The sequence below is a fragment of the Eptesicus fuscus genome, chromosome 6, assembly GCF_027574615.1.
Source record: "Eptesicus fuscus isolate TK198812 chromosome 6, DD_ASM_mEF_20220401, whole genome shotgun sequence".
In the NCBI taxonomy this organism is placed as follows: domain Eukaryota; kingdom Metazoa; phylum Chordata; class Mammalia; order Chiroptera; family Vespertilionidae; genus Eptesicus; species Eptesicus fuscus.
Genome location: NC_072478.1, coordinates 36,259,957 through 36,332,045, shown reverse-complemented (window position 1 = coordinate 36,332,045; position 72,089 = coordinate 36,259,957).

Sequence of the window (72,089 nt, the reverse complement as noted above, 5' to 3'; positions counted from 1 at the left end):
GTAGCCATCTGACTGCATGTAAGGTAGTATTTCATTATAGTTTCAATTTGCATGTCCCTAATGATTAATGATATTGAGCATTTTTTCATGGGCTTAATGGTCACTTGTATATCTTTTTTTGAGGAATGTCTATTCAAGTCCCTTGCCCATCTTTGATTGGGTTGTTAGTTTTTTCTTTCATTGTGTGTAGACTCTGGTCTGTTGTAAGAGCTTCCTAAACAACTCTCCCCCTTGCCAGGCAGTCTTTGCTCCCATCTCCTGGTTACTAGATGGCTCACCCTAAAGCACAGCTCCAGTTATCTCGGACTTCTGCTCAAAAAGAGGAAAGCTCCCAAATTCCCAAGTCAAACCCTAGAAATTGTCTGGGGTTCCCCAGATCCTCTCTCAAACTGTGAGGTTCTAGGACTAGAGTGCTTATTTCATGTTTTAGGATGCCTTTGCAGCAAAGTAGTGCTTTCTCAGGAACTATCATATGCAAGAGTTCTGTTTCATGACGATCTATAAGAAGAAAAGAATAGTCTAGAACTCTCCTGTTGTCACCACACAAAAGTCTTTTTCCTTTAAGTTGTTTTCTTGCGCCACCTGGTGTTAAAACTAAACAGTGGCAAAGCAGAAACGTACTGTAAATGTTTTTAATCCCCGAATTGAGGACCTTTAGCACAGGAAAGGAAATTTAGGGATCATTTAAACAGCTGCCTCCTTTCGTGGATTAGTAATTAATCCAGGATTTACAGGAAGGACTGAATCTAGATTTCCTGAATCCTAGGCTCCTCCATTTCCTACTACATCAGTGGTCGGCAAACTCATTAGTCAACAGAGCCAAATATCAACAGTACCACAATTGAAATTTCTTTTGAGAGCCAAATTTTTTAAACTTAAACTTCTTCTAACGCCAATTCTTCAAAATAGACTCGCCCAGGCCGTGGTATTTTGTGGAAGAGCCACACTCAAGGGGCCAAAGAGCCGCATGTGGCTCGCGAGCCGCAGTTTGTCGACTTCCGTCTACATCACCATAGCCTCTTACTTAAGTAAGCCTCCAAAAGAACTGGGCCAGAGGGATGATACCACCTTTGGAAGAAGACCAAAAAAAAGGATACTAACATTTACGTATCCCTTATTATAAGCCATTTATTGTGCTAAGTACATTTACAAACATCTCCTTTGTTCTTCACAAGGCGTTGGTTCTTATTTCTGTTTCACAAATTGACAAGTAATATTCAGACAGGTTGGGTAACTCATTAAAGTTATACTGTATTATCCATTCATAGTTTTTCATTCCCTCCTTGACCTTGCCACAATTCTGTGCATGGGCCGGATATATACTCCCTGCCTGTAGTGACTTTGGCCTTGGCCAAATCGACTTTCTGTGGTCAATGAGATGTGAATGCACTGATAGGTGCTGCAAGTGAGCTAAGCTTTAAATTTCGTAGTTTGACTGGGTGCACTTCCTCCTAACTTCCTCCGGGAGAACAACATGCCTAGAGAGTGGTTGTTTTTTCAACCCTGGCTCCTGCATGAGATGATACATGGATCTGAGCTGAAGCCAGCTGAGCTGACAGTCACCCCTGGCCCACAGTTAACCTGCAGCCCTCGCAAAAGGCGAACAAATAGTAAGCAGTCTTTTAAGCCACTGGGAATTTGAGATTGTTTGTTGCTCTAGCAAAAGCTGACCAATACAGGGTTTGAAAAAAGTCTGACTCCAAAATCTCTCTGGGACCTCACTTTGAAAAAGAACCGTGCTCCCAGGAAGATGTCTAATTTGACTAATTCAAGAACCTGCGGTAGGTCTTACATTGCTGACATTCTCACCTCCTTCAAGTCTTTGCTTAATTCTACTCTCTCACTGACACTTATCTTGGGCCTCCATCTTAATTATGCAGCCTGCTCCTCTGGCTCTGCCTGCCCAGTACTTTTGATTTCTTTTACCTTGGTTTACTTTTTCCTCCTTTTAAAAGCACTTATTACCACTCAGTATACTCCACAATTAGCTTATTTAAATGTCTCCCCAGCTGAATTTTAAGAAGGATGATTTTTTTTCTCTTGGTCTGTTTTGTTTACTGTCATCATTTACTAAGATAAACAGTGCCTGGCTCATAGTAGGCGCTAAAAAGTTTTTGTTAAATGAATGAATGAATTTATGAAAACACTTCTGAAAGGAGTGGAAGCTGGTGTATTTTAATAATATGACCAGTAGAGGTCATAGATGAGTTCTTTAGCCATCTTGGATCAGCAACTACTTTTATGTCTGCTTTTATACAAGGTCCTGTTCACTCTGGATGTCTCAAGGATTTGTGTGGATGGCCACGTGATCAATTTGGTGGTGGCAGTTGGCATAGGTCATGAGAACTGCTGAAGGCTCAGATTGGTTTCTCTTCCATATATGACCTAGTCTTGGGAGCTAAGCAAAAAAAAAAAAAAAAAAAAAGTTGTATCTACTTTTATAAATTTATAAGTTGCTTATAAATAAATGCTAAATTCAGTAAAAACAACCAGAAAAGACAGTTAATGCCTATTTTAAAAGAGTTTTTTAAAAATCCCCACCTAAAGAGTTTTTCCCATTGATTTCTAGAGAGAATGGAAGGGAGGGTGGCAGGGCAGGGCAAGGGGGGGGCGGGGGAGAGAGAAACATTGACATGAGAGAGACACATCGATTGGTTGCCTCCCGTGGGTGCCCCTACCAGGACTGGGGAACCTGTGACCCAGATACATGCCTTTGACCTGGCATCGAACCTGAGACCCTTCCATCCTCAGGCCAAAGCTCTAGCCACTGAGCACCAGCCAGGGCATAAATGTGTATTTTTAATTGCAAAGCTTCCTGGATTAATAACAATACAACCTCCCAAAAGTGTGTGTGTGTGTGTGTGTGTGTGTGTGTGTGTTTACAGGTAGAGTCTATTACTATTAGGACTCTTTACTGATCTTTTCCTCTCCTCTTTTACAATGGCAAGTCAAAAATCACAAGCCAGGATTCTGCCTGAGTGTGGTTTATTCACCCTGACTCAACAGCTCATGCCTAAGTGTCATAATATATAACTACATAGAGGGAGGGTATAAAGGAAGGCTGGCACTAGATTGGAAGCAAATAATTTTCTTAGATTTGAATATTGGTTTTGATTGACTGATTAGTCTAAGTATGAAAATTTGAGAAGGAAAGAAATTTAATTTTATTAACTGCCTCCTGCACATCGGGCATTGTGATAAGTAGTTTTACATGTTATCTGACTCACTCCTTGAAATGAACAATATCAACGATAACACTTAGAACTTAGTAGAAGGTCATTAATTACTGAATAAATGAGTTAATGAGTGAGTGAGTAAATAAGTGTTAGGAAAAGGATCTGTTTCTCTGTTTTGTTTTGGTTTGTTGGAGACAGTTGCTTTTATTTCATTGATAGGACTAAATTAAATTTAAACCAGAAATGTGGGTATATATATATCTATATATATATCTATATCTATATCTATATCTATATCTATATCTATATCTAGATCTATATCTATATATATAGATATATATACAGATATAGATATATATACACACACACACATATTCAATGTTCTTTATGTATTTCCTATGTTCATTTACTGGGCACTGAAAAGTATGCATAGAAGATGGTTCCTGTCACAGACTCTGGAAAGTAGGCATGAATGGAGAGCTAAGATGAGCAGATATTACTTCTGCTCCTGCTATGAAATTGACCTTTCCTTCAGGTTCTGTACAATGAAAATAATCCTACCTAATAAAAGAGTAATATGCTAAGTGATTGTACCTTCGCTATGCCCACAGCCAATCAGGGCACTATGCAAATTAACTCAGCAAAGATGGTGGCCCCCACGTGCTGCCCCGCCCCCCATCGCTGATCCGCTAACGGACCCAGGCCGGCAGGAGGCATGGGACCTCCTGCCGCTCCGATTGCTGAGCCGCTGAAGGACCTGGGTGGCGGAGGCGCCCAGATCGCGGATGGTGGCGCAGGGCCGGGCAGTGCCTGCCCCACGCTGGCGCCGCCGCCGCCACCCGGGTCCAAACCCTGACCCTGAAAGAAGGAGGAAGGCGGTGGCCAGAGCCAAGGCCTGGGTCCCCGGTGCCAGAGGAAAACTGGTGCAGGCAGCCAGATGAAGGAAGGTCTATTGCATGAATCTTCGTGCAACGGGCCTCTAGTAATTACCTAATTCTTACCTTTCTACTTTACAGCATGTCTCAAGATAAATATGGGTGCCATCCCAGAAAAGTTTTGGAGAGACTCAGGCAATAATTGGGGGGTTAATAAAATTTTTCTACAATGCCCCTTGGGGAGGGAGTATGACTGAGTCACAAACTCCATCCTGTTACACTCCTTGCCCTGCTGTCTTTGTCTAACTGAACAATCATCCCAATATCGTATACTACCTATCCCTGTTCGGCCTCCATGGGTGGTATGGATTTCCAAGTTGAAGAAATCCAATGTGTTGGAATATTAGGGATGATTATTTTCTTGAGCTTTGTGTTGGTAAACATCCAGATAACATAGTTTTGTTCTATTGTGAGGCTTGTAGGTAGCTAGATAAATGCAAGGGTAGATTCTCTCATGTGATGATGTGAAAGAGAATTCACAAAGTACTCAACAATATTTTTAGTGTGGAGCATGTTGGGTTGGAGGGTGGAGAACAGCAGACATTGGAAGAGCTCCCTTGGTGAGTTTGTGGAGGTTCATTTTCACTCCAACAGAAGTGAAATAGGACTTCTTTCTTCCTCTCTCTCTTTCCTCCCCTTCTGCACTTAGAGCTTTAGTTAACTGTTAGGCATGAAATACATTCACTACAAGCAAAGTCACCACACAGAACATAAAGATGCCAAGTGTGCATGAACAAATTAGATGTTCTTAGTCAAATCCAAACAAATATATACCTGATAATGGCTTTGGCTGGAATATATTTTTATATTTTATAGCATGTTCACATTTGCCAGTGGTTAGCAAAGATTAAGCTTGCCAAACCTTAATGTGGTACAAATGCCATGTTCAAGGCAGAGTAAGTGGACTGCTACAGGATCTGGCAAATCAAAAGCATTATCAACAGCTGTGGTTTTCAAATGCTTTGTGAGACTGAATAATAAAGCACATGTGCATTTAGAGTCAGCATTACTTCTCTCATTAATTTTTAAAATATAACTTATGATCACTGGTAGTTTCAGATGGTTTTATGGTTTCAATCAACTTCCCATTAGACGTGATAATAGCCAGAAGGCAAAAATTGATCAAGTCCCTAATTAATTAATTAAGAACTTACTGAAAGACTACTCTGTTCAGAGTCATACACTTGGTGCTAATCATGGCCAATAATTTCAGACCCCTCCCCATCCATATTTTTGCCAGGATTGCCATGAGTGTAAGTGTTAATATGAATTTCACCTCTTTCCATTGATCACCATTAGAGAACATATCTTTAGAAATAAAAAAGTCAAAAGGTAGAAGAATTGCCATAGGGATAACAAAGAAAAACAGTGATTCTAAATTTTTAAATAATTGATCTCTATAGCATAGGATTCTACATATGGCTCCAACTATCTGATATCAAAAACCATTTGAAAAGTGACAAAATGATATTTTGCTGATATAGTGACTTGAATTGATAAAGTTTCATCATAAATATGACCATAGCCTGGCCAGTGTGGCTCAGTGGTTGAGCATTGACCCATGAACCAGGAGGTCACAGTTTGATACTGGGTCAGGGCACATGCCCAGATTGCAGGCTCAATACCCAGTAGGGGGCATTCAGGAGGCAGCCAATTGATGTTTCTCTCTCAGCATTGATGTTTCTCTCTCTCTCTCTTTTCTCTCTCTCTCTCTCCCTTCCTCTCTGAAATCAATAAAAACATATATTAAAAAATAAAATAAATAAATAGGACCATATATGACACAGATAATTATTTATCAATATCTTGGCTTTTTATTTTATATTAGAGGCCCAGTGCACGAAATTCGTGCATGGGTAGGGTCCTTAGGCCTGGCTGGCAATCAGGGCCTATCTGTGGGGTGACTGATAGGGTGATCAGGGGACCCCTCTAGCACCCGCCTTGGCTGGCCTGGTGCCACCCACTCCCTGGCCCCGCCCCCCACTGCCACCGCCAGTCATCTCCTTCTGTGGAGCGACCAGCGGGGAGATCAGGGGGCCCCTGATGGCACCCACCTTGGCTGGCCTAGGGGCTGTGGGTTGGGGGCAGCTCCTGCATTGAGCATCTGCCCCCTGGTGGTCAGTGCACATCATAGCGACTGGTCATTTTGCTGATCATTCCATGGTTCAGTTGATTTGCATATTACGCATTTATTATATAGGATTTTAAAAGTCAAATCCATGCACCCTAATTACAACTCTGTACAACCAATTAAAAATTTCCTGTCAGAGATGATTTAAAGTCTAGAATATCTGCATGGGGCCAGAATTCACTGTTTTATGCAGGACAGGCTCAGGGGATCCTGGTTCTTTGTTTGTACTACCTCCAAGAAGACCTGAGTGATCTTGTTTTACTGCCATGAACCTCATGACATTAGACTAGTTGGACAAAATTTGAATTATTAAATAATTTTCTAATTGTGACAATAGTTGTTAAAATAGTTACCAAGTTGATTTAATCACCAACATTGTTGCCTAGTAAAAGTCCTTTTCCAGTGTTTTTTGTTGTTTTTTTAATCCTCTCTGGAGGATATTTTTTCATTGATTTTTAGAGAGAGTAGAAGAGAGAGGGAAAGATAGAGAGAAATATCGATGTGAGAGAAACACATCGGTTGGTTGCCTCCTTCACGAGCCCTGACCAGGGCCTGAGACAAGGAGGAGCCTGCAACCAAAGTACGTGCCCTTGATCATAATCAAATCCAGGACCCTTCAGTCCGAAAGCCTATGCTCTATCCACTGAGCCAAACAGGCTAGGGCTGTAAAAGTATATTTTAAAGAAAAAACATAAAGCAGAGTTATCAGTAAGTTGCCAATTTCACGACCACTATTTTAGCTTACTATTTTGGTCTTAGGACATTTTTTTTTTTTCATTTTCCAAATGATTTCTTGTTACTAATTAGGTGGGTTTAGCCATAAACACAGAAAGCAAAACTGTTCAACAAGATTGCTTTTCTTGAGTTTCATTCAACAGCAAGGAATTTTCTGGTTGTTTCCATTGGTAGCTGGCTTTCCAGCAGCTTTCCAATACAGTAATACTATTTCACTCCACATAATTTAAAAGACATACATTTCTGTGTCTCTCACAGATCCACTGGGTCTCTTCTCGTTTCCCCTAAGGGAAGTATGGTGGCTACTGTATTTCCCGGCCGCTACAGTGGTTAGTGCTGTTAGAGCTGTGTGTTCGTTTATTCCATTGGCTCAGGGCCCATTGAGATGCCCAAGAGGGCTGGATTCAGAACTTTCATTCCGTAAACCAGCTTGCCTCACCACGTTTTTATCTTCCATAAGCCTTTCCAGTGCCAATCCACCCCTGGAATAATAATATTAGCCCTATTTCTTCTCTTCTTTTTTTTTTTTTTTAAAAAAAAACTTTTATTGATTAATAGAGGAAGGAAGAGGGAAAGAGAGATAGAAACATCAATAATGAAAATCATTGATCGGCTGCCTCCTGCATGCGCCCTACTGGGAATTGAGCCTGCAACCCAGGCATGTGCCCTTGACTGGAATCAAACCCTGGACCCTTCAGTCCACAGGCCGATGCTCTATCCACTGAGCCAAACCAGCTAGGGCTCTTCTCTTCTTGACAGCTGCATTCCCCAACCCCTGCATCTTCTCCAGGGACTGAAGAGGGCATTTCATGATTGTTGTAATGATAATAATAAGTAATATTTATTGATGTCAGTAACATCTAAGAACAAGATTCCTTCCTTAGGCCTAGCTATCGACACTCCTGCTGATACTTCTATGCCATCGTTCCCTTGCCATTGGGGGCTGGGGTCCCAAGTTAAAAGGTCCCCTGGACTAGAGCTGCCAGATTTAGCAAATACAGGAAGCCCAGTTAAATTTGAATGACAGATAATAGAAAAAAATTAGTCTAAATATGTCCCAAATATTGCATGGGAGGTACCTGTATTTAAAAAATTATTTGTTATCTGAAATGTAAACTTAATTGGGCTTTCTGTAGTTTATCTGACAACCCTATCTGGGAGCCCTCTGAGTTGCACAAGGAAGTGAGCCACAACCCAGATGTCCTTCACCAAGCCCATCCAGATGTTTGAGGTTGGGCCCGAGGTTGGGCAGAGAACTGACTTCCTCTTCTCCTTTCTTCCCCCACTTCTTGGTTTTTAACTTCTTCTACTTCATATCTTCCCATTCTCTGCTCCAGGTATGCGTAAAGCTCTATGCTCTTTAGTCTTACTCATTTAAATTGCTAGCATGGATGAAATCATTGCAATTTCTCACACTAGTAGACCTATGAGTGGGTAATTAACATAGACCAGCCACATAAACAGTTTGTCAAATATTTTTCCAGTTTCATAATGGAGATATAGAAACTAAAATTCTACATTGGTTAATTAACACTATTTTCTTACAAGTTGCACTTGTTACAAGAAATTTCTATAATTATATCTTTATAAATGAACTATTTTGATGTATATTCATATTTCAAATATCAAATATAAGTGTAAACACAATATAAACTATTGAAGAAAAGATTATCTATTCAGTCAGTCCTCTTCATAGGGTTTGCTAAAACAAACAAACAAAAAACAACCCTGGATTTCAAGGATTACTATCTTACTGTTGACTTGGAAATCCTATTTGGATGCCAACAACTAAATATTAAGTCTTTAGTTAATCCTCACACAAGGATATTTTTTTCCATTGATTTTTAGACAGAGTGGAAGGGAGGGAGAGGGGAAAGAGAGAGGGAGAGAGAGAGAGGGAGAGATATTGATGTGAGAGAGACACATCCATTGGTTGCCTCCTGCACACCACCCGACCTGGACTGAGATTGGGCCTACAACCCAGGTACATGCTCTTGATTGGGAATCAAACCTAGACCCTTCGGTCCACAGGCTGACTCTCTAACCACTGAGCCAAACTGACCTGGGCTAAATATTAAATATTTAAATCATTTTGCATTCCTACTGCATTACTGTATCCCCTTCCCCATTCCTTAGCCAGATATCCCTGGCTAAGAAGGATACCAAGAAATGCAAAAGAGAAATGCCTATTGGTGTATTTGTGGGGAGAGAGATTTCATCCATTACATTATACATATATTTTATCTTATTGTCTGTCTTTTCCCTTTCCTCCCACCCCAATCTAGAACTTAATCTCCATGAGAACACAGCCCTGGCCCTGGAAATAACGCTAGGCTCATCGTAGCCACCTAGTAAATATTTGTTGGGTCAATGAACAAGCTCTCAATTTACAGTGAGGCAAACGAGACTTAGGAAGTTAATTTGCCTGATTGGCTCTGCAGCGCTGGGTCTCATGTGTAGCTCTCACTAACAGGGGAGCCCCAGCACTTCATTGCTGCCTAGTTCTGCCCCTCTCCTGTCTAGCAGCTCAGACAGGCCTCCTGGTGTGTTTCTTCTCTGGAAACTTTGGTCCCAATGTGAAAAAAGCAAAAACACAAAGTGCATTTCTTTACTTTGTTAGCTGAACAAAAAGGACTTCCAAACAATAGCAACCAAAAATAAAGAAAAACTTTAGGAGAAACAAAAAAATCTCAAAAGCATAAAACCATCATACTTATAAAGTACTACTTTCTGATCCTACAATGACCAACAAGCTCTATTGTATTCCACAGAACAGAGGAATGATCGCAGGGTCCGATACAAATGCTCCGATCTTGAGATAATAATTTCTTGGTCAGGGCCACAGGAAGCCTATGAGATGCCTTTGTGTGAATTAGAAAAATATGCACCTTTTGCTGACCAGGCACAGCGCAGCTCCATGGCACACAGCGAGGTAGGGGAATGCAGGCTGAACTTCAGGCCCTGTTCTCCACCCTGGCCAGGCATCTTCGTAGAGTGAATGAAGAGTCCACACCTCTGTAGGGAACGGCTCCTTTCTTGGCATAGCTAGCCCATGGACTAGAGTTTAGTAAAAAGTTGGGAAATCTTGCCCAGCTGGCGTGGCTCAGGGGTTGAGTGTTGGCACATGAACCAGGAGTCAGGGTTTTATTTCCAGTCAGGGCACATGCCCGGGATGAGGGCTCAATTCACAGTAGGGGAGGTGCAGGGGGCAGCCGATCAATGATTCTCTCTCATCATTGATGTTTCTATCCCTTTCTCCATCTCTCTTCTCTCTATGAAATCAATAAGAACATATTTTTTAAAAAATGTTGGGAAATCTTTCTTTCCTCCTAGGTATTTGTTTTGTTTTCTTAGTTATTTGTTTATTTTTTTTTGGTTACCACCTGCTCTCTGGGCATCTTATTGCCTCCCTTTCAACTTCAGCTGGGATACTCTCCCAGAAAAGTTACTCAAAGATCTCCTTCCATTTTCCTTGTCCAATTTCCATCAGGCAGGCAAGCACAAAGTCTTTCAACTTCCTAAGCCCCTCCCACACATCTGGTTTCACCTTTCCAGTTCTCTACTACTGTCCAGGGCAAGCTAACTGTTGCCTTTGAATAAATAACCTTGTCTTCCCCAGACCAGGTCAATGACTCTACCCAATTCTTAAACTTTCTGTGATAACTCACTCCCCAAACAGAGAAGTGGTGTTCAAAAAGTTTTCCTCAGAGTAAACCATATAAAAATACCATAATTGCCCTGCCGGCGTGGCTCAGTGATTGAGCGTCAACCTATGAACCAGGAGGTCATGGTTCGATTCCCATCAGGGCACATGCCTGAGGTGCGGGTTCAGTCCCTTGCAGGAGGGGGCCTGCAAGAGGCAGCCAATCATCAGTGATGTTTCTATCTCTCTCTCCCTCTCCTTTCCTATCTGAAATCAATAAAAACATATTTTTAAAAATGCCACAATTGTACAATTCTAGGTATATTCTGTAAGCCCAGGTGCAATGTGTGTTTTCTTAGACATATAGATAAAAATAACTTAAATTTGGAGGCAGCATGCTATAGGAGAAAGCACGCAAGCTTTAGAACAAAACAGATCTGTGTTAAATGACAGTCCTACCGCGGACTACCCATATGACTCCGGTTAAGGTTTTCAGTGTCTCAGTTTCTCTCTCACCAATGAGAGAAAGACTTAAATTGTAGAGTTGTGCATTGATTTTCTAGGGCTGCAAAACAAAGTACCACAAACTGGGTGGCTTGAGCAACAGAAATTTATTACCTCACAATTCTAGAGGCTGGAAGTGTGAAATCAAGGTGTTGACAGGATTGGTTCCTTCTGAGGGCTGTTGGTTCCTCTGAGGGCTGTGAGGCCTCTCTCCTTGGATCATAGATGGCTGTCTTTATAGTCACATGGCATTCTCTCTGTATGTGTGTCTTTGTACGCGAATTTCCCCTTTTTATAAGGACACCAGTCCTTTAAGAGTAGGGCCCACCCTAATAACCTCACATTAAACTAATTACCCCTGTAAAGACCCTCTCTCCCAATAAGGTCACATTTTGAGGTACTGAGAGATAGGACTCATTTCTTTTTGGGAGAAACTCATAACAAGTTGCTAGAAGAATTAAATACAGTAATGCATATAAAACACCTAATAGAAATCATGGGTAATAAGAAGTGCTCAATAAAAAAGAGGGACAGCATGGATGGACCTGGAGAATATTATGCTAAGTAAAATAAGCCAGTATGAGAAAGACAAATATCATATGATCTCACTTATTTGTGGAATCTAATGAACAAAATGAATTGACCAACAAAATAAGACCCAAAGCATGGAGGCATGGAACAGACTGAAATACCTTGATGTGGGGGTGAGGAGACCAGAAGAGATAAACCAAAGAACTCATATACTTATATACATAGCCCATGGACACAGGCAATAGGGTAGGGGCTGGGCAGAGGGGAGTAAAGGGGGGTGTGTGGAAATGGGAGATATCTGTAATACCATCAACAATAAAAAGTATGTATTAAAAAAGAAGTGCTTAATAAATGATAGCTGTTATAGTTATTATTAATTTTGTCTTCTGTAATGATCTTATAAATACATGGTAACTCTCGGATTAATGGACATATATAGGGAGAGGGCCTATGTAGGGAAAATGTGTCAACATCCAGAAAAGTCAGACATAAGAATCAATTATTGAAAATAAAAAAACTTTCCATTAATGAATGTGTTTGGGGTGGAGGTGAGGGAAAGAGCAGAGAAACAGGATAAATGGTAATTAGAGATGATGGAAGTTAATTACCCAGATCAACTTATTTTGAATTAATTAACACTCCATGTTACTTCACTTTGAAAACAGAGTCAAAAGAGAGATGGAATCAAAGTCTACCCATGAACAATATAATTTGTGCCAGTAACAGTCAGACTCATTGTATTTTTAGAGCCAAAAGGGTCATTAAATATCAGCCACTTGATTCTGCTGACAGGGAAAACTCAGACTATAATTATTGCAAAAACAGCATCACTCAAAAAAATGTTTACTAGAGTAACATTTTCAGGCCTCTCTGGGGTTTAAAAGGGATGCATTTTCTGTGGCACCTTTGGTTGCAGTATGTTATTTGAAGAGAAATTCTCATTGTTAATAAAACTAGAAAGGAGGAAATTATATTTGTTAGTTTATGAAGAGAGAGACATCTTGTTTGATCTTGAACTTTTCCCTTCAGGATATCCTCCATGGCGGCTGGGTAACTAAGACAATGCAATGGAATGCATGGATGAGTGGGTGGGTCTTCAGGAAGATGAAAGGTTATTATGTAAGAATCTGGTCTCCATTAGGAATACAACAAGAGGAAATAGGTTTGATTTGCAGAAGGAAGAATTTAGGCTAGATCCAAATACTCAGTGTATTGATAATCAGTAAAATAGCTGCCCAAGAGAGGCTAAATGATACATTCCTAAGAAGATCTGTAAAATTATGATGGAAATTACATTGCTAATAGCTTTCAAAAATCATAAAGCCTTATGAATATTCTATCCAGCATATGAGATTTGCATTTTTCTACCCAATTGTTCAATGTCACTCTCTTTTCTAAATAATAGTTCTTATTACTATTATTCAATTCCACAAAATAATAAATATTTAAAAACTGGATTGTTCAGTTTGCATAAATTGATCAAATTGCAAATGAATTTTGATGTTATAAGTGCATGGCCATATAGTTTTCCCAGTCAAAGATTTCCATTAAAGTCAAGCCAAAGAAAAATTGAAAAATGGAGAGGGTTTTAAATATTAGATGTAAGGCCTAAATCCTGATTTTCCCAGGAAGAGCTTAGATTTCTTTAAGAATGATTTTTTTCCTTCCAATTTTTAAAAATATATGTTTTTATTGATTTTTCTCTTAGAGGGAGAAGGAGAGAGAGACAGAAACATTGATGAGAGAGAAACATTGATTGGCTGCCTCCTACACAGCCCCCATCAGGGCTCGAGCCCACAACCCAGGCATGTGCCCTGACTGAGAATCAACCCTCTTGGTGCATGGGTCCACAGTCACCCACTGAGCCATACCAGCTGGGCCTGGATGCAATTTTTAATACACTAATATTAATAACTAGAGGCCCGGTGCATGAAATTCGTGCATGCGTGTGTGTGTGTGTGTATGTGTGTGTCCCTCAGCCCAGCCTACACCCTCTCCAATCTGGGACCCCTTGAGGGATGTCCGACTGCCCATTTAGGTTCGATCCCTGTGGAAACAGGCAGTCAGACATCCCTCTTACAATTCAGGATTGCTGGCTCCCAACCGCTCGCCTGCCTGCCTGCCTGATTGCCCCTAACTGCTTCTGCCTGCCAGCCTGATCATCCCCTAACCACTCCCCTGTCAGCCTGATCGATGCCTAACTGCTCCCCTGCCAGCCCGATTGCCCCTAACTGCCCTCCCCTGACAGCCTGGTCGCCTCCAATTGCCCTCCCCTGCTGGCCCTGTCACCCCTAACTGTCCTCCCTTGCCAGCTCGGTCACCCCTAACTGCCCTCCCCTGCTGGCCCGATTGCCCCTAACTGCCCTCCCCTGCTGGCCTAGTCACCCCCAACTGCCCTCCCCTGTAGGCCTGGTCCCCCCCAACTGCCCTCTCCTGCAGGCCCGGTCCCTCCCAACTGCCCACCCCTGCTGGCCTGGTCACCCACAACTGCCATCCCCTGCTGGCCATCTTGTGGTGGCCATCTTGTATCCACATGGGAGCAGCCATCTTTGACCACATGGGGGCGGCCATCTTGTGTGTTGGAGTGATGGTCAATTTGCATATTACCTCTTTATTATATAGACTTGCCCATTGTCACACACCCAGGAAGCGGCCACATGAAGGGATTCAAATGGAGGTTTATCCAGCTCCAAAGCCATATATCTTTTTTGCTCTTAGTGCATGTATGAGCTTCTACTCTGGCAACTGTAAGACCTCACTATGGGTCCTATTTTGGATTCTCAACCCTGTGCTTCAAAATCATTCCCAGTCTCTTGCTGTACTCCTTCTCTCCACTCTGACCACTTAGTTAAAATTTCTATTCATTTTCACTCTCTCTACCATGTGTGCACTTAATAATTATTGACTAAATGCCCATCATTGAGCACAGAAGATGAAAGGTATGTAAGACCCCTCTCCCATCTTAGTCATCAAGATATTCACAGAAGAGAATGTTAAAAAATCCTATATACTAAAAGCTTAATATGCTAAGTGTCCGGTCGTCTGGTCATCTGTTCAACCAATGAAAGCGTAATATGCTAATGATATCCTAAGGCCGCTCAACCGCTCGCTATGACATGCACTGACCACCAGGGGGCAGATAGTCGACCAGTCAACCAGTCACTATGACATCCACTGACCACCAAGGGGCAGACTCTCTGACTGGTAGGTTAGCTTGCTGCTGGGGTCTGGCCTATCAGGACTGAGCGAGATGGGCCAGAGATACCCTGGAGCCCTCCCGTGGTCCCTCCCTGGTCCCGATTGTGCACCGGTGGAGTCACTTGGCCTGGCCTGTGCCCTCTTGCAATCTGGGATCCCTTGGGGGATGTCAGAGAGCTGGTTTTGGCCCAATCTCACAGGCCAGGCCGAGGGACACCACTGGTGCATGAATTCATGCACCGGGCCTCTAGTATCCTATCTAATAAAAGAGACATGCAAATTGACCATACCTCCGCTATGCTCACAAGCCACGCCCACCAGCCAATCAGGAGCAAGTATGCAAATTAACCCAACAAATATGACGGCAGCCACGGAGCTGGAGCCAGCCAGAGGCTTGGGTTGCCCTGGCGATGGAGGAAGCCAAGCTTCCCGCCCACCCTGGCCTGCCCAGGCCTCCGCTCAAGGCTACAAAGTTTCAATTGTAGAAGATAAATAAATCCCAGATACCAAGGCCTCCACTTGGGTCGCCGGGGTGTGTGGCCGGCCTGCAAACCACCACAGGCCCTTCACCCAGGCTGCCCCACACCCCAAGGGAACCCCCACCCTGATCCGGGACACCCTTCAGGGCAAACCAGCCAGCCCCCACCTGTGCACCAGGCCTCTATCCTATCTAATAAAAGAGTAATATGCAAATTGACCATCACTCCAACACACAAGATGGCTGCCCCCATGTGGTCAAAGATGGCTGCCCCCATGTGGACACAATATGGCCACCACAAGATGGCCAGCAGGGGAGGGCAGTTGGGAGGGACCAGGCCTGCAAGGGAGGGCAGTTGGGAGTGACTGGGCCTGCAGGGAAGGGCAGTAGTGGGGGACCCAGGCCTGCAGAGGAGAGCAGTTGGAGGGGACCAGGCCTGCAGGGGAGGGCAGTTTGGGGGGACCAGGCCTGCAGGAGAGGACAGTTAGGGGTGACCAGGCCTGCAGGGGAGGGCAGTTAGGGGTGACCAGGCCTTCAGGGGAGGGCAGTTAGGCATGACCAGGCCTGCAGGGGAGGACAGTTGGGGCAATCAGGCTGGCAGGGTAGCAGTTAGACATCAATCAGGCTGGCAGGCAGAAGTGGTTAGGGGCAATCAGGAAGGCAGGCAGACGAGCAGTTGGGAGCCAGCAGTCCTGGATTGTGAGAGGGATGTCCGACTGCCCATTCCCACAGAGATCGGGCCTAAATGGGCAGTCGGACATCCCTCAAGGGGTCCCAGATTGGAGAGGGTGCAGGCTGGGCTGAGGGACACCCACCTCCCCCCCCCCCCGCCCCCCGTGCACGAATTTCATGCACTGGGCCTCTAGTATATATATAATAGTTCATTACAACGTAGTATGTTAAGTACTATGAGTAGACAAGTACAAAAAGGCCTTTCCCAGGGTGGGAGTTGAGAAAAGTTTTGGAGATGACATTTGTGCTAAGGCTTGTTAGATATGACAGAGAAAAAAAGAAAAAGAAATTCCAAGTTCAAGAAGCAACCTGGACTAAGCTACATAAAAGCAGGGAGTACTTGGCAAGGGGCAGCAACCAGAGCAGCCCAGAGTGCTTGGGTGGTTGGCAAGGTAGGCTGGAGGCCCCAGTCAGTTCTGAGTCACCCAAAGGACAAACTAAGCATGTGCTGAGGGCACTAGCAAAACAAGGCACCCAAAATAAAATCAGAAAAGAGGACATCTGCCCGACTGGTGTGGCTCAGTGGTTGAGTGTCAATCCATGAACCAGAGGGTTATGGTTTGATTCTCAGTCAGGACACATGCCAGGTTGCAGGCTTTTTTCTTTTCTTATCTCTTCTTTTTTTCCCCTTTCATTTCCTTTTTCCTTTCTCTCTCTCTCCCTCCCCCCCGTCTCTCTCTCTCTCTCTCTCTCTCTCTCTCTCTCTCTCTCTCTCTCTCTCTTTCCCTCTCTCTTTCTTTCTTCAAGCTGATTCCAAAGAACCTTCCCATAAGGAAGCATGCATATTTTGACTTAGGCCAGCAGATAACTGCACAAATCTTCTTTTCACTTTGCCTGAGAAGATATTTTCAATGTAAGTCTATAAGGGATCAAAAGTGGTTATCAATCAAGCCTATTTTAAGAAGTGATTTCATACACAAAGAAATCTTGACAGATAAGAACAAATATGTCAGAACTATAAATACATAAAAAAATAACATCAAAGGACTTTAATTTCTAACAATATTACTGACTAAATAATCTGAAAACTTACTAAAAATCGCTTAGATATACTGAATAAAAATATAACAAGTATGCTTTTAAGTGATAAGAAAGTAAAGGAAATATTCCAGAAATTGATCTTTTGACTGCTCTGGTTTTATTTTTTACTAGTCTGGTTAACCATGGGTTTGGGTTTTAATGGTGTGAAAGTACAGGTGACAAATTTTGAGGTCCATGAAGGGCAGAAATTTGGATCTAAGACCCTCAAATAAAGAACTATTGAATATATCTGTAAAAGGGGAAAACTGAGAATGTTTATCTCCTCCCAAAGGGAGGCTTAAAGAAAACTTTTTTGGTTTGCCTGATCTATTGGGAATTCAGGAAGGGAAGGAAAAAACTGAAAATCTGGAAAAAACCTGAGAACCTCAAGCTGCCCTCACTCAAGTTTAGGATTTGAATTTACACTGTTTGGAGGGCCTAAATTATCCAACAAAATATCATAAAAATAGACTCAGGCAGATAGCAATACTGGTGCCTTCAATAAAAGTAATTAAAAGCCTTCTCTAGAAAGACATATTTTCAACCCTGCACAGAATTTCTTTATATAAAGTCCCACCAAACATGAACTTACAATTCTAAATTACAAAATACATGAAACAATCCAGAATCACCAGCGAAAACAACCAATATAATTAGACCCTAAGAACTTCATACATAGGTTATAAAGTACGTTTACTTAAAATTGTTAAAGAGAAAAAGCAAATACTGCTGAAATATTTACTAAGAGTAATTTTTCAGGTCTGTGAAGGGGTTAATTTGTATGCTCTCCCAAAGGTCATTTTACTTATGAAATAGTTCGGGGCCAGAGTTCGGCTTATGAGCCAGGGCACTCCATGTAATTTCCCGACCACCTGCTCCTGCATAGACTGGGGTTCAGTGAGCAGAACTGCTGGCCTTCAATTGTGGGCCACAAGCAAAGTGAAGTTTGAATTTGTATTCCAGCTGAAGTCAAGCTGTGAAAGCAGACTGATTAATTCCAAAAGGGTGGAAGGAGGGAGAGGCAAATGAAAGAGAAGCAAGACAAAGCCAGTGAATTTAGAAGGCAGAGGATGTGGTGTTCCTTAAGGCAGAAGAATGCAAGTGGAAGCAACCCCTATAGGTCACCTCCAAAGAAGGCTGTGGTTGGCAGCTGGCTTGGCCAATATTCAGAAGTGTTGTTTTGACTGTGAAGTGAAGCCAGATCCAGTGAGAGAAAGCTAATTTCAGAAGGAGACTGTGTTTGCTAGGATGTTAATAGAAGATTTGAATCCCTGGAACTATGCGTATTGAACTGGACTTGGTTTCTTCTGCCTCTGCCCCAGGGACTTCAGTCCTTTGTTATGTGGGTGTTGAAGACTAAACCACCAGAGTCTCCATCTATACTCATCAGCTTCCAAATGAATGGGACAGAAAACAGCCTTCGTGTTTTCATATACATTTAGTATTCTGTCAGGTCCTCAGGTAGCACATCATGATGGAAGGAACGCTGGAGTTGTGTGATGGTTACTTTCATCTACGTTCAATTGTTTGGAACTTTTTGGTACCTGTTTTTAGAATTAGGAATGGAATAGACAAATAAATAAAATCAATTCAAACTGTTTTTGCTTAAGAAACTTCCCTATTTCTAAATAGGAACCAGCTTGTTTTTATGAATGAAATCCAACTCAAAGGTAAAAGCCAGATTAGCATATCATGATGGGAACACTTTATTAGTTGGACATTGTGGTGTTATAAAACCGCCCTCCCTTCCCCTTTTCCTCCCCCTCCTCCACTCCTCTCTCTCTCTCTCTCTCTCTCTCTCTCTCTTCTCTCTCTCTCTCTCTCTCTTTCTCTCCCTCTATTCTGGCTGTTCCTTTTTCTCTCAGCATCCCCTTCTCAGCTGCAGCTGCAGCTGCCACGGGATGGCCTCAGCCTCACTCCCAGAGTTTTTCTGTGCTTGGCTCCGTGTCTGAGTCTGTAGCAGGTGTCACCAGTCAGATGCCTCTTCCGGCCTGAGGCAGGCATGGAATGGGTAGAAATATCATAGTCCTAAAAGTTAGGTAGAGAGTGGAGTTTCTTCCTATCTCCTTGAATAAAAATAGAGTCCCCTTTTGCCCCATGGGATAATTTTCAAGTTCTGTCTGTGTTTAAGGGCAGCTGGGCATCCCAGGGCTGGCAGGATGGTTCGTGTGGTTCATGTAACACCTTCCCTGTTTCTCTCAGATTTATTGAAGCTGGCGATCCTTGTGGTTAGTGTTTCTTTTAACCTTTTGCACTCGGATGTCGAGTATGACTCGACACGGTTAGCATCGGTAGCAGCTCTTTTTATACTCTTTGAATGTATCAATAATTTGAAATATAAAAAAATCCAAATAAATAAGTTTGTATGAAAAGAAACTCCAGTTTTTTATTCTACTGCCGCGCTTTGTAAAATCTGGGGTATTTAAAAAATTAAATCCTGAGTAGAATAAAGGAATCGAGAAAAAAGCAAGCGAGTGCAAAGGGCTAGGGGTTGAGTGAGGAATTCTTCTGGGGGCAGACGAAGGTATCCCTTTTACAGATACCAGAGAACATGAAAGAGAAATAGTTAGATGTAATACTTTGCAGATAAAATTTGTTTTTCTTTCTATTTCACTTGGGTTTGTTCCCCTCTCCCCCGCCCCGCCTCCCCGCCCCCGCCCCCCCCCGCCCCACCCCAGCTTTGAAAGCTAACAGGTTAGGTTTAGACTTAAGCAGTAAGCTTGAGAACAACATTGACAGCATAGTTCGCATATTCTGAGGAATATTACATATGAAAAAGTAAGAAATTTACACTAAATAGATTTTAGAAATAGTTCATTAAACCAAATAAAGTAGGTTCCTTTACTGCAGGACTTTTCAGACCCTTTAATATGCTAATGACATTATGAGTTCAGTTTTTCGAAATTTATTGACCATCAAAAAGCACGGTTCTCAGAATATGGCTGATCATGAGATTCATCTGGGGGAGCATTAAAATGATGAATTGCCGAGTTTGATCCCAGGACCAGGGAGTCAGATTTGCCTGGGTTGGGACCCTGGAACTCGTATTTTTTGAAAACCTCATGTGATCAAGAGATTCTGATAATTAACAGGTTTCAGATCCATTATGATACAGAATAAAAACTTTTAGAATTTTTTTTATTAGAACTTAGATTCAGAGTTCACTGTTTTGTTTTGTTTTGTGTTTTTCCCACGAAAGGCCTGAGCTGGGAACACCGCGGTGTTGACAGCCTCTATCCTGGCGGGGGAAGCACAGGCTGGAAGAGAAGAAAGACAAGGGAGCTATCCTAGGGGGCTGGTGTTTGAGGGGCTTTTGATCCTCTCCACCCAGTGTCAAAGCCAAGCATCGGTCCCCAGGGCGAGGCAGCTGGGCTGGGCTGGCCTCGTGTGTTTCCACTCCGAGACACCGTCTCTGTCTGAGTGCTGGGGCCCTCGGGCACCTGCTGTCAGGATGCTGGGATCTACTTCCTCAGTGGGCCTTTCACCAGCTGTGCAGAGCTTTCTCCAGGTGGCTGGCTACCTTGGTGGAATTCTAAGGTAGAGTGGCCAGGCATCTGACTTCTTCTTTTAAGATTTATTGATTTATTTTTTAAATGTATCTTTATTGTTGAAAGAATTACAGATGTCCCATCCCCCCCCCCCCCGCCACTGACCCCCTTCACCCCACTCCTGTCCCCTCCCCAGACCTTCACCACACTACTGTCTGTGTCCATGGGTTATGCATGTATGAATATAAGTTTATCTGGCTTCTTAAAGGAACAGCCCCGTATGTACACACCTACTGCCAGGAGCTTCTCGAGAAAATGGAAATGAAATAAGTGAAAGAACATGGCCAAGATCAGTAGCGAGGAAGAGTCTCCTTCCGCTTTAGCCAGGGTCCGTTTTCTTGCTTTGTGCCTTTGAAATAAATACGGAGCAGAGGAGAGCCTCAGAATTTTTTAAAATCTCAGGCAAAAAGGACAGTTCTCAGGCTGTACAATTTCTCTCCCTGTGCCACCTCTGCAAGATTGAGGAAATCAAGAGCTTTCTGCTCACGGCCAGGGGAAAGGATCAAGAAAAACAAGGGTAAAGTGAAGTTTAAAGTTCGGTGCAGCAGATGTCTTTACCCCCTGGCCGACACACTCAAAGGGAAGGCAGAGAAACGGAGGCAGTCCCTGCCCCTGGGTTTTCCAGCAAAGGCGCTGAAGTAAGTCAGACAGACTGGTTTAACTGTATTAAAGTTTTAAAAATTCAACCAAACCAACATATACATTTTAAAAATTGTTAAGGGGTGTAAAAGCGACTTGTTTTCTAGTTGATCCAATCGGCCAATCACCCTGTGGTGTCCAGTTTGGGTAATGTCGTTGAGTTACTCCGGGTGGAACAGTGGGTCCTGGATTTGATCAGGAAATTCACCAGGCATGTGGCTTTTCAAGAGTGGAATCTGTTGACACAAAAAATCCTCAGCACATTGGGCGATTCAAGTGCACTTTCATAATTGGCTCTCATTTCCCCCCTTTGTTATTTCCACATTCCGCAAGAATCCATCAGTCGTCTGAATTATGTGCTGCTCGGGACTGATGCTCATACCACCCAGCCAGGAGGGCAGCCTCAGCTTCTCCAACTCACAGAACCCATTGTTCGTCCCTTCCTTGCCCAGCGCTGTCCCGGCAGCCCTATACTCCAGCTGGGAGGGCAGGGAAACGACTCCCCAGAGAGCCATTCATCATGGTAATAAATGCTCTGTGTTTTACTAAGTTCCATCAAAGTTCACGTCCACACCGAAGCAAAACAATCATTCTCTATGCATTCTTTTTTTTTTTTTTGTATTAACATATATGCTGCCCATAAAAATGCATTCACTATTTGTGCATGTGTGATGGGTCAACTTGAAGCTGTGTGCACATCTGTCCGCAAATTGTGTGTGGGCCTGTTTGTCTCTTTTTCTCAGTTTATATGAGCATCTGGCCATTATGTTAGCACTTAAAGACACCTTAATGCCTGGCTGGACCACTGCCTGCATAGGCTTCATATAGACCCTACAACTACTTATATGCTTGGAGCTTCACTAATTACTCTTCTCCAGTTTTCTTCCCAGCCTCCCAGGCGTGTTGATTCTAATTGCTTCACTCATTTAAGCATCTCCGAAGACTACAATAGCTTAGTTAGCAGCCTGTGGTTGGCTTTCCCTTCTCCCCCTCGTTTGCCCACACACCCAGATTAACAGGAAATGGTCATTGCTCAGTAATGAGGTTGGGATTCCTCTCTATGGAGTCCAGGAAGACATAAAAGGCAGGCTGTCTTAATGTTACCATCAACTCCTGCTTTCATTGTCTCCTTTCTACTGTATGCTCTCTGCTGACTTACTTTAGAAAAGAAGCAAACATTACCCCAGCTTCCCAGAGCACGCAACCTTGTTATTGAGTAATCTTAAAACAATTTACTATAAAAGACACCCAGAACACAACAACAACAACAACAACAACACCACACAGACACACACACACACACACACACACACACACACACACACACACACACACAATGTCAAAACGAAGTTTGGACATCCTTTCCTTAGTTCTAAACGTCATTTGCTCAATAGTACATTTAATAAAGCATGTACCAACTTATTTTGTCTGGCAGTATTTAATGCAATAATTTAAACCACCCCAAAAGCTCTGAACATTTATAACCACAGATGTCATCAACTAAGGGAAAATAAAATTTGTAATAATGGCCTGTAATTTAAAATTTAGATTTTGAGAAACATGTTAAGAAAAACAAAAGGGTTTTATTAACTCATTTGCCTTCCTTATTAACTCTATTTTTGAATTGACTAAATAATACCCAATCAGAGTGATAATTTGTTGGGTCATACATTAGCTGAAAAGAAAAGAGGGGAAAGAAAAGTATGGCAGAAGCTGGGAATTACCAAAGGCTTATCTTGTTTGAGTTAGGGTCTGACATGTTTAAAGTAGGTTGGTGGCATCCAATCTAATAAAAGGGAAATATGCAAATTAACAGTCATTCCATCACAAAGATGGCAGTGCCCATAGCCACAAGATGGCGGTGCCCAGTCCCCTCAGCCTCACCGGAGTCCCCCAGTCCTGGAAGGGCTGCCGCTGAGAGAGGGCAGCGTGAGTGGCCTGGCGAATGCTTGCTTCGTCACCGTGGTGACGCCCTGGCCACAGAGGGCCCCTGGAGGACAGGGGAGACAGCCCGCAGCCTCCGTGGCCGAGCGCAGGCCCGGAGAGGAGACGGTGGGCCTGCCTCCCATGGAAGCTGCACGACTCCTGTGGAAGCAGCGCGGCTCCTGGTGGCACGCTGTGGTTCCCACCGGCTCCCGTGGGAGCGGCGGGCAGCCTACTGCATGCGATATTGCGCGATGGGCGATGGGCTACTAGTATTAAAGATAAGTGACTTAGACATAGTTCCCACCTGGCTATCATAATATTGATTGCAGGAAAAGGCAATGTCAAACTGTTTTTCAATGAACCTTTTCTTTTTTAATCCATTATTTTCCTTTCAATTATTGCTTTTGGGCCTTAATAGATTTACCTAACTTTTGCAAGACATGATCATGATATTTTGCTTTTTTTGATTTAAGAGTTCTTAAAAATGTTTGGGATGTTGCAGTGGACACTAATCACAAATAGTAAGACAGAGACCGTTGGTTGTTCACCAAACCAGATTCCTCTTCTTCCTGGGCACACACATGGTCTCCAAGGCCCCCATTATGAATAGGCATGAACAAGGGACCGAGTCCTGAGCCAATGGGATGTGTGCAGAGTGATGTGGCTGCTTCTGGGACTGTTCTCCTCAGAGCCTCCCAAGATGGCTCTTCCATGCTCCTCCTTCCCTCATCTGCCAGATTAAGTGCAAAACAATGCAGGGCCTTTAGAAACCATATTCTGAAAGTGGCAGAGTCACAAAATAGAAGGAACCTGGGTCCCCAAAATTACTGCTTGAAAAAACACTTACCACTAGTCAGGAATGCCTGTTTATGTAGTCAAGGAATAAATTTTTTTTTTGTGTTAAAAATATATATCCAAAGATATATATTCATTAATCCTATCTAATAAAAGAGTAATATGCAAATTGTCCATCACTCCAACACACAAGATGGCTGCCCCCATGTGGTCAAAGATGGCTGCCCCATGTGGACACAAGATGGCTGCCATCTGATGGCCAACAGGGGAGGGCAGTTGGGGGCGACCAGGCCTGCAGGGAAGGGCAGTTGGGGGGGGGACCCAGGCCTGCAGGGGAGAGCAGTTGAGGGGGACCAGGCCTTCTGGGGAGGGCAGTTAGGGGTGACTAGGCTTGCAGGGGAGGGCAGTTAGGGGCAAACAGGCTGGCAGGGGAGCAGTTAGGCATCAATCAGGCTGGCAGGGGAGTGGTTAGGGGGTGATCAGGTTGGCAGGCAGAAGCGGTTAGGGGCAATCAGGAAGGCAGGCAGGCGAGCAGTTGGGAACCAGCAGTCCTGGATTGTGAGAGGAATGTCTGACATCCCTCGAGGGATCCCAAATTGGAGAGGGTGCAGGCTGGGGTGAGGGACACCCCCCCCCATGCACGAATTTCGTGCACTGGGCCTCTAGTCATATATAATACAGAAACTACTCCAGCATATAAAAAGCCTTATTTGAGGCAAATGTGTGGAGACAGATCTTTACCTCTTGCCACTGTAGCTAACCAATAATTCTTCTTTAAAAATTATATTTTAATTGATTTCTGAGAGGAAGGGAGAGGGAGAGAGTGATAGAAACATTACTGATGAGAAAGAATCATTGATAAGATGCCTCCTACTGGGGATCAAGCCCAAAACCTGAGCATGTGCCCTGATCAGGAATCGAACCATGACCCCCTGGTTCATAGGTTGATGCTCAACCACTGAGCCCTGCCAGCTAGGCTAAAGGATAATTCTTGTCCCTTCTCCCTGGTGGGAAGAGCATAGGCATGTGGTCCTCATCCAATCAGCTGCTCCTGCCAGAGCCTTTGACAGGAAGTGACATGCTTATGAATGCTTGTTTCTTTGTTTTGAAGAAGTTTATGTGACACTGTCTCCAGAGAAATGATTTTCCTTTTAGGTTCTAATATGGGCACGTAATTTCTTTTATGGCTGTTGATCCAACTAATCAACATGTGATCATCTCTAGGGGAAGATGCTTCGGATATGTTTGACAGAAAATATTGTAACATTTCTTTTGTTTTTTTCTTTTTTTTATCTTTTTTTTTAAAAATATATTTTATTGATTTTTTACAGAGAGGAAGGGAGAGGGAATAGAGAGCTAGAAACATCGATGAGAGAGAAACATCGACCAGCTGCCTCCTGCACACCCACTACCGGGGATGTGCCTGCAACCAATGTACATGCCCTTGACTGGAATCGAACCTGGGACCTTTCAGTCCGCAGGCCGACGCTCTATCCACTGAGCCAAACTGGCTTCGGCAATATTGTAACATTTCTATCAAAATCAGGAGATTCAGGTTTTAACGTGTGCCTAAGCAAACGTCTTACTTTCTCTTTATTTTTGCTGACGAACAACTGGTAGACCCTACAGGTTTTGTTTTTGTTTTAACTCTCTATGGCTTGGGCCAATGGTTTCAGAATGTTTATTATAGAGAATTCCTTTTCTAGCTTTTGCCCACTACTGAATCTGTGTAGAATGGAAGATTTTTTAAATCCACTAAACGCTTTTATTAAGTGGTAATAAAAGCTTTTCCAGATTTTGATATTTCTCTCCTAGTTTTTGCTCTGGAATAAGTGACAAAGTGGGTTGGGACTATTCCTAAGGACACCGGTGGTGGGAGTTCGGAATTTTGGCAGGCATGGGAAATTTGGATTTTGATGGACATTTAGAATTGTTAGTCATATCCCAATCGGTTTCCTGTAATAACATTTATTTTAGCAGATATTGTGTGAGGTACTAAGGACACAGAAATGAGTAAGACATGTTTTTATCTCCAAGAAATCATAATCTGGAAAGGCAGACATATACATGAAGAGGCACATCCAAAATTGTGTGGCAGCATTGTATGTAAGTAGATATAAAAGGAAACCAGCTCTGTATTAGGTTTCTAGGGCTGCTGTAACCAATTACCACTAACCATGTGGCTTAAAACAACAGAAATTTATTTTCTCACAGTTCTGGGGACTAGAAGTCCAAAATTAAGGTGTGGGGAGGACCAATTTCCCTCTGAAGATCCTCAGGTAGAATCCTTTGTTGCTTCTTGTGTTTGCTGACAATACTTGGCATCCTTTGGTTCATAGATGCATTACCCCAATCTCTACCTCCATCTTCACATGGCCTTCTCCCTTGGTCCAGGTCCAATTTTTTTTCTCCTTATAAGGAGGCCAATCATATTGGGTTGAAGACCCACCCTAATCCAGTATGATCTCATCTTAACTTGACTGTGTCTGAAAGGCCTCATTTCCAAATAAGGTCACCTTCACAGTTTCCAGGTGGACAGGAATTTAGAGGGGACTATTCAACTCAGCATAGGTTTCTAATCCAGATGAGGACAAGTCAGAAAGATGATCAAAGGGTATTTCCTAGAGAAGATGACAGCTAAACTGCATCTTGAGGGATGTATGAGATGGTTTATCACCTAAACATGTGTGATACCATATAAAGCAGATTTAAAAATACTTTCTTGCCCTAACCAGTTTGGCTCAGTGGATAGAGCGTCGGCCTTCAGACTCAAGGGTCCCAGGTTTGATTCCAGTCAAGGGCATGTACCTTGGTTGGGGGCACATCCCCAGTAGGGGGTGTGCAGGAGGCAGCTGGTCGATGTTTCTCTCTCATCGATGTTTCTAACTCTCTATCCCTCTCCCTTTCTCTCTGTAAAAAATCAATAAAATATATTAAAAAATAAAAATACTTTCTTACACGTATTTTTTTATTGTGTTACTATTTTAATTAAGATGAGGTTCAGCCTCAAACATTTACTTTGCCTTTCCCCATAGCAATGCCTCCTTCACTGCTCTAATCCGGGCAATCCTACTTGATTCTCAGCTGTGAAATGTTTAGAGGCCATGTGCTAAATATTTATCACATTAACACTTTCTGGTGCAAGAATCTCTTTGTAATCTCAGTCCCTTTGGCCTTATTCTAACTGTGAACAGGGAACACGTGTAGGACTCACACCACTAATTTTGGGGGTAGGACTATCCTCATTCTTAAGGAAGTATAAAAGATGACTGCATCAGAAACAGAACTCACTTCATTCATTCGCACATTCATTCATCATTTCACCAACTTTTTTTTGTGTATTAACTGCTTGCAAACCACTGTGCTAGGTGTGGAGAAGATTAAAAATATAAACACAGTATATGTCCTGTCCTCAAAAAGCCAATCATCTAGGACAGTGGTCAGCAAACTGTGGCTCACGAGCCACATGTGGCTCGAGAGCTGCAGCTTGCTGCTCTGTTGACTAATGAGTTTGCCGACCACTGGTGTAGGAGAAGAAAGATAACCTAAGTAATATATGCAATTTCTGGCACACAATAACCATTCAAGAAATACTTGCCGCATTGAATAAGAAGGCTGAAGCATTATGGGGCAGAGAAATTATTTCCAATCTTAAACTCCTGAGAGCTGGGCTCTGGGCCCTTGCCTGCCTGAATATTTGAAACATACTTAATTCCTCAGGCCTTTGAGTCATGTCAGCTTTGAAATCCAGTACTTAGCCCTTCTGGGATCCCAGCCACCTCGCCTGATTTCCGTTGTGCCTCTCACCCTGTTTTGTGCAACTTCCTAGAGGCAGCCATTTCTCAGATGTGTCTCTCCCAACTTCCTGCTAACGGTTGAGAGTCACTGCTGAGGCAAGTACACCGTGACTACTCTTCTTCAAACTGCTATGACTGCTTCCCATCTAGTTTTCACCTCATGAAACTCATGACAAATTGAAAGTCATCACCTAAACTTCAAACTGAGGAGGCCTGTAGGACAGATGGGATAGGAATTTTCAGGATATTTCTTCATATTCTTATATCCTTTTAATACTGATCTTTTAGCACATTGCTTGGTGCATAACAGTTCATATTTGGAAGTAGCAGGTTAGGAAAGTACCTAAAAGTGCTGGTTTTGAGGATAGTGAGAAGTAGTCACAGATTTCTTTCTAGTTCAGTTCAAGGATTTTGTAGTCTCTTGACTGGAGTGAGAATTCTAGTTTTACCTTTGAACATTCATGTTTTCAGACCCTTTATAAGATATTCTAATAGGTGAGAACAAGAGAGTGAAGGGATTAAAAATATACATATTCATACATATATAACACACAAAGACACAGACAACAGTGTGGTGATAGTCAGAGAGAAAAGGGGATGGAGGTAGTGGAGATGGGCCAAGAGGGGAATAAATGGGGATGGAAAGAGACTTTGCTGTGGGTGATGGACACACAATGCAGTGTGCACATGATGTTTTGTTGAGTTGTGCACTTGAAACCTGTATGGTTTTGCAAAACAATGTCTCCCCAATCAATTCAATCAATCAATCAATCAATGAAAAAAAGAGAGGTATCATAGAATAGGAGGGCAATGATAGAGGACTTGTACCAACAAAGTTGGGTGACAAGGATAAAATGCCACCTTTGCATTTAGAATCAGCCCTGGTCTGATGTAATGATTAAGGCTAAGGAAGACATAAGGAAGCCTAGTAGAGGGCCTGTGATCCTAGTGTCCATGGGTGGAGAATGCTAGACCAGACCTTCACATGCTGCTCACCTTTCTTTCAAAAGGTAACACCAAACCACGAGGAAGGAGAATAAAGCAGTGCTCTACTTGGAACAGCATTCTGTCTCGGTGACTCTTGAGACATTTTAGGGGAGAATACACGTACTTTGAAAATATAAAAATACTTTGAAAATACGTATTCTATGAAGTTCTCATCTTAGATCTCCATAATTCCTACACTATGTTTACTACAGAAAGCATAGAAAAAACTTATTCAAGTTACAGAATCCATTAGGATTTTTAGGGGACATTTCATAAGACTTTGAATTGACTTTCAAAGGAGATTTGGGCCCTCATGATAAATTCTCGAGACATTATTCAAGCCCCCCTTCCCCCCACATTTTTGATGGGGACACTTCTAGGCCAATTTTAAAAAATTAATTTCAAGTCATACAGGATCACTCTTTTTTAAAATATATTTTTATTGATTTCAGAGAGGAAGGGAGAGGGACAGAGAGATAGAAACATCAGTAATGAGAGAGAATCATTGATCAGCTGCCTCCTGCATGCCACCCACCGGGGATCGAGCCTGCAACTTGGGCATGTGCCCTTGACTGTAATCAAACCTGGGACTCCTCAGTCCGCAGGCTGACACTATCCACTGAGCCAAACCAGTTTAGGGCCAAAATCATTCTTTAAAATTCTGATAATACAGAAATAAAAGAGTAATGTTTTCCCTCTAAATGCCTCTGAGGATACTAGCATTTCTTTTCTTTTCTTTTTTTCTTGTTAATCCTCACCTGAGGATATTTTTCCATTGATTTTTAGGGAGAGTGGAAGAGAGAGGGAAAGACAGAGAGAAACATCAATGTGAGAGAAACACATCAATTGGTTGCCTCCTGCATAAGCCCCAACCTGGGCCTGGGCCACCGAGGAGCCTGCAACCAAGGTATGTGCCCTTGACCAGAATCGAACCCGAGACCCTTTGGTCTATCCACTGAGTCAAACCAATTAGGGCTATTTTCTTTATTTATGATTACCTACAGGCATTTTTCAGGTGTTCTATGAGGTCAAAACCATTTTCATAGTAATAATGACATTATTTGCCTTTTTCACTGGGTTGATGTTTGTACTGATGGTGCTAAAACAATAATGAGTAAAACTGTTAGTATCTTAGCATGAAACAGCCATGGCATCCAACTACACTAGTAATCACTGTATCCTTCAATGCCATGCAATCATAGGAACAAAAAAATAGTATTTCAATTTAGAATGTTATTGAAGAATCAATAAAAATGATTACTTTGCTATGGGAGGGAAAAGGAAAACAACTGTAATAATCTGAACAATAAAGGTTTATTTAAAAAAAATGATTACGCCCTAACCGGTTTGGCTCAGTGGATAGAGCATTGGCCTGTGGACTCAAGGGTCCCAGGTTCGATTCTGGTCAAGGGCATGTACCTTGGTTGAGGGCACATACCCAGTAGGGAGTGTGAAGGAGGCAGCTGATCAATGTCTCTCTCTCATCATTGCTTCTGACTCTCTATCCCTCTCCCTTCCTCTCTGTAAAAAATCTATGAAATATATTTAAAAAATAAATTTAAAAAATCATTACTTTGATCAAATCTCAACCCTGAGTATACATGTTTTAATATTCAGAGAAACAAAATGGGATGCACACATAAAGCACTTTTGCTGCAATAGTTGTCTGGAAAGTAAGCACTTGTGTCTTTATTTGTGTGGTGAGCTTAACTACCCCCGTTTTTCATAGAGTGCCAGTTTTACTTAAAATAATAACTAACAGACAGACTGTAATTATTCAGATTAAATTTTGGCAGGCATTTTCTCTAAAATGAATCAAGTAAGTTAGTCACTTCAAGGAATGTTAGCAATGATAAAATTTGAGCTTTCAAGTAAAAATTTGAATTTTGGAATATTCGTACCTGCCACTGTGAGATTGATAGCCCCGCACTGCTTAGTGACATTTCTAATGAGATCAGTGGTGTTATTGATTAATGTTATAAAATCATGTATGGGTACAAGATCAATTCAAAGCACAAGATGGACCAATAGATTTTAGTGAAGCAGGACCACAAAGTGCACTGCTATGATGTCAGATTATCACATTGTAAGTAATCTCAAAGAAACTACCACTTGTCCATTGTGGTATGGTGTCAAAGAAGAATAACCAAAATGATCTGAAAAGGTTATTAAAATACTCCTCTCATTTCCAACTTTATATCTGTTTAAGGATGGATTTTTTTTATATGTTTTAACCAAGATAGATTGCAAAAGAGGATAGGAGAATATACCTGTCTTCTGTTAGTTCAGACTAAGAAAATTTGCAAAAGTGTTAAAACAATACCACTCTTCTCCATGATTTTTTGAAAATATATTCAAGCCCAGGCTGAGTAGATCAGTTGGTTAGAGCATCATCCCACTACACCAAGGTTGGATTCAATCCTGGGTTAGGGCACATACAAAGAATCAACCAATGAATACATAAATAAGTGGAACAACAAATCAATGCTCTCTCTCTTTCTCTCCCTTCCTCTCTCTAAAATCAATAAAATAAAAATTATATAATCAGTCTTCTCATATTTAGCAAATATATAAGTTGCATGTACATATATATCCCTTCTTTTGGAGCAAAATATGTCAATTAAAAATAAAAATATATATTGAAATATATATTTCAAATATAAAAACAATACTTATAAAGAATATTATTAACATAAAATGAATAGTAAATATACATTTTAAATTTCTCCATTTTAATTTCTAATATGGTTAATATCAATAGGAATAACATAAACAAAATCTCTTTGGGGTACTCAATAATTTTTAAGACTGTAACAAGGTCCATAAACAAACACTGATTTAGAAGAATACTTAATGACAGACAAAATTACCAGAAATACAATGTCAACAGGTAAAAAAAGGATACTAGAAAGAGTATACAGTGATTCCAATTATGTAAGAAATATATGTGCACAAAAAAGGAATAGGTTGAAACACTACAAAATAACAATTTAGCTAATTCAAATTTTATTTTATTTTCATAGATATCTTAAGTTCCCTATAATAAAAATATTTTAGCCCTAGCTGGTTTGGCTAACTGGATAGAGCATTGGCCTGCAGACTCAAGGGTGCCAGGTTCGATTCCGGACAAGGGCATATGCCCAGGTTTCGGGCTCGATCCCCAGTAGGAGGTGTGCAGGAGGCAGCCAATCGATGATTTTCTCTCATCATTGATGTTTCTATCTCTCTTTCCCTCTCCCTTCCTCTCTGAAATCAATAAAATATATTTTTTAAAAATATTTTAAAAATAGAATTATTTGTTTATAAAGATGTCTTGCTTTTATCATCAGGAAGAATAAAATTTCAATTCCAACTACACATAATAATTTGCTTTCTAATAGTGGCAGCCTAATAAAGAACATTTTATTTTCCTTTTATTAGTCATATAAATAATGTAATATGTCTGATCAAAAGAAAATTAAAGTTCTTAAATAGAAAATGTTCTAAATCAAATGAGTATAGTTCTTCCTAGTAGTTCCTTTGAGCATGCTTATTTAAATGATGTTTTTTGGAATGTTTGTAGAAGAATTGTCTGTGGAGAGAATCAGCCACAGAAGAAATTAATCTTGTATATTTATAAAGATATAGCATTCTCTCTCCATCCTTCCTCTGCCAGCTTAAGCTAACCGTTTTTGTGGTTGTTGATATTCACCTTGCAAACTGTTCAAGAAGGCCAGGAGGCCATTTGTGGAGGCAGAACCCACAAGATTACAAATAAAAACAAGTCTATTTGTGGATTGCAAGATCCTCTAGTTAGTAGCTAGCAGAGGTTTGTTTGGCTATTCTCTCTAAAGGTGGATTGAAAGAAAGTGAGGAATTTGTTGCACTTTCCTTTTTATCACTGCTCTGTACCTAACATAAAGCAAAAGCTCAATTAATAAATACTAATTAGGTATCTATGACATTGTACCTAGTGCTTGTTGGAGCCTGGATGATTAATATTGGCTTTTCATTCACCTAAAGAAAAGCTAAAAATGATGTTTCTATAGATTAATGGATAACTCAGGTTTCCTATATAGCCTAAAACTTGGTCTTCTACTGGGGCCACCAACCCGTCCCAGTTTACCCAGGACTTTTCTGGGTTTAGCACTAAGACTCATGAACCCCAGGGACCTTCTCAGACCCAGGAAAACTGGGATAGTTGATCACTCTATCCAGCAGCGACCCAACTTTATAACAATGTGACTTCTCTTTGTTATAGTTTGACTTGGCGTCTCCAGCCAAGCCCATGAGCCCAAGGCCTACCATGCTGGATGGAGGCATCTGCTGGCCTGGCCATCAGACCTGCAGCTGAATGTCCTTATCCTGCAGATGAACAAGATAGAGGACAAAGGAAATATAATTGCACAAAGGCAGACTTATAACATGGTTTCAATTTTCCCAGGAAAGCCTTGGGATCCTAGTTTACCCATCCACTCCTTTTAAAGAGAGACTGCTTTTCAGATTGAGTCATCTCTTCTTATTTTGCCCTACTATTTATAGAAAGACAAACCGGCAAGTCTAAAATGACCCCCCTAAGAACAAAGTTTTATGCCAGGATATAAAGTGTTGGACCTGCTGGAAAACGTGTGCCCCTAGAAAAGAAACCCCAGCCTTTACATCAACAAAATGAAGACTTATTTTTATTTTTATTTATTTTTGCATTCAGAGAGGAATGACGATGTCATCCATGTCCTGGACACATCTTAATTTGTGGATTTTTTTCTTAGTCGACTCTCTTAATTGGATGAAAGTTTGCTGCTGCTGATTTATGGATCTCCAGTTGTGCACAGCTGCTCTGCAAGTAGTTTAACTTGGCAGATAGTATTAAACCATTGAATTGTGTCATTTATTTGTATACGCGTACAATAGTCTCCTTGTACAGGTTCTTCAAAAATCCTTGCAGTCCTGGTTTGGACTGGGCATGTAAGGAGTCTCATAGAGTAGCGATTTTCCACCTTTTTCATCTCCTGGCCCACATAAAGCAATTACTAAAATTCTGCAGCACTCCAAAAAATATATAATATTTTTTGCCAATCTGACAAAAAAAAAAATAGGTATGATTTTTGATTCATTCACACCAAATGGCTATTGTGTTGACTGTTGTCATTTTTTTTTTTTTTTTTATCTAACAAGCTAAGAGAAAAGAGGTCAGTGCCCCTGACTAAACAGTCAGGTATTGCATGTTTTAAAAGTCTTGCAGCACATGGATTGAAAATCGCTGTCATGGAGTGATTTGTTATTTTGGAGGGTTTTCAAAGTTTCCCGAATGAGCTATCATTTTGTGCCACTGGTAAGTTCCCAGGGGAATCAGAGAGACAGGCTAAAGTGGGGAGGTTAACAGAGCGAGAGGTCTCGAGCTTACGTTGGGAACTCCAGTGTCAGTGGTTGTTCGGGCCATGTAGGACAAGTTCCTGCTGACAAGAGTCTCACGTTCAGTATGACATGCCACAGGGAAGCGGCTAAAAGAGCGGGGTGATCTAACACAAGTCGTTGCAGTATAAATAACTTGAGAAGCTCTGTTGACAACAGAAAATCTGGCATTCGCAGCATTAACAACGCTATCTTCACATTCAGAGGGCCCTGAGCTTTGTCACTGTTGTCCTTTGTAGTCCAAGATGATACTGTTGACACTGTGGTTATCCCTGTAGGCGAGTGTGGCTGAAAATACCTGAGTGTGACAGATGATAAGGCCTTTCTGCAGACTGTACGTGGAGAACCTTATTTTGGTTTGTGTCTCTGGGCTTCCCAGCACATAGCTGGCCTTGTCGAAAAGCCACATGTCTCTGCCTATAGCAGACCCAGATGCTCTGGTCCCAGCCTCTTGGCTCCAGTGTCCCATGAATGTCTGTCGCTTGAATGTCTTTCCTCTGGGGTCTTGTGACGATTATACCTCCTACTTGATCTGCTTCCTGTCTCCCATGCCAAGCCTAGCCAGGCAGGTGAGTGCCAGGCCTTTTCTCGACAGTGGCCTGTGAGCAAATCACTCTGAGGCGGGCTGTGTTCCTCAATTGCTTTGTTTATTCGTGATTTTATTTTGCCCCTTGAAAACTCAGTGTTGTTTTTTAAAAAATAAATCTTTATTGCTCAGATTATTGCAGATGTTCCTCTTTTTTTCTCCCCATAGCTCCCCTCCACCCAGTTCTCACCCCACCCCATGCCCTTACCCCCCCTTCCACTGTCCTCGTCCATAGGTGTAAGATTTTTGTCCAATCTCTTCCCACACTCCCCGCACCTCCTTCTCCCCAAGAATTGTCAGACCACTCCCTTTCTATGCCCCTGATTATATTATATTCACTGGTTTATTCTGTTCATCAGATTTTTTAAAAATATATTTTATTGATTTTTTACAGAGAAGAAGGGAGAGGGATAGAGAGCTAGAAACATCGATGAGAGAGAAACATCAATCAGCTGCTTCCTGCACGCCCCCTACTGGAACAAGCTAAAGGAGTTCATCACCACCAAACCAGTATTATATGAAATGCTGAAGAATATTCTTTTTAAAATATATATATATATATATATATATATATATATATATATATATTTTAAATAATTTGTAGTAAGATATCTTCTTTTCCTTTTTAAAATATATTTTATTGATTTTTTACAGAGAGGAAGAGAGAGGGATAGAGAGTTAGAAACATCGATGAGAGAGAAACATCGATCAGCTGCCTCCTGCACACTCCCCAATGGGTATGTGCCCGAAACCAAGGTACATGCCCTTGACTGGAATCAAATCTGGGACCCTTCAGTCCACAGGCCAACGCTCTATCCACTGAGCCAAACCGATTAGGGTTATTCATCAGATTTTTTATTCACTTGATTTTTAGATTCACTTGTTGATAGATATGTATTTGTTGTCACTTTGTTGTTCATAATTTTTATCTTTACCTTTTTCTTCTTCTTCTTCTTCTTAAAGAATACCCTTCAGCCCTAATCAGTTTTAAAAAGGAAAAGAAGACATCTTACTACAAATTATTAAAAAAATATATATATATAAAAATATATATATATATATTTATTTTTTTTTTAAAAAAGAATACCCTTCAGCATTTCATATAATACTGGTTTGGTGGTGATGAACTCCTTTAGCTTTTTCTTGTCTGTGAAGCTCTTTATCTGACCTTCAATTCAAAATGATAGCTTTGCTGGGTAGGTTAATCTTGGTTGTAGGTTCTTGCTATTCATCACTTTGAATATTTCTTGCCACTCCCTTCTGGCCTGCATAGTTTCTGTTGAGAAATCAGCTGACAGTCGTATGGGTACTCCCTTGTAGGTAACCAACTGTTTTTCTGTTGCTGCTTTTAAGATTCTCTCTTTGTCTTTTGCCCTTGGCATTTTAATTATGATGTGTCTTGGTGTGGTCCTCTTTGGATTCCTCTTGTTTGGGGTTCTCTGTGCTTCCTGGACTTGTAAGTCTATTTCTTTCACCAGGTAGGGGAAGTTTTCTGTCATTATTTCTTCAAATAGGTTTTCAATATCTTGCTCTCTCTCTTTTTCTGCCATTCCCATAATTCGGATGTTGATACGCTTGAAGTTGTCCCAGAGGCTCCTTACACTATCTTTAGATTTTTGGATTCTTTTTTCTTTTTGCTCTTCCAGTTGGGTGTTTTTTGCTTCCTTATATTTCAAATCTTTGACTTGATTCTTGGGATCCTCTAGTCTACTGTTGAATTTCTGTATATTATTATTTATTTCAGTCAGTGTATGCTTAATTTTTGACTGGCCCTTTTTCTTTTTCTTTTTTTTTTTTCTTTTGGCATTCTCACTAAGATCCTTGAAGGTCTCACTAAGTTCCTCGGAGGTTTCTATAAGATTCTTGAGTAACTTTATAACTGTGGTTTTGAACTTTATATACTGTAGTTTGCTTTCCTCCATTTCTTTCATTTGTGCCATGTTTCTTTGTCTCGCATTTTGGCTGCTTCCCTGTGTTGATAGAGTGGCCTTGTGTGGTAGGTGTCTTATAGGGTCCAGTGGCTCAGCCTCCCCAATCACCTGAGGTGGACACTCTTGGTGCACCCTTTTGTGGGCTGGGTGCACAGTCCTGTTGTAGTTAAGCCTTGATTGCTGTTGGTATCACTGGGAGGAATTAACCTCCAGGCCAATTAGCTGTGAGGACCTGCTGTGTCTACAATGGAAGAACTGCTGTGCTGGAGACACCCTTATGGGGCAGGACTTGCTTCAGTGGGGCTTTGGTGCTCACTGAGTCTACTCCTTGAGTGTGTCACTTATGGATGTGAAGAGTTGTAACCTGGTATGGTCTCACATTGACCACTGGATACACTGGCTCTTGGGTCTCCAAGGAGGTGCAAAGTCAGCCATTGCCTGAGGCCACCCAGCAAAAGCTACAGAGAGATCTGCAGATTTCTCCTCTTTGTTTGGGGTTTGGAAGTGCCCAGATGAGGCCCAGATTTGAAGCAAGGCAGGCTGCTGCTGCTGGGCCTTGGGCTTTCTTTTGGAAGCTTTGGAGCTCTCTGACCCAGCTGTAGTTTGTTAGGTTTTAGGCTGCGAAAGGACAGGCCATTCAGATGCAAAAGCCTCTGCCCACAGCTTGGGTGGGGTTGTAAATTGGGTGGGGCGGGGTCTCAGGGAATCACCAGGGTGAAGCAAACAGCAATGGCTGCCAGTTAGCCCTGCACTGGAGAGGTCCCTGCATCTCCGCATCCCATGCCCCCATGCAGGAACAATGATCGCTGCGAGCACCTCTGAGAGAAAGCCGTCCTCACGTTCTGGCCCGATGCCAGACAGTACAGTTTCTCCCCATATGAGTCTGGGTCCCCAGAGTCTTGCCCAGAACTGGAGTTCAGAGCAATCAGGAGCTTGTATCTCCCTCCTGATGAAAAAAAACCAACATCAGTGCACCTAGTTGCCAGCCTGTTTCATGCGCGCCTCCACACCTCCATGTCTCCACGTCTCCTACCAGTTTCAATGAGCTTTTTTCTTTCCTTCTAGCTGTAGAACTTCCACTCAGCCAGCTTTCCTTTGGTTTTGGATGATTGTTGTTTTGTCTTTTAGTTGTAGTTTTGATGTGGTTGTGATAGGCAGCAAGTACAGGTGTTAACCTATGCTGCCATCTTAGTTCTCTGAAAACTGAGTGTTTTCAACTGGAAAGATCCTGGGGACGCATTTATTTTCCCCTTCCTCAGTGTTTCCTGTCTTAGAACAGGAAACAACAGATAAAATGCTTTTGGTGAAGGTGTTTCCTGTAGGTGGATAGGTGGACACTTACATAGTCTGTAACTTTAAAGAAATGTTTGCACACCAACCTATACTCAAAAAATTTTTTTCTCTAGCTTACTTTATTGTAAGACCACAGTGTGTAATATGTATAACATACAAAATATGTGTTGATCGACTGTCTATGTTATCGGTAAGTTTTCCAGTCAAACAGTAGGCTATTAGTAGTATTTGGTGAGTCAAATAGTTAAGTATTTGGTGAGTCAAAAGTTATGCATAGATTTCTGACTGTGCAGGTATCTGTGCCACTAACCCTTTTGTTGTTCAAGGGTCAACTGTATTTCAGGGTTATTCACTATATAAACATTTAGAAAATGTAATCAGTATCTTTGCTTGCAAGATGTGCAGAAACATGAGAGACCCATTGAGAATTGCCTCCCAATTGATATGCGGCAGTGCATGCCATGTGCTACATCAGGACCAGAAACACTAAATATTACAACCATCCCCCTTATAAACGAGAGGTGAGCACTGGCGGCTGAGCAGGTGGGGAAGCAGGTGGACTTTGAAGGGAAAAGAGGAGAGAGCTTCTCCTTCTGCAGGCAGGCGCAGAGACATGACTAAGAGGACACATGCGCAAACCTACAACAGGCCAATTTGGTTGAAAGGAAAGTTTATTTAGAAAAGCTGTAGGGGGGTTGGGACTGGTCTCTGCAGGGCCTGGAATGCCTAAGAAACTTTCCTACAGTAATGAGGAAGGACAGGATAGGGATTAGAGGGGACTACCAGAAGGTTATTGCAATGATCTGGGCATGAAGTATTGAATATTTGAATTTTTTCCATATGGCAGGAAAACTTCCTGTATTTTTTCAATTTAGTTTTCTTTACTGTAGAGAACCAAAGCAAACTTTCTAGGTAACTTTGTAGGTGTACAGATTGATTTATAGCATCATTAAATAAATCTGTTACCTTAAGTGGCACTTTCAGAGACTTGCTCATCCAGGAGGGTGCCATCCAAATGTGTGTAGTGCTGGATCCTCTCATGCATTTTGGGATCAGGCCATTCCCTGGAGGGGTCAGGTCTAAAGGACCCCTGAGAGCCTTCCAGGCCAGGATAAGGGAGGGCTTTGGTGTGGGGCAGACTGATAGACATGACACCTGTTGTACATGGGCGACCAGTTAGTTTCAACTCTCAAAATGAGAAAAATAGTGCAATGTACATGCCCACCCCCAAAAACACTTCAGAGTATTAACAGCAAATGCTTGAATGGAGGGAGGCCCTTGATAAAGTAAGTGCTAAACATCCATGTCTTTAACCCTAAGATTATAGATTGAAATGTCCTGTTGTGGTTTCCTATTATTCTTATGTAATAGTCTTGGCTTCTTGACCTTGTTGTAAGAAACATGAGCAAGTCTCACACCTGCCTCTCTGCAAATGAATGAAGTGCCACCTTACATGTTCCCAGGCTCCCATCACCCTCCAGGGGCCTCCCACAATGCTGGGTCCTCAGCAGTTCCATAGTGAGACCACTAGATCGTCATCGAAGACTTCACAGACCACCGTGTAAGCAAACTCCTACTTATTTTTAACAGAGACCATGGCTGACGGGTGTCAAACTTTCTATATGAAGGCAGTATTTAAAACACAGCTATTTCCAATAATTTATTATGTACATGCTCATAAACACATTACACTTGTCACGGAACATATACCTGCAGTAGGCCTTCTGGAAGGGAATAAATAACACTCACCTAATGAGAGGGCGGATGCTGTTTTGCAGAAGTCAAGTGCACCAAGTTCCCAGCATTGAGGGAGAGTCACAGTTTGCAGTCTTTTAATGAGAAGTCCCTTGACCATTGGCCACCTGTGGTGAATAAAGTCACTGACTGGGAATCACTGCCCTTGGAAAAAGAACAATATCCATCATTAAACTGTTCCCTGAAACTGAGCCTGGAAGTTTTCACAGCCAGTGACCAGTGTGAGCTGTTGAGAACTGGAATGAATGTTGAGGGCTCATGCTGAAAAAAGCAATCTGTTATAAGGGGAAAAACCCATCCTAGTGCCGAATTATTGATGGAAAATACCACACCCAACAGACTGTCTGATTTCAGACACCACACTTCAGGAGGACTATAACCCCAATACTGTGATGCATTCAGAGAGGATACATTCAACCAGATTGGTAAGGGAACACAACCATGTCACACTGGGAACAGACTGAAAAATAGGATGCTTGGGAGGAACCAATACCTGTCCTCAAATACTCTGAAGGTTGTTGAGAGGAAGGTCTTTCAGGAGCAGGGGAGGTGGAAACCAGTGATAAAGGGCAAAGACCACAAAAACAGATTTAAGCTGAAAAGGGGGGCAAGCAGGGAGCTCTTTTGAAGACGGAGCTCTTCAGAAATGGACTAGGCAGCTAGGGAGACAGAGTCCTCTGCTGTTTGAGACATCGAAGCTTTAACTGTGAGACTGTATTGGAAGAACATTGCAGAAGGAGTCTACTGTCATCCAGTGAATGACTTCAAGTCATTCTCAGCATTCTGTGATTCAAGGAAACTTGAATCTGAAGCAGAGTAGCCTCTCGAAACCTTCATAACTTGACTGACAGTAAATACTGAATTAAAATCTGTGTGGTAATGAAATTCATAGGCATGAAAAAGGAACATCCCAGAATATATTTTTATATCCAGTTGTAGATCATTGTGTGAGCTGATTTGGTCTCCATGAATCTGAAGTTCTGATTGGGTCTCAAAAAACAACAAAACAAAACAAAACACATCATCCCATGCTCCGTGCTTCCTCCTGGGAATTCCCTTTTCCAGTAGCAGCATCTCATTTGGTTGTCTGCCATCACCTAGAACATGCACATGTGTGCACATACACATACAAATATTGCTATAATTCACACTTTGAGCTGCTTTATTATATTAAAAAATCAAACTTTTGTGTTATATGATGTGCACTCATTTGTAAACTTCTCTTATGGAAAAGCACACAGTTGCAGGTGGACACCCTGTATTTCCAGCAATGACAAGATAATAGGTGTGTATGTTGACCAGCTAAGAATATGTACAGAATTAGGTAGGACTTAGAGAAAGTAACTATAAGGTTTAGGAAAAAGTAGCAAGAGTAGAAAAGGTTGTACTGCTACAAGGAGAAGTGAGAGGTTTTTGTTGGGTGTCTTAGCAGATAGCTTCTCTTCCCTGTGCTTCATCAGGGCAGAGGTGAGGGACAGAGCTGGTGTCAGGGTCCCTGCCTCCAGGGACTATCAGCTTGGAGATTGGTCTTGCTTGCTTTACAGCCACAGTTGACCTTGCATATCAGAGGGGCTAAGAAAGAGGCTCAGGGAGGCTCTTTTTTCCATCTCTACATCAGAGGCCAGAGAAGCATAGAGGAGAATTAGGAGCCAGTGCATTTGTGTCCTTCCTACCAAAGCTAGCATCTGAATGTGCCATTACCCATGTTGCTTAGCAACGCCTCCTGCAGAGGATGGGGTAGCGGGTCAGAGAGGGCTTACCACTGAGCCCAGCCATGGCCATGCAACTACAGAGGAATGAAAATGAGACCTCTTGTAGAAAAATGCAGCAAATTATGAAGACAGAGAGACACACAAATGTTCAGATGTTGATAATGCTTATGATGGCACAACAAAGAAAAAGTATTTCCCCACACTTCAGAAGACTTGGGGAGTGGAGGCAATTCCTTGTGTTTCTTTGCTGTTATGGAAAAAAAAAATGTATCTTTTGCTTTTGACTTGGGTTTGCCTTTGTTTTGCACAGAGAGTCAGAACATTGGGTAATCATCCTTAGTCATTAAAAGCATAATTGATCCTTGGGGCCCAGACTGCAAACAGTCTTCCTGCCGATTTGCCAATGAGGTGTCTGTCCTTCCAGACCTGGGCTAGCAAGGCTTGCACTCAGGACTGAGGTTTCTTGGAGACCTATAATCGACATTCTTTTGTTAGTCCCCTTAATTCGGGTTTTATCTATAAGACCTTGCCATTTATACTATTTTAGGCATACATACATCCTAAAACAAGTAATCATAAGCTTGTAGTAGATAAGGAGTCTGTGAAAGTTATATGTCCACTACACCTGGATAGTTTGATTCATAGGCTCATCTGTGTTTGTGTCCTGTTTTCCCTCTTGCTCCACCCGCCATCCCTCTTCACCTCTGGAATCCTCTCCCTGCCTCCCTGAAGGAATTCTTATTCCCTGAGTGAAAACATTGCATTTGTCTGAGGTCTGTCTATGTTTCTAAATTCTGGGGGGACCATGGGTTGCCCTGAATTCTAGAGTACCTAGCAGGGCATGAGAATGGGTACTAAGAACAGGCCTTTGCTGGGCTGTGAATGGAATGCCCTCTGAATTCCCTAGATGGGAATAGGAAGCTCAAGATCATTAACTGCCCTTAGGATGGCCAGGACTGACTGAGATGACCTGAACTCAGGATTGAACATACACCTAATAGGGCCATTAGGGGCCTGGGGTAAATCAGAGGGAGTCCAGCCATCCTGACACTCTTTCAGGGGAATTTCAGTCCATCCAGTGAAAACAAAAATCAGATAATAACTGATTGTTCAGTCTTACACTTGTCTTATATAAATACTAGAGGCCCGGTGCACGAATTAGAGCATGGGTAGGGTCCCTTGGCCTGGCTGGCAATCGGGGCCAATCGGGGCCGGCCAGCCAGGGGAAGGGACCACAGGTAGTTGGCTATGGGAGTGCACTGACCACCAGGGGCAGCTTCTGCATTGAGGTTCTGCCCCCCTGGTGGTCAGTGTGTGTCATAGCGACCAGTCATTAGGTCGAGCGGTCGTAATGGTTGCTTAGGCTTTTATATACATAGATGATGCAAGTCACACATGTAATTTTAAATGTTTTAGTAGCCACACCTAAAACAGTGAAAAGAAATGGGTGAAACTAATTTTAATGTTAATTAAAATGACACTAGCTTAGAGACAGGCTTACTTCCTCTTTTAACCTAATGCAGCTAAAATAGTATCATTTCAATGTGTAATCAATATACAATTATTTATAAGATTTTTTACATTTTTATACAAGTCTTCAAAATGTGCTGTGTATTTTATACTTAGAGCACATGTCAACTCATACCAGCCGTATTTCAAGTGCTCAATAACCACATGAGGCTATTATTGGCTACCATGTCAGACAGTGAAGATTTAAACAACGACTCAATCTGTCAATTCTGTGGCCTTATCTCTTCAATAAAGTCATTATTAAGGATTACTAATCCATTGGCCTGGAGTCTGTATGTATTCTATTCATAACTTTTCATTCAACCAACATTGTTTCAGATACTTGGGATACGGCATCCCTGACCTTTATGAACAAGATCCTTGCTCTCAAGGAGTTTACATCCTAGTATCTGACACAGGCAATAATTTAGTAAAAAAAACCCAAAATACTATATAATAATTGCTGCTTATAAGAAGTGATATGAAGAAAAAAATACAGAATATTGGACAAACATTTTTTCAGGCTGTCTGAATTCTTGGCAAGGCTGAACTTGCCCTTTGCCTTGACAGATTCTATACTCTGCAGTGAGGAAGACATAAGTATTAATCCTGGGGTAGAGAGATGGGGTTGAGGACCATTCCTAGATCTTGAGGGATACCACAAACTTGCATTCCCAGAATATAATCTCTCAACGAACAAAATAACCACCAAATTAACCAGAAGTTGTGGTTGTAAAAAAACGCTACCAGAATAGTACTTTTTAAGAAAATGTTTTTATTTATTTCAGAGAGAAGAAGGGAGAGGGAGAGAGAGATAGAAACATCAATGATGAGAGAGAATCATTGATCAGCTGCCTCCTGCACGTCCCCCACTGGGAATAAAACTGTGACCTCCTGGTTCATGGGCTGATGCTCAACCACTGAGCCACACCAGCTGGGAAGAATAGTATTTTCTTTTGTCAAAGTATCGTTTTCAAAATCTTAAAAATAAATGAGTGAGCACACATCCCTTACGATGACTCTTATTTTAAAAAGGGAAAATAATAAATGTTGGTGAGTATATGGAAAAATTGAAAATCTCATGCATTGCTGGTAGAAAAATAAAATGGTGCAGCTGCTGTGAAAAGCAGTTTGGCAGTTTCTCAAAAATTTGAACATGAAACTACCATGTAATCCAGCAATTCTACTCTTAGGTATAAAAGAATTGAAAGCAGGAACCCAAGCAGATACTTGTAGACCAAAGTTATAGAAGCAGTAGTCACAATAGCCAAAAGATGGAAACAATTCACATGTCCATCAATAGATGAATGGCTTAGCAAAATGTGCTATATACATACAATGGAATAATATTCAGCCTTTAAAAGAATGAAGTTCACATACATGCTACAATATGGATGAACCTTGAAAACATTATGCTAAGTGAAATATGCCAGACACAAAAGACAACAGTATATGATTCCATTTATACAAAGTAACTAGACTAATCAAATTCATAGAGACAGAAAGTTGAATAGTGGTTACCAGGGGCTGGAGGGAGAGGAGAGTGGGGAGTTATTTAATGGGGACAGACTTTGAGTTTGGGTAGGTGAAAAAGACCTGGAAAAAGATAGTGCTGATGGCTGCACAACAATGTGAAAGCATTTAATGCCACTGAACTATACATCAAAAACAGTGAAAATAGTAAATGTTATGTAATATACATATATTTATTTACCACAATTTATATATGTGTGTTGGGGGAGTGTGTATGTGTGCACAGACAGTACACACAATGTCTTGACCTTACTTTTCTTGCTCATGGGGCAAGTGGTCCATCTTCCTTTAAATAGCAAAGAAAATTCGCAATAGGGGAGGGAGACTTGGTGCTAGCTTAGAGGCAGACTGTACTTCTCCTTGGTTTAAAGAATATTTATGGATGAAATGACCAATCTTAAGTTTAAAAAAAAAAGTGGGGGAGTAGGGAGAGGTTTAAAAAAAAAAAAAAGGAAGGAGAAGGAGGAGGAAAGAGGAGCGGAAGAGGAGAAAAATCTTATGAAACTTGCAGTTAAATGCAACAAGTTTCTTTTTTATTTGGTATATAAACTTGTCCTAAGTAATGCAGTCAAAGGGAAAATTCTCAAGCAGCTTTGCTGGGTTTGAAGTCATTTGTCAAGTTAACCATGATATATTTCCTTGCCTTGAATAGCGTCAGCTGGAATATGTTACATTCCATGCTAGTAAGGGAATCCAAATGAACAATTCCCAAAAAACAATTGTTCCGTCTACAGAGAGTGAAAACCTCCAAGTCCTTTCATTTACTCTTTACCACATTTTTCCATGATCTTCCAATTGGGGAGATATAGTCAAATGGGAAAATAAGGATTGGAACCTTACACAGAGTTTTGGAACCAACACTGTGTTGGTATTAGGGGAGATAAAGATTTCAATCAAAAAGCAATGCTGGGTTTGGTACAAGACATTCACTTAAGGAGAATGGAAAAAATAATAAGTCAGACCTGATAAACAGTTGACACAATTTTTTAAAGTCCAAATGCTTAACTCAGTCTGTTTCTCAAGTACCTGAAATAAAATAGATGGTCTAATAATGTAATTTTAGCATTTAGCCATGTAATATTTGACAAAATAATGGAATTAATACCCCAAACTGCAAAAATGTAGTGAATTGTAAAACCGAATATCAACTCAAAGACTATAATATATTTCAAATGTAAAAGTTTGTAATTCTAAATGTTATTATGTTCATTTACTTCCTTTGAAGTAAAACTTGCCAATATTCTATTTGACTCCACAAACTTGATATAACCACCTTACCAAAGAATATTCACAAGAAAAAAAATGAACTTTGCTATAAACTAGTTCCTCTAGTTTCTGAATATGATCAGCTATGAATTCTTCTCCCCTCTCTTCCAAATTTGGGTCTAATACTAATTAGTACAACGGAGGCATATGAATCTATACATGAAAAGTAGGAAGCTGGAAATTTTCTGGGTCATCTGCATTAACAAAAAAATTCTCATAGAATATACAATAAATTGAAGCAATATTTTTTAAAGAAAATGTATTTTTCTTAATTATAATTTATCAAGTTTATTTTCTCTATTTTTCCTTGTTTGGGGAAAAATAGAGAAAATTAAAAAAAGGTATTTTGTTATTGTACTAAAGAATTACATCATCTAGTATTTTGGCGTTGGTCTAGAATCTGGACATCTATCTTATGCAAATAGAATCACTAGAATTTAACATAATTGAACTACTCAATGCACTAGAATATAAGTGAACAAATCCACCCAAGAGACCAGCAAGCTCAGACACAGAGCAGTTGATCCTTGACATACTAACTGTGGTTTTTGGTTTCATGTGAATAGGAGGAGGATAGAAAAGACTGAATTTGTTGACAAAAATTACTAGTCACCCAAGACTAGATTCTTTGCCTTGGATTGTTTTGGGAGAACTTTGCCAACAATTTAGGAAATATGATAACTTGGACATTTGCCTATAATTCTTATAACCCCCTCCCAGCTGGAGCTAACTATTGGCATCAACACACTCATGTTAAAATGGTCCTCTGAGGTTTTGTAGCTCTGAGTCTGCTTCCAATTCCATTTCACCTGAATTCTGAAAGCTACATGTGTTCTGATAATCCAATGATGTTGAGTCACATTGAGTCAGAGAAGCCAGAAAGCTTTGGGAGTTGGTAGAGAAGAACATTTTGAAATAATCTAAAAGGAACATGCTTTTTAATTATAAGAGAGTGAGGAGAGTTCTCCCCAAGTAATTGGACCCACATGGAAATGAGACTTTGCAAAAAGTGGAATTATTAAAAAATACCGGTAGAATGATGTCTAATTGTTAAGTCAAACAGTGGCTCCCTACATACATTAGCCTAACGAGGCCCACAAAATCCAGCCACTTATCCATTTGCTGATGAAAACCTTTGCTGCATGCTTACTATGTGCCCAGCACATGGCTGGGTATTAGACAACACTTGATGTGTAAGGGAAATAAAGAAGCACCATGCGGCCTTGCTCAGAGAGCCATTCTTAGAGACGGGCCCAACCAGACCTGCACAGCCGCCTGCGGCCACGTAGTCTCTCTACCACTGACATTTTCTCACAAACCAAAAGGAGGAGACTGTGCTTCAGAATGACCGTGGAAGGATTTCATTGATCATCTCTGTTTGTATTGACAGGCATCGGAAAGAAATCTTGACAACGGATAGTTTCGTAGATTGATGATACAACGTATGGCTTGTAAGTAAACGCATCCCTTTTTGAAACCCACTGATAAAAACAAACTTTTTGGCCCTGGTCAGCGTGGCTCAGTTGAATGGGCCTGGTTCTATGCACCGAAAGGTCGCTGGTTTGATTACTGGTCCCCAGTAAGGGGTGTGCAGGAGGTAGCTGATCAATGTTTCTATCTCTCTCTCTCACACCCTCCTTTCCTCTTGCTCTAAAATCAGTGAAAACATATTTACAAACAAGCTTTTTGCCTCTAAAGACAAAGTGATATCACATTTCTAGAATTTATTCCAACAAGGACCATCAAATCAGGGACTGAACCTGATTCACCTTTGTATTTTCAGCAGCCTGTGTTGCTCAGAGTAGGCATTCAAAATCTTGTTTTATCTAAAATGAAAAGGAGGAGAAACCTTCTGCATGGGGGTGTACATAGTAGAGGCTTAGAAGTCTCCTCAGTGCCGTGATTCATGTACCTTAAAGTTAATTTTGCCACCGTGTATAAACAAAGTGTGCTCAGGGTATTTTTATTTCATTTAGTTTGGAAGTCACTCAAGGCAGAGTTCAGAATTAAGAAATTAGATACTATCTTGGATATTGGTGATGGGCCATAAAAAATAAATTAGGTCCTTTAAATAGTAAGTATATATATAAAATAAAACCCTCAGGAATTATCCAGAGAAAAAATGGTGAAACAAATTTTTAAATACATTTTCTGTAATCCATTGAATATTTTAGAATTCAGACAATATAACTGACTCAAAACTTTGTCATAAAAATAAAACTGCCATAACAATAATATAAATAAATGTCAAATACTTCATTTTTTTATGAATTTGTTTTTTCAAAAGAAAATAGAGCCTCAGCCAAGTTATCCCTTCATAACCTTCCAACTGTGTAAAGCATTAAAATAATACATCCTATTTAAAAATTATTAGGAACCCATTAAGTTGGCAAGTACTCAGGTTTCATGTAGTCAGGATCTTGCCTTGGTGAGAAGCAAATTCTATAAGCTCCCTACTGGAATTAGATATTTTTTGTATGTGAGCAACAGTTTTCTTATAACTGGAGGAAAAATATTGCATAAGTTAGAGAAAATAATAAATTTTTATCTGTTCAAGCCTTCTGTTAGCATAAGACACTAACAAAACAACCCACAGGAAGGAAAAGAAAACCATCCTCCCACTCATAGATTCTCCCCGTCAGAGGAGTTACATACACTGAGGGGAATAATTCTTCTCCAGCTCCTTCAGTTTATGGCTGAGTGAGGGAGGCTTATTTCTGCTGGCATTATTGTTTACACAAAGACAGAGTCCACTATTAGAGGCACATACTGTCACATATCACAGGCTCTTTGTGTGTGTGTGTGTGTGTGTGTGTGTGTGTGTGTGTGTGTCTTCCGGGAGTCTTATCTTCTGTTGGGAGTCTGAGCATCTGACCCAGCTCAGGTAGAGAACCCAGCTAGAGTTGGGGACATATAGTATCTGCCCCCTTTTCATATTTTTTTCCTTCTTCTGTTTTCCTCCCCCTCCCATTATCATTAGTAAGCAACACCATATACACTGAGTGGCCAGATTATTATGATCTCTGAATGCATAATAATCTGGCCACTCAGTGTATATCCTATATAACAAAAGGCTAATATGCAAATTGTCCGCTCAACCAGGAGTTCGACCAGCAGACAGGCCAGCCAACCACTGATGTTCCCTCCCTCTGGCCAGGCTAGCTGGACCCCACCCATGCATAAATTCATGCACTGGGCCTCTAATATATATTTATATATATTTTTTTGAGTGGCCAGATTATTATGCATTCAGAGATCATAATAATCTGGCCACTCAGTGTATGTTTACCAGGTGGCATGGCATGCATTATTATAAAACTTTTCATTGGTACAGAAACTATATTGGGCATTTTTTATATGCAATCTACCATGCATGTCACAAGGGAATGAGGCCTGATTCCTCCCTCTTGGAGTTTGCAGTCCAAATGACTGAGATCCGCTCACAGGTGTTTCAGTCAGATTGATTTGGTTACTCAAATAGTCTTTGATTACTGAGCAAGTAGTCATCAGCACTGTGAAAAACAACAACAAAAAATCAGTCTTCCACCAAAGCAGATTAACCATTATCTGTGTTAAATGTAAGTACTTTGTACTAACATTTGCTTATTAAGATGTTTTTGTTTTATATGACACTAAAGGCCCGGTGCATGGATTCATGTACTGGTGGGGGGTGTGGCCTGTGGGGATCAGCTTCCTGTGGGAGTGCCACTCATCCTGGTCAGCCAAGCAGCTGTGCACCTGCCCTCTGAGCAGCTGCTCCCGCTGTGGGAGCGCTGCTCATCCCAGTCAGCCGAGTGGCGCTCCCACTGTGGGAGCACACTGACCACCAGAGGGCAGCTCCTGCATTGAGCATCTGCCCCCTGGTGGTCAGTGCACATCATAGCAACCAGAGAAGCAAGAATGAGACAGACAATGATGGGTTCCTGAGAAAGGGTCATGAACCCTGCTCTTGGGGAATGGGCAAAACCCTTCATAGATCTAAGTTTGGGGGAACTTGAACCTCACTTCCCAGGTAATGCCAGAGAATGACAAGAATTCTGAAGAGGGAAAATTATGGCTACTCGCTATGTCTTGGCCATCCAGGTCTTAGCCTCACAAAATCTCCAGGCCCCAGTGGGTCTAAAGGCAGCATCGTAAATTGCTAGGTTCCCAAGAGTGGTAGGGAAGTGGCAGAAAGAGGCAAGGGAACTGAAGGGTAGGCAGATGGATCTGAAGGGAACTCACAAAGATTGAATTTATAACCAAGGACAACCCAGGTTGATGGGCCACTCAGTGTCCCCAGAGTGGACAGACAACATGGAGAACCAGCTGAGCCTGTCCAGTGCATTGGGTGCTGTGACCCCAGGGACAAAGTTCCTGAATTGACTGAATGAAGGCTCGACATAATTGTAGTTGCATCATAAAACTGTATTTCTTGCACCCTGAATCTCCAGACTGATATCAAAAGCCATACTTATATTCCTTCCAAACTCTCTAAAGGCTATCCAGTCATTTGGGGCCTTCATGATAACACCCCATGCTAATTTTCTACTTGTGTGAGAATTTCCATCATTATCCACTTCAATTAGCATCACTGGGTGATGCCTTAGCTATTGATTCTTTTTTTTTTTTTAAATGTTTAAAAAACATTATTGACTTTAGAGCTCAACCAACTGAGCCACATCAGCCATGGCATCTATTGATTCTTTATTTTCCTGGAACAGAAGGAAGAAATGGGCTGTCCAATCTCCAAGAATTTGAAGTTGAAAACGGAAGCACTGCAAGTAACTTTGCTCAAACGAAAAAGCCGAAAAAAGGTGGAAGCTTGGGACACGGCCTCCTATGGCTGTTCCAGTCAAGCTCTTTTCAGCAAGAGGAATGAAAATCATAGTTCAATGCATAGTTCTCTTATCTTATGTCCCAAACTTGCAACTCCCAGAGGAAGGAGGGACCCTGCTGCAATGAGGTGCTGAGTAAATCATTGCCTGAAAACATGTGGTCCAAAGTTGAGATCTTTATAAAGATGTGGCTTGTTGTTTTTTTAGTAAAAGGGAAAAAATATTCACAGCAACATGTTCTCCCCATCTTCTCTTCCCTGTTAGGTGGAAGCTTTTCTCCTGTCATTCACCAAATGTTTCCACAAGGTGTCGGGGTGGAGGCGCATCAATAGAACGTCTGCCCCTGGAGGGCTGGGATAGTTTCCCCTTCCAAAGCAACAGGGCCCACACAGAAGCAGCTTTCAATTGCAGGTGACAATTTGGACATGAAAACAGGAAGGTGAGTTGAGTGAATATGATTAAGCTCCTAACCTGAGATGTTCTGCACGTGTGGCCTTTTTTTTGATTTTCTTTAAAGGAACGATTCTAATCCCCAGCGACTGTTTTGACTCCCCTAACCACTTGAAAATTCAAGCTAATTAGAGAAACATAATTCATACTTAATAAAGCTTTTATCTGCTGATTCTGATTTAATATGATTTCCCAATGTTAATTTAAGGTTCCCAACACAGTCTCATGTAATAAGCTCACACAGAATCCCATCCTTTCATGTCACTAATTCTACTGCAGATAAGTGTTCCCTGGGCTCTGCAGGCAAATCCTTGTAATCCTGGGAATCTGGTCCTTAAGAAACTAACCTCCTATTGGAAAAAAAAATAACCAGTCCTGGTCTTCATCACATTTCTATACTCTACTGAGCCCAGGTTTGGGTAGTTTCCAGTGTTCCTGTGTCTAGAGACTTCAGTTGCCTGAATATTCGTTTCCTTCACACGTCTGTTGGGGAGCATCTCACAGTTTTAGCTCTCCTTCTTGCTGGCTCTTGTGCCCTCTCTTTCCCCTCTTACCCTGGGAATTAAAGGCCTTGTGCCCTCTCTTCCCCACTCACACTGGGAATTAAACGTATGTACTCCACATTCTCAGTAACACTGGCTTTTAAGCGAGACCACAGTCCAAAATAACAAATGAGATGTTAAACAATGTTTGAAGTGGGTACGAACCATGTTGTACATTTCAAGACTGATATTCTTGCAGAAGCCATTGTGGAAGATGACAAAAGGCAAATGAATCGCAGATGAAAGTGAAACAAAAACAAATGAAATAAAGAAAATGAACAGACACTGATTTAGAAAGGATTTTCTCTTCCTAATTAGGCTTGATACCACCGTGTTTGGTTACTGTTGTGTTTTCACTCTCGTCTTTTGGCCTTCTTATAAAAGGAAACAAAGAAGTCACTTCAAGGCACCCACATTTCAGTTGTTATGTGGGGCATAATTAGTTCATGTAAGAGCCTAGTAGCCCACACCTACAGTAATACCTGTCTTCTTGTACACTGTGTGCTGCCCGGATCTCATTTCATTACTCATGACAATATGACAATTCACTTCCACAGTACTCAGCATTGCTCCATTTCTGAACTTGGCATGTAATAGTCATAAAATTACATGAGTGAATAAGAGCACCAAAACACAGCTGTGGGGCCTCACTAATCTAAGTATGCATGACTACTATAAACCAGAATGGTACCCCAAGTGACAAAGATATGATCAGAGAATGAATAATTATCTAACGGCTTAATGCAGACATTGGTTTGTTTGCGTAGTTTCAGGCTGAATATATACAGGTTGATGAAAGCTTTGAAAAGGTGAGAAACATTTTTCATGAAAATCAAAAGCACAGATGACTTGCTAATTTACAAAGGGCAAATGCATCTCACTAGTGAAAAGTTGTGGTTGCCATCACCTTAATGCAGGGATCCAACTCGGTATCACCGATAGTGGGCAACCAGGCTTAGTGTATGAGTACTGCTGATGCCACTCACTATGAAGTAGATAGTGTCACTTATGGAGTATTTTTCAAAATGTGTAACCTGAACGTCGTCAAGGCTGTAGATCCAAAGGGTATACAGAAGATGGAGGAACAAGTTAAAGCACCATGAAAAAAGGATCCAAAACTGGAGAATTGGGGCATTCTATAAGGCAGCTAGTCTGGCCTCTTAAAAAGTCAATACCACACACTATTCTAAATTAAAAGAGTTGGAAGACATCATACAGTTGACCCTTGAAGCTTCAGTCCCTGGGCAGTTGAAAATCCAGCACAACTTTTCACTTCCCAATTATACCTTGATATCTGCGGGATACTGGTTCTAGGACCCCTTGCAGATACCCATAGCCACAGATGGATAAGTTACTTATTTAAAATGGCATAGAACAATGCATACAGGCAACCTCAGCACCACAGATTCCCAACCTCGGGAAAATACTGTTTTGATCTGTGGTTGATTGAGTCCATGGATGCAAAACCCGGGGATACAGCTACAATGTCACTAGGGAATAGGAATTTTTCAGCTCTGTTATAATATGGCCACCATAACAACACACCATAGTTCATGTGTGTCAGTGAAGAATTTTTTTAGCGTGGTAGATTAGATACGGGAGTTGCAGCAACCCCCCTCTAAAGGTATTGTTTCCCCATCCCTTGATCTGGGCTGGCCTGTGACTTGCTCTGACCAATAGAACAAAGGAGAAGAGATGTTATGTGACTTCCAACGGTTGGCCTTAAAGCTTCTGCTCTCATTCTCTTGAAATGCTGCTTCCCCCAGGTAAATTAGCTCTGGCTCTCTTGCTGGAGAGAAGTGGCTCAGCTGGCAGCCAGCAACAACCACCAGACATGTGACGGAGGCTATCTTGGACCATCTAGCCTCAGTTAAACTATCAGATGGCTTAAGCAGCCTTCGTGATCCCAGATCAGCCAGCAGAAGAACCACCCAGCTGGGCCTTAGCATACTAGTAAATTGTAGAATTGTGAGCAAATTAATGGTAACTGTTTTAAGATACTAAGTTTTGGGATGGTTTGGTCTACTGTAATATCTAAATACTTCAAGAGGGTGTTTAGCTTTTATCTAATTCTCAAAAATAATGAATTACTGAATTTGAATTAGATTATTAACCTTTTGCACTCGGATGTCGAGATTAAAATTACTCTTTGAATGTATCAATAATTTGAAATATAAAAAAATCCAAATAAATAAGTTTGTATGAAAAGAAACTCCAGTTTTTTATTCTACTGCTGTGCTTTGTAAAATCTGGGGTATTTAAAAAATTAAATCCCGAGTAGAATAAAGGAATCGAGAAAAAAGCAAGCGAGTGCAAAAGGGTTAAACATTGTATGTTTCTTTGCTCATTGACTTTAGAGAGAAAAGGAAGGGAGAGAGATAGCAAGAAACATAGATGTGAGAGAGAAACATTGATTGGTTGCCTCCCCTACACACCGCACCTGGGGATCAAACCCACAACCTACGTATGTGCCCTCATCTGAAATTGAGCCCAAACCTTTTGGTGTACAGGATGATGCTTTAACCAACTGAACCACCCAGCCAGGGCTTGCCTCTACTCTCTTTATAAGCTATGTCATAGGTATGATTTAACTTAGCACATCTTGCATTCAAAGTGCATTTTAGAGTAAATTCCAGAATTTTTAAACAGAAGAATCAGCATATTTTTTAATCCATAGTTCAAATTCTTTTTCCACTTTCTTTTTGAGAGCTGATTTTGGTGTCACTCTCTTTCATTCTCCATATTTTTTGAAAGATGAAAGCAATTTACTTGGAAAATTCTATTAATATTCTGGTTTGTTACTTGTTTAAACTTCTTTAGGAGAGCTAACATTTGTTCCTAAGTCATCTTACTCTTCAGTTTTTCCTTACTAAACTTTGCCCCACGCTTTCTAATATAAAATGTAAAATAGTCTGAGGGTGTGGCCACCTGTGACTTCCCCATTGACCTAATATTCGCAAAACACCATCAGAGTCCTGGATGGATTTTTATACTTGCTTTTGTTTTCATCAGTCCTATTCAGCATCTAAATCCTTCTGGATTTAGTCTTTCTGACTTTTCGCACATATTATTGACAGACTATACTAGCTTTTCTAGATTACCTTTCACATTTTACATACACCATTTAAAACTATATCTGATCTCAGCAGACAACTTCCTGCATGAAGATATTAAATCTTTTTAGCTACCTTTTCCCATTTTATTTTCCTCTTCTTCTCCCCCTCAACACCCTTGCCTTGGACCATGTACAATATTAGCATCAGAGTTTTATTTTGAGGAATCTCCCCTGCTTCTTTTTGGACTCTCAGACTGGCAGGTCAAAGCTTTTATAATTTCCTGAGATATTTTAAAACTCAAACTAACCGAGTGTGTGTCTGGCAGTGACCACATCCCTCTGGAATTTTCTGATGGCCAGGTGGCCCTCTTCCAAGATTCCTGTCACTTTTGATTTTCCATTCGGGGCCTCTGAGTTGGCCAGAATTAGAAGCAGGGTGTTAATCCTCTTCATCACTTCCTCTCCCTTCTGAAAGATGAAATTATCATGTTTGTTAGTGATTCCCAACCTGGCTGCACATTCAAATCACTTGGGGGCACTTAAAAAATGTCTGGGGCCCCAACCTGAGAGATTCTACTTTAATTAGAATGTGGAGCCTGCCCTTTTTTCTTTTTTTTTTAAATTATGGGATTATTCTAAGCTTCAGCCAGGGCTGAGAACTCTAATTGGGGCAAATCATGGTTTTATCAGATGTTCTAAGGTTAGAAATGAGACATCTAGAAGATGGCTGGATAAAATCCCCATCATGAAGATTCTGAATACTTCTCTTCTCTAGTCCATTAAGTTTCTATGCACACAACCTCATTCTAGCATGTCTAAACAGGATAACGACAATCAGAACCACGATATTACTTTCTGATTGCTTATATTAATCTCAAAGAAGCTCTAACATCTTTAAATGAGGTGAAGCTAGATAGCCAAAAAGTCCACTGAAAAGTTCAGAAGACAGTTTGGGACATTTGCTTTTCTGAAATTCCAAATAAAGATGAAGTGCGTTGCTCTTGATGGTTTTTCTTATTAGCAAAGAGAGTTATCTGACAAAGGAAGTGAGTTTAAAATACAATAAAATAAAACAACACACATTTTCCCCATCTTTGGTCAGTTTTCAGGATACAAATTCTGTGTTAGTCAAAAGGCAATTGAGATGTCAAATGCATTAGATTTTTGGAAAACTCTCTCTCACCACACATTGCACACACCACACATGTGGGTTTTTGAAAACTTTAAATTCTAAGTGGTCATTATTATCACCAAGTATGCAGATGCAATTTTCCATGAAGCTATTGTTTTCTTTTCACAATGGGAATGGTCTTATTTCTCATTAGTGGCAGAGCTGATTTTGGTGTCACTCTCAGAAGTAAACTAAGTGTCAGCCACACTGGGATCTATGACTGAGGGGCAGCCCTGGCCAGTGTGGCTCAGTTGGTTGGGCATCATCCCATGCAATGAAGGGATGCTGGTTCAATTCCCAGTCAGGGCACATGCCCGGGTTGCAGGAAGCAACTGATCGATGTTCCACTCTCACATCAATGTTTCTGTTTTCTCCCTTCCTCTGCCTCTAAATATCAATAAACTATTAGAAAAAAGAGAGTGAGGGGCAAATCAACCCTGAAGTTATGTGACTTGGACTGAACTTGTCTTTCAAAGGGCCTGCTGGGGGCCTGGCTACATCTTGGTCATCACAGCATATGCTGGGAATGGACAGATGTGATTATGCAATTTGGTAGGCACTGTTAGACACTGCAGGCACGCAGGGGGAAGTCAGCCTCCTGGGAATTAGACACGACCATGGGAGAGCAGGGATGCGTTTTCCTGAATACTTACTCAAGAAATAAAAGTCAGACAGTGTTCTAAAACTCTGGCTCTAATCTGTTCTGAGTTAGCTGTGTAGAAACTGCTATCTGGGGACAGTAGAAGTCCAGAGGTATGCTCTGTAGGAATCTGCAAACAGACAACAGAAAGGATAAGCAACATTCTCATGTTGAAATACTGCAACTGCTTTCAATCACTCAAGCCCTTTTGAATCACATGCATTTTTGTCAATAGTCAGTTTTGCAAATGTTTTTTCTAAAGAAAGCACATGTAGAAAATGGTGTCAAATAACATTAAAGGGTGTGTTTTGAAACTGTGGACACTATGGAAGCTAGTGTTGGTTCTCTCTCCAACTCTAACTCATGCCATCTTGAGCTGGGATTGCAGGAGCCTGAAAACAATGCATGGGAAGCTGGTGGGATGGAAAAGAATGCCTGACCAAGCAAGACAGCTCACAGCAGAGTGAAGACAACAGATCCAAAATTTCCTAAAATTGGTAGACTTAATTTCCACTCCAGACTGAGAGTGATTTTAATGTCTCTTTCATTTTACTCAGACGGACATACTTAAATACACACAAATGTTTCACCATCCACTGCCAAATATCAACACTGAAAACAATGTATACTTTTGTTCTGTATCAGGGCAAAAAATGGCAAGTCCATGAACAAGTGTTTACAGAAGTGAAAAAAAAAATCAAGTTAGCCCAGCCAGCATGGCTCAGTGGTTGAGCATCGACCTATGAATCAGGAGGTCATGGTTCAATTCCTGGTCAGGGCACATGCCCAGGTTGCGGGCTTGATCCCCAATGTTAGGTGTGCTGGAGGCAGCCTATCAATGATTCTCTCTCATCATTGATGTTTTTCATTCCCTCCCCATTCCTCTCTGAAATCGATAAAAAATATATATATATTTTAAAAATCAAGTTACATTTCTGCTCCTACCAGAATTGTACAGTCTTTCTAAACAACTCTGTTGGCTCTCCTGGAGCAAAGAAAAGATTCCCACTGCTTCATATTAAGGTCCACACATTAGCAGAGGAATCATTTGTTATGACTGATTAAGAACAGATTGGGTGTTTCTTCTATTAGAAATAAGTAGAAATGACATTCGTTTTGTAAATAGTTTTCCATAGGAAAGCAAACATGTTCAGATCTCAGGTGGACATCATGGATTGCTTTTTCCACCTCTGTCTTTAGGAGTGGAGGAAAAACCATATTTAGTCTCTCTCATGTTTGTTTTGGTTTTGCAGGCAGTACAATCAATCTCCAGATTTCCTCTTCAACCCGTTGGCAGGCCTTCCAACTTTGATACAGTTCAACCAGGATTGCACAAATGACTGGGGATCAAAAGAAGACATTGTAGCTCTTCATTTGAACAGAGTCAATGGGAATGAATTTAAAAGGTCAAATGTGATTTTGATAAAAGGGGCTTGAGAAACAATACTGTTTGGGTATAACAGAGGTTAATGAGGAAAATGCAATCCCCACTTGAATGCCTTCGGAATGCAAAGCCACATTTATTTGCATGTGTGGTATCTGTAAAAGGTCCAAGGAATTTTGTTTTTGGTGTTTTGAATTGTTTATAATGTATTTTCTTTTTATTCCCATCTACTAACAATTCCCAGAAATGATGGAAATCAAAAGATGGAAAAATGTAAATGCATTTGGGTTCTAAGAAAATTACCAGTTGCAACATCAGCTCTAGCCACAGTTTATAAAGCAGGTGATTATGGGGACAATAAAGAAAAATGTTATTAAATCAGTAACCATCCCTTGAATCTTGCCAATTTCTGTGATAGCGCCTAAAAGTCTGACACCCCAAAATATTCCGGGCCAAATTTTGCAACAAAATTTCACTAATAATGATGTTCATTTGCAAGCATACAGTGTAGATATTCCAGGCTGCAGGACATGAAACACACTGGATAATTTCTTTGACGTTGTTATGCTTTATTAAATCATTTACCAAAATAAAACAAATCTATTATTTTTAAATCAACTCTGGAAGTGTCACTAACTTTTCAATAGACCAGTTTTTCATCACACTTTTAGGTTATTTTCCGGCACATTTCAGGGTCAGGAACTGCTTCATTAAGAACACTGTGTTTCAAAGCAACCCCATTTCCCTCAGGCCCAGCAGCCAGAGCCCAGCCCGAGCTGGGAGCCACAGGCCATCAGTTAACAATGAGCCAGGCCCTCAGCGCAAGGGCTGTCTTGGCAGAAAGTCAGACCTATTAATATTCAGGCCTCAGTTCCCACTTGTTATGGAATTGCCATCCTATTGCAGCAATGTGATAATAAATGGCTTTTACTTAATGATAATGGTCAGGATTACCATTGCTTAAACTTTTATTTCAATGCCTTGATCTGTTACTTGGATGTTTCCTCTAGGCTTTTAAATATGCAAGAATAAAAATGGGACAAAAATTAACCCTTTTATTGCCTCTTCTAATATTTTTACTTCTGGCAAATTCTTTTAGCTACATAGAGTGACAACATTCTACAGTAATAAAATCCCTTCAGAAACTTCTATTTCCCTCGCCTAAAGTTTTCAGGGGGTAAGGCCTCCTTAGGAGTAATTTGCACCCCATCCCGCCTCCCCAGGGACAGCAGCGATTTGATCTGTGTGTTTGAATGGAGAAACTGAGCATGCCCAGTCTACCTTTCAGACCAAACTGCCGCCAGGATGACAGGTGTCATTTATTAGGCCTATAGAATCTCAACCACTTCACAGAAGCAAATTAACTAGTACAAAATGAAGATATTTTTAAAAAAGTCCTAGCCACATGTCCATCCTGGATCCCAGCAACTCTGCTCCACAGGCTTACTCTGAGGCCTGGCCGGGGAGTAATCTCTTTCTGCGTCATTGCAGATGTGTGGTTAGGACTAATGAGCAAGGGCAGCCTTTCTGCTCACACTTCATTGGCCAAGGGCAGGCCACAGAGTGGGGATGTCTACTCCTCCCACAGAGAAGGGTGTTTTGCATATGAGCAAGAACATGGCTCCTAGAGCCATCAATTCCTTCTGTATAAAAATTAGTTCAGTGACACATATTCCGTCTTGTTGAAAGGAGTTTTTAGAGGTGAAATAGGCAGGTTTAGGGAATTTTAGGAATTAAGGGGTTCATGGAAAAAGCACAGGGCTACAGAGATGCAAAGGGCACATTTCCATAAGATAAGGGAGCTGGGAGCTGCAGAAGTTGCATTTCTATAGAATAAGGGAGCTGGGAGCAGCAGAAGGTACATTTCCATAAGATAAGGGAGCTGGGAGCAGCAGAAGGTACATTTCCATAAGATAAGGGAGCTGAGAGCAGCAGAAGGTATACATTTACAGAATAAAGGGAAGGAAGCCCCTCATTCAGAAAGAGAAGAGGAAAGCCCAAAGGGAATAGGAAAACAATAAGGGAGAAGATGGAAGGAACCTCACACACTCCCCGTGAGGTTTGAGCTCAGGAGTTGCTATAGTGACCAATCTAAGGGGGATAGTGACCAATCAGAGGGGATATCAAGGCACAAAGATCTGCAGCATTAATAAACCATAGAGAAAAGGAACTCAGTGGGACTCTTTTCCCCTCCCCACGTGGGAGTCTTTGTTTCTCAACAAATTTCCACCTTTTGCTGCACCACTTTTCCTCCGTGGTTCCATCTTCGACTCCACTGGACAAAGAACCGGGGAACAATCCCACCCAAGGGAACTCCGTGTGTTCCAGTCTCATTTTCCTGTATCATAATCTCTGCTCAGGAAGAATTGATGAGCCAAAGGATCAGCTCCTGAGTAATATCTGCAGGTTTGGGGCATTAAGGGGAGCAGGGGTGGAGGGGCATGGAAGTTTTGGGGAGGGAGGCAGGCAGAAGAGGCAGCCCGCTTTTCTGCAGCTACAGCGTAGACCTGCATGTCCATCCAGCTCTGGCTTCACAGTGAGCAAAGCAGACTTGCCCAAGTAACTTGTTCACCCGGGGCTGCACAGTGAAAACTCACTCTCTTCCCTTAAGTAGGTTGTAGCCTCACTGGGGAGTGAATGTCCAGAAATCAGAGCACAATGCAGGACCATATCCAACTGAGTATCAAAACGGGCAAACAGACATGGAGCCCTAGCCAAAATGTTTGTCTGAACTCTCCCCCAAATTGCCCCTTTCCCTGCGTTGCTACGAAAATCCGAAAGGGAAGCCAGTGGAAGCGAGGCTTTGTAGTGAGAGGTAGAAGGAGGCGCGTCTGATCCAGTACGCTCATCCCTTCAGCCTATGGTTTGTGGAGAGCAGGCAAGCTCTCCTGGATTGGACTCACCAACCACACATTTCTCCTGGCTGAGGACAGTCATCTCACCCTCTGCCTATGCTAATCCAGCCCTCAGGCACCAAGCACTCACACACGCATTCCCTGTGCCACCAAGGCGTCCGTACAGCAGACAGAAAACACTCTGACCTTTCAAGCTCGGAGGGACTTCGTACACGTTTTCAAGTGGAAGAGCTGGAGGAGTGGAGTCGGGCAGCCATCAGAGCCCCTGCACTCACGAGGCTGGTGACTTGTCAGGGGACCCAATGCGGCCACCACCCGTACTCATGCCTTCCAGAGCCTTCTTCTGCACAACTGAAGAAAGTGAACACCTTCTTTTCTGCCTTTCAAATCCCATGTGACTACATCTCATTATGAGATCCTAAACTTCGTTCCGAACTCCTGCTGCAGCGGTGACTGGGAATGAGAGTTTTTACACTTCTTGGCCCTGCAACCCAAGGCGGTGGGGAGACCTCGGCATGCTAAGTGCTGTGGACAATAGCTGGCACAGCTCTCCTTCAGGCACTTGACCGTGAATCATTCTCCTTAGCGGCCTGTCCAAGAATAAAGTGCCCCAGAACCTGCCTGCTCTCAAGAGCGAGAGTCCCCAAACTAACCACTGAGAGATGGTGTTATGATCGAATCACCCTCCTCCAGATCTGACAACCTGGAAGCCTTGAGTGTCAGGGGGTTGGCTGAGGTGGGGTAGCGGGGAGCAGGGTTCATGGGATTAAGATGGTCTCCAGGCCCAGAATTCAGGAGCGCTTTCATCTTGCCCTGCCAGTCACCTTCCCACTCCACACCCTTCTCAAGATTTCACAAGCAATGGTTCTCAAGTCTGGTTCCACAGCAGCAGCAGCAGCATCCCCTGGGAACCTGTGAGAAATGCAAATTCTCCAGCCCCACCCCAGACCTGGTGAGTCGAAAGGAGGGGTGGAGCCCAGCAATCGGTGTCTTATCAAGCCCTCCAGGTGATTCTGCTGCCCCCTAAAATTCCGGAACAACTTCTGCAGGGAACAAATATTTTTGGAACAACAGATAATGGGCAGGAATGCCCACGTGATGGCTAGGGCTGAAAACAGAATAAGCGTCAGTACAGAGCTCTAGTCAGACTAAGATGGAGCCTGCACCGGGGTCCATCTCCCCCTAAGTCCAAGTCTGTACCTCATTTCCCTCTAGCTGACCACATGGTACAGGAACCCAAAGCCCTGTCAGGGGAAGAGAAGGAAGGTCACTCCCAAGCTGGCTCTTGGTTCAGCTAACCACTCCTAATATCTGGGGTGGAAAAAAGGGAAGGCTGGCATTCTTGGGGGCAGGTTCTAGAGGGTTCTCTTACCAGGAAATAGGAGAAAGAGCCAAAGAGAGTCATCACCTTTTAACACAAAATGTTAATGATGAGCCAAAGGATCAGCTAGTAACTATGGTTTAATCAGTGTCCTAAAACTTTAACAATAAAAGTAGTATCTGCTCTTCTTAGATGGAGAGGAAGAAGAGAGATAGCATTCCTGAACCCCAACATCAATTGCTGGGATCCTACATCGTTTCCCATGGTTCAAGACTGTTCTACTTTTCCCTGGTAAGATAATGAGCCCCCATTCCAAAATTTCTGACTCTGGCCAAACTCCTCCCACCCCCTACCCCAGCTTGAATAAGCAGGCTTCTGCTTTGGTCTTTGCTCCAGAGTTCTTATTCTAACTCCCCTACTGCCTGCCACCAGTCTTCTCTGAGGCCTGGGGCTTAATGTCATTGTGTTTTGCCAGTCCTCTCCCTGGGTCCTGAAACTTGATGTGATCTCTTATCCAGTATCAGTTTCATAACCAGGAAAGAAGCCACTGTACTGAGATTTTAACTCCTAAATACCCACCTCCCAATTTCATTTCCATTGAGGGTCATTTTCATTGTCAAGTCTATACACTCAATGTAGTTCAGTGTAGTACATCAGGGGACACCTTGCACCCCAAACCCAAAGAGCATAACCCTGATGGAAAGGAACCTTTTAGAGAAATATGAGTTTCTAAAACCACAGCTTTCAAACTTCGTTTTAATGTAATCCATGATAAGATATACGTTTTATATCGTGACCCCAGGACTCATAAATGTATGAATACACTTACCATCCTTCTGACATTTTCTATTCTTTTCTATTTCATTTAAAAAATGTTAGCGAGCCTGGCCAGAGCAGCTCAGTGGTTGAGCATCCACCTATGAACCAGGAGGGTCATGGTTTGATTCCTGGTCAGGGCACATGCCCAGGTTGTGGGCTCATTCCCCAGTGTGGGACATGCAGGAGGCAGCCGATCAATGAATGGTTCTCTCTCATCATGGATGTTTCTATCTCTCTCTCCCTCTCCCTTCCTCTCTGAAGTCAATAAAAAAATATGTTTTTTAAAATGGTAGTGAAATTTGCCTGTCAGCATAACTATTATTGCTCGTCTCACATTCAGTTCTTATAAGTATATCTCTAGTGACACATGATCTCGCTCATCTAGGGGAAATGTTGAACAACATAGACTGATGAACAAGAACAGAACCAGAAACAAGGAGGCATCGATCGGACTATCGGGCCTCAGAGGGAGGATAGGGGAGGTTGGGAGGAGCGGGGAGAGATCAACCAAAGGACTTGTGTGCATGCATATGAGCCTATCCAACGGTTAAGTTCAACAGGGGGTTGGGGCATCCGTGGGGAGGGGTGTGGGATGGGAATGGGGGGATGAGGACAAATATGTGACACCTTAATCAATAAAGAAATTAAAAATAAATAAATAAATAAAATTAAGCTATCAGCTGTTAAAAAAAAAAATGGTAGTGAAATACCACATGCTTGATTACATGAGTTACCAAAGGTTGGTAGCCTGCAGGATGAAAAACGCTGCTCGAACGTGCTCACCGTGGTAAGCGGGCCATGGGCACCATAGGAGCCGCAGCAGCAACAGCGCTCTGCCGTCACTACTGACGCTGCTGAGTGCTCTGCGCGTTTGACTGTATGTTACTGTCATTTCAATTAAAACCTTCAGGCTGCGATAGGCCACAAGACAAACTTTAATCTCTTAGCAGAAATTCTCTTAGTGAATTAAACAAACGTTACTTTCATTGAATTCATCTTAACTTCGTTTGGTGATGATTTGCAGCAGCACATGTGGACGGCTGGATTTTCATCACCAGCCTGGCAGTTATTTCCTAAGTTTCAACAAACATTTTCTGTACAGTGAAGGTTGGTTTAAATCAGGTAAATCAATATGATCGATATGATTGCATCATGGAGTCGCTCCCTTCTCCCTGTGAAATAAACTGTAGTTCAAAGACTGTGAACATTTCAAGGATAAAAAAAAAAAAAATGAGGTTTTGAAAACGGACACGTGTGCCTCCCTAATAGAGTCAGACCCTCCGCTGTCACACAGGAGGGAAGGCCTCCTTTCAGAGGGCTGCTGCCTCCTTTTAACCATGCACCCACTCTGTCACTCAGCAACAGGTAGGCCACGGCACACCACACACCGCACGGAGACCGGATCCCGAAGCCACAGCAGCCGTGTGCACACCGGGCGTGCGGGCCCTCCCGGCCCCATACTTCCTCTGCAGCACAGACAGGTACCGGATGCTGGCAGATGGGAACCGGCCTTCACCTCTCCGCGCTCTCCCTCCCAAATCAAAACCCACCGTGAGCACCGCGAAGAGCCCGGAAACCTGATGGATTTAATTATGTCAGTTCCCCGAGCTCCATGTGGCACACAGGACACCCCGTTTTCCTTCAGGCTGGCCGTCTTCCTGCGAGGGGTGAGGAAGAAGAAAAAAGCCAAGCTCCATTTCCCCAGGGCGGAGGGCGCAGAGCGAGAGCGACAGCCCGGGACTGTGCCCGGCCTTCCCTGCTCTGAACTCTGCTTTGCGCCCCAGCGAGCTCCCCCCGCGCCAGCAGCGGCTGAGAGTTGGCGCCACCTGGCTTCTTAAAGAAGAACCAAACGCTGGATGGAGGTCCAAGAGGTTGAAGGGGAGCCCGCGCTCCCCTTTTTCCAGCGCGGCCACCAGCGCAGGGAAGAAAGCCCTGGTGTGACTTCCACCCAGCGCCTGATGGGTGATGGTCATGCACAGAGACTAGGAGAACAGACTATGAGTGTGCAACAGGGACTAGAAATAAATTCTGTGCTGAGCATGGCGAGTTTAAAAAAAAATCTACCAAGGGCAGGGCAGCCGGGCAGCTGGGCAGCGGGCAACAGTGCGCTGCTGGAGGCAGACGGGCAATTACCTTCCAGGGAATGGAAAACACCAGGGACTTCCCTCGCTACTGAGGTTAGAGTAGCGGCTTCCCCGTTTAAAGCAGGTACAAAGTGCAGAAATAACTGGCAACTCAAAGCAGTACACTAGTAACTCAGCTCGTACGCATTGATCAGCTCTGGCTCCTTTGCATCGATCACCTATTCTGCGCAAACTTCCTACACCAACTGGTAGGGAAGAACGAAAACAGCAGAAAGAACATCCTAGGGTTCCAACCTCCACTCGGTTGCAACACTGGCAAGGAGGCGGGTTGTAAAACGAATCCCCTATGCCTCGGTTAGTTCTCATGCACAATGGGGGAAACATTGCCTTCAGTAACTGTTCCAAGTGACCATGTGAAAATAAAATGAAAGCCTGGTGGGGAAGTGCTGTCAACATTACGGATTTACTAGGACGGTAGGGTAATAGTCGTAGTAAAAATGGTAATGGCCTATAATTATCTGCTCAGTGCTCTATAAATTTGCACCAAGTTTGTATTTGTGTGAGGACTTAATGAATTCACAGAATGGTTGCTAATCGGAGACACTGCTACAAACTGCTTTATCTAGAACCTGGACTAGTCACCAAATGTAATTATTTACCCACCTACCTCAGCATGCCTTTTAAAGGCTGGGATCTAGAGAAAGGTATGTTTGAAAACTGCTTTTCCAGGTAACCATGCAGGTGTACAAGCAGACACAGGGATGCATGGAATACGAATGCACGAAGTGCATGTCTGAACATGTGTGCATGTGTGGGTAATATGGGTTTGCATTGATTATAGTAAAGACTCACGTACCGTGCCACACAGTTTACAGACTGCTTTTGCATTGACTTTTCACTTACTCTTCACAATATTAGGGGCATTGTTACTCCCCATTTTGCAGATAAATAACACTGAGACTCAGAAAAAATAACTTTCCCAAAATCTTGATGATAAGAAGCTATAGAACCAAAGCCATTTATTCTAATTCTGGACCATTTTCATCTTCAGCATGCATGTGAGGGACACCTACGGTGTGCCAGGCATTAAAACATTGTGGCCACAAATATTAAAGACTTTATTCGGCTGCCCTCAAGAACTCACACCTAGTGGAAGATATAGACATTGCAATTCTGTAGGATATAAACTCTGCAATCAGTCTGGGGCTTAGTGAAGCCTTCCAAGACAAGGAGATCCAGGCCGGATCTTGCAGGACAAGTAGAATGAAGTCCGATGGAGATGGAGAGAAGTTGTGTACCAGGCAGGAAGACATCACATCAAAGACACGAACGTAAAAGAAACTAGGGTGTTTAGTTTAGTTCAGCAGAGACAGAGCTTGGCGTGTGTGCAGGGAGTGGCAAGAAAGGAGACCATAAAGAGCATTATATGTTCAGCATTTGGGTTTTCCTGGCCTATAGGGAGTGAATGAAAGATTTAAAGTAGGGAAGTGACATGGTCAGATTTATATAAAGACCGCTCCGGCTGCTGTGAGGACAGACGGGAGCGTAGTCCACTGGCAGTGGGAGAAATGATGGTATTTCGCAGGCCAAACGCAGTATCTGTCATTATTAAGGTAGGAAATGGGGTGGGGAGAAGAGAGGATGGATTTGAAAGATATTTAGGAGGACCTGGTGACAGTGGCCAGGTTACCAGCCTGAGTGCCTGATGGGTGATGGTCACTCACAGAGACTAGGAGAACAGACTGAGTGTGCAACAGGGACTAGGAATAAATTCTGTGCTGAGCATGGTGAGTTTTAAAAATCTAAGTACATCTACAAAGAAATGCCCTACAGTAGGGAGTTGGATATTCAGGTCTGGTGCTCCAAGGAACACTGAATTGTAAAGAGATATGCCATCTACATCAACTGAAACCACAGAATAATTCATCATCATCATCATCATCACCATCATCATCATTGCTAAGATGCATCCAGTACTTACTATGTGTCTGGCACTGTGCAAATCACTTTTAGTAGATTATCTCACTTAATCCTCACAACCTCGGGAAGTACCATGATTAAGAATTGCCCAGGGAGAGGTTTTCATGTGAGAAGAGAAAAGGTCTAAAACAGGACCCTGAAGATTAAGAAGAATGGCAGGAGAGCTTTCTCTACCAGATTGCACAGCAATAGTCCCAAAGAATAATTCACTAGTACATAACCATGCAGCCTTAAAGGCAAAAGGCAACATGTCTACCTCCAGTTGGTTGAATTCTCAGCTCTATTCTTGCTCCATTCCTGCCTAGGAAAACATCCTAGAGGGGCTGTCGGGGCTGCATAGCCCACTCCTACATGCCTAAGGTCCCTGCTGAGGGACACTCTTTCAGAATTGGTGCTTTGTGGGTTTATGTTTAGCCCCAAAGTCATCAAGGTGCCCCAGCCTGAAAGTGACAGAAGAAAAGACTGCTGCTATCCCATCATACAGCCAGGGAAAGCCTATCATGACTGTTGTTCTGAAACATTTTGTAGTCCAGCCAGACAGCATCAATCAGGCTAGTCAAGGTCAACCAGGGCCAGACAGGCAGGAGGACAAAGTGCGCTAGACTTAATTTTCAACATGGTCACAGTGCCTCCAGTCATTTTCTCACATCAAAAAGGTGCTCCCCCAAAGTAAGAGCAGCTTTACTATCCTGTTTTGAATGGTGGACAATTCCTCAGTTAGCTCTTCTAACCTGCCCCCAATATTGATAATTTGGGAGTTTGTTGTGTGAGGGGAAAAGATCAGTTGAATATTATTCTGAACATTGGCTTTACATTCTTAATTATTATTTTGCCTCTTTATTACGTGTGACCAGGGATTTTTGTCTCTAACATTGAATTCAAGATTCTAAAAACAAATGAGCCTGGCCGTTGTGGCTCAGTGGTTGAGTGTCGGCCTATGAACCAGGAGGTCACAGTTTGATTCCTGGGGCACATGCCTGGGTCACAGGCTTGATCCCCAGTGTGGGGCATGCAGGAAGCAGCTGATCAATGATTCTTTCTCATCATTGATATCTCTATCTCTGTCTCCCTCTCCCTTCCTCTCTGAAATAAATAAAATATATTTTTAAAATGTGTAAATACATAAAAACAAAGGAGACTTGCTGCTGTATTCTTCATTAGAAGAACCATCACCTTGTCCCAGAGATCCTTAAAGGTCTCACACAATAGAGCTGGTATCCTATCTAATAAAAGAGTGATATGCAAATTGACCGTCACTCCAACACACAAGATGGCTGCCCCCATGTGGTCAAAGATGGCTGCCCCCATGTGGACACAAGATGGTTGCCACAAGATGGCCAGCAGGGGAGGGCAATTGGGAGGGACCAGGCCTGCAAGGGAGGCCAGTTGGGGAGGGCAGTTAGGGGTGACCAGGCCGTCAGAGGAGGGAAGTTGGGGGCGACTGGGCCTGCAGGGAAGGGCAGTTGGGGGGACCAGGCCTGCAGGGGAGGGCAGTTATGGGTGACCAGGCCTGCAGGGGAGGGGAGTTAGGGGTAACCAGGCCAGCAGGGGAGAGCAGTTAGGGGTGACCAGGCTGGCAGGGGAGGGCAGTTAGGGGCAATCCGGCTGGCAGGGGAGCAGTTAGTCATCAATCAGGCTTGCAGGGGAGTGGTTAGAGGGTGATCAGGCTGGCAGGCAGAAGGGGTTAGGGACAATCAGGAAGGCAGGCAGGTGAGCAGTTGGGAGCCAGCAGTCCTGGATTGTGAGAGGGATGTCCAGCTGCCCATTTAGGCCCGATCCTATTGGGATCAGGCCTAAACGGGCAGTCGTACATCTCTCAATGGGTCCCAGTTGGACAGGGTGCAGGCTGGGCTGAGGGACACATTCCCCCGTGCACGAATTTCGTGCACCGGGCCTCTAGTGTACACATAAGCACCACCCAAGTGAAATGGTACTGACTGTGTTTTGCTTTAAATGCTTCCTCCAAGACTATTATATTCTGGCCCAGATATAGCTGATATAAATGAGAAAGTAGGATAGTTGGGGTGGTAGAAGGAGGTAACCTAAAGACTTGATCTATGCTCATGTAAAACTGTCACAAACTCTGGTGGGTCCCATCTTTGCAGGAACCTTCTTGAAGGAGTGTGGCACTGAGCAGGAAGCCCACCTGGGCTCTCCAGCTGCATGACCCAGGAAATCAGCTCTCTGGGGTCCAGGGTATTCATCTGTAGGATGAAGGGGCTGAAGAATCTCTAAAGCGTTTTGCAAGGTTATCATTCTCTGGGTACTTAATACAAGAATAAGCAGCATTCTAGTGTTGGCTCTGTTGCTTCTCCATCTGGTAAGGAAGGAGCTCATTGTATGTTGATACATATGCTCACATCAGAAAATATGAGAGCAGAAATTGGATTTGTGGACCAACAGATGACCTAGATTTATATATATATTATTATATATAATATATACTATATATATATTGACCTATATATGGGATGTGATCTAGAGAGAGAAAGAGAGAGAGAGAGAGAGAGGGCTCTTGACTAGTCAAGAGATGCAATGGGCTGATGGCAAAGCCAGCTCTAAAGTCCAGATTTTCTAACTACTTGTCAGGTAATGTATCCACTGCTCTCTGTGTATAAATCATATAAGTCACCAGAACATTGGGAGATTTGATAAGATTGGTGTTTAATCATCTCCATGTGTCATGTGCTTCCTTCCCCCACCATCATCGATGCTGCTTTTCAGAAAGCTGCGGTTCTGGAGACCGTATGAATCTTCTTTTAAATGGGAGTCTCAAGAATTTACCACTGCCTTTAATACTAATCCTACATGTAAATTTGCAGAAGGATAACATCCTGGGATCATTTTTCAGAGGTGATGAAAGGAATCCATTTAACGGAAGAAGCTAGAAGAGAGGAAATTATCCAGCTTGTCCTTCCACTGAGGGCAATCTGGGGTAGTGAGCCCAGCAGGCAATAGGGATGAGAAAGAGGACACTCCCCCCGCTCCCCCTCCCAGCAGAGCTGTGTGCTCTGGGCAAGGGACTTTACCTCATTGGATCTTAGTTCATCTTCAGGGAAGTTTAGAAGTTGAATTAGATCACTTTAATTACTCCAAATATTCCTAGATTTCATGTGGAGAAATTCCTAAGGCAAACTGCCTGAACTTTTAGCCAGCTGTCCCCTGTGTTTCTCTACTGGGTAATTTAAAAAATCTGGGACAGTGATCTAGATAATAATGATAATAATAATAGCAAATAGCAGCAGTTAATGTGGAAGAGAACTTTGCAATTGAATCTTGTTTAGACTGAAGTAAAAAAAAAAAAAAAAAAGGTGCTTTGCAGGCTGTTGCCTTCAGTTAGTTCATTCAATTCTCATTCAGTAAAGACTGAAGTGTCCCCTATGTTCTGAGCTACAAGCTAAGGCCTGGGGATTCAGCCAGAGTATCTGGACCACATGAAGCACTTACCGAAAGCGACCCAGGGCCTCTGAATCTGATAATGCCTCAACTCTGCCACAGCTGGCTCTCGGGTCCTAGTCAAGTCCCGGCCCCTCGGGCCTGGATCTGCAGCCACCCCATCTTCAAAGTCCCTTCCTGGGCTACATTCAGTTCCAGAAAGGCCTCCATGAGCGCCTCCGCACAGCCGCCTACTGCCTCCTGTGAATGCAAGACGCCCTAGGTAACCCGAGCCCGTGGCTCCCTCCCATTTGGGGAGAAAAAACGGGGGGGGGGGGGGCAGGGAGAGAGAGAGAGAGAGAGAGAGAGAGAGAGAGAGAGAGAGAGAGAGAAGAGGGGAGAGAGAGAGTGGGGGGGGGGGGGGGAGACTGAGAAACATGTTTTGGCAGGCAAAGCCTTCGGAGACTTCCATATGTGCTCCATATTGAGCAGCCCCTGGTCTTTGATGTTTTTTCTGAAACTGAAGACATTATTCTTCCTCCAACTGCGCCTAAGTACTACAGACATTAAAACAATGAGGCCCGAACGCGCGCACCCGGCTCTAAGTGTTTAATTCGTCCTTCACCCAAGCGCTGGCCACCGGTGAGCTCCCCGGTGGGCACCCGGGCCGCGGGCAGGGCTGCCACCCCCTCCCGGCCCATCCCCACCCCCCTTTCCAGGCCCGGGTTTGTCTGGATCCGAGAACGCCCTTCGCGCCAAGTTCGGATGTAAGTCTTTTCCCAAACGCTCGGCGAAAAAGTCCCCCAGATGTTTCCTGTGTCACGGAAACGAGCCCAGGTTGGATCTGAAGCATTCTTACGACGGCGGGTCACGGGGTGCGCCCGGCGCCCGCGAGCCCGGCTCCCTGGCGAGCTGCGGGGCGCGCGCGCTCCCCCCACCCCCTCACTCGCGGGGTTCGCGCCCACCCCTGGCTGGGGGGGGGGTGGGTGCGGGGGCAAGAAGCTCGGCAAAAACAGACACAAACGGGCCGGCGTGGGGTGCTGTTTTTATTATGTGCGGAATTATGAATCGCCACCGACGATCCCCAGTAAATTTACACTCCGATCCGTGGGGAGCTGGTGAAACAGTCACTCCTGCGCCTGTGCATTTCTCCTTCTCTTTGCCTCCCTCTACCCACGGCACGACGCCCTTAACTCGGGGTCCTGGACAGGGGACAGCGAGACCCTTGGCCTGCGGCCCAGGAAGAACCCAGAGGCGGGAAATTCCCCACGCCCGGCGGGAGGGGGGGGGGGCGCGCGCACCAGGCTTCGCAGAATGGGGCCCCTCAAAAGTGGGCGGGAGGGGCGCGGGAGGGGCGCACCCCGGGGGGAGCTGCGTCCAGGCTCCCGCTGCTTCCGGGTCTCAGCGAGAGTTTCCCGGGTGCGCGCACGGCCGGTGTCGGCGCCTATGGATAAGGACGCCTCGCTAAGCGCCAGGTTCGTGCCAAAAGGGAACAATAATGACCATGCGGATAATAACGTCGGGGCTGGCGACGCCAGGACCCCTAGAGGGCACGTCAGCGCCTGCTCTCTGCCGGCTCAGGAAGGGGGGTCCTGCGGGAGCTCGGGATGCCCCGGGATCCGCGAAGCTGGGGACCAGAACGCCCGCCCGCCACCGCCTCCAGCCCCGCCAGCGGTCACGGGAATCCAGAATAAAGTCACTGGGCACACGGGGTACGGCCTTCCTGCCCTCTGGCCTCCTGCGGAGCCTCTGTGCTTGGTCATCTGAGATGAGACTGGACTCAGTCGAGTGGATTCCGCTCACCTGGACCCTGGAGGCTCAGGAAAGGAGCGCTGTCGGACAGAG